Genomic DNA, 70840 nt, shown 5'->3' on the forward strand with positions numbered 1-70840 from the left:
GCTGCAACCACTGTCCACACGGCCAATTCAACACAGAATTTCACTTTATGCCGATGATGTGGCCATTTTCTTCCGTCCAGTGGCATCAGATATCAATCTAACCTTGCAGCTACTTAACCTCTTTGGGGATGCATCTGGGCTAAAGACTAATGTGCAAAAAAGCAATGTGTTGCCAATTCAGTGCTCTAATGATGACCTGGCTACCTTACAGGATCTGCTTCCTTGTGAAGTGCTGAATTTTCCGTGCAAGTACCTTGGTCTGCCACTGTCCATCAAAAAGTTGACCAAGGAGCAGTTTCAACCTATTATTGATGAAATAGCAGATCAATTACCGGGTTGGAAGGCTGACTTGATGACCCGGGCAGGAAGAGTGGTGCATGTTCAATTTGTCCTGACCGTATGCTGGTTTATGTGGCTATGGCGACGTACCTGCCACCTTGGGCAATAAAAGCCATTGATAAAATTAGAAGAGCATTTCTTTGGAGAGGACGGAAGGATGCAAAGGGTGGTCATTGCCTCATTGCTTGGCCTAAGGTTTGTAGGCACCGTGAGCTAGGAGGACTGGGTATCTCTGATCTGAAGAGACTGAGATGTGCACTTAGAGCAAGATGGCCTTGGCTTAGGAAATCCGAGCCAAACAAGCCTTGGGCAAACCTGCCTCTTTAGGTCAGCAAGGAAGTTGATTGTCTTATTTCCATGGCTGTCATTACTAAAGTTAGAGATGGGTCTAGCACTTTATTTTGGAGGGACAAGTGGCTGGATGGCCAAAGCATTCGAAACCTTCAACCTCAGGTATATGCCTTAGTCTCTAAAAGAAAATCAAGTAGGTGAACAGTGAGTGAGGCTCTTACCAATGCAAGCTGGGTGGATGATATCCAAGGGGCAATCTCAGTTGAAGCTCTTGTGGAATTCTTTGAGATTTGGGACCTCCTTATCCCGGTGCAACTGCACGAAGGAACTCTTGATAAACATATTTGGAGACTATCTAATACATGAGAATACTCCGCAAAATCAGCGTATGATGCTCTCTTCCAAGGTGCTACTTCTTTCGGTCCTGCCCATAGGATCTGGAAATCTTGGGCTCCTCCCAAGTGTCGTTTCTTCATGTGGTTGGCAGCCCACAACCAATGATGGACGGCGGATAGACTTGCTCGGCGAGGTCTGCCCCATCCGGCCAGATGTCCCCTCTGTTATCAAGAGGAGGAGAACATCCATCACCTACTTGTTGGATGCGTCTTCACTAGACAATTCTGGTTCTCTCTTCTTCGACGGTTCGGTCTCTCCCCACTCGCCCCACAGCCTCAGGATGTTTCATTTGACAGCTTGTGGGAGAAGGTGGAAGCTTCAGTTGCGGGTGACATGTGGAAGCAGGGGCGGAGCCAGGAAGTTGATTTTTTTCATTGTTAGGGGAGCCAACCATACAAATTTATATAAAAATTTAATCAAAATTTAAATTTCTAATGTAAATTTGGGGACCGGGGGGGGGCCAGCCCCCTGTCTCCGCCCCTGTGCGGAAGGGGTTAAACTCCCTGGTTATCCTCGGCGCCTGGAGTGTTTGGAAGCACTGGAATGATTGCTTTTTCAATGGGGTGGTCCCAAATGTAATTACTGTTCTATCTTTGGCTATGGATGAAGCACGGCTGTGGTGCTTAGCAGGTCCTAGGGGCCTCACCCTGCTCTCTTTGCAGGGGTAGGTTAGCTAGCTGACACCTAGGAGTGGTCACTCTTTATTGTGCAACGGGTGATTAGTCTCTCTTTTTCAGTATGTGTGTGTGGAGTGTGTCGGGTCTATGTAAGACTCTTTTTTTTTCTATCAATACAATGATACACAGCTCTCCGGCGTATTCGAGAAAAAAAAATATTTTTTGCATATGGGTGATGCCATCAATTTTATTTCTTTTTTTTGAAAGGAATCAATATTATTTCTGTGAGGTGAGGGAGGACTAGTTTGTAATATTAATTAATCTATTTATATATAATCACAACCACGCTCTAGCCTGCTGGAGCCGGTCGATCGCAGCGCAATGGCGCGTACGTCGTAGTGGCACCCGAAGCTGCTTCGTCGGAGTGTCCGTGGGCTGCGCGCCGGCCCCCCTGGTGTGGAGTTGTACTCCTAAGGCTATCTGCACCGGCATACTGGACCGGTTCCTGCAGGAGGCATATAACGTTTTGGGCGCTGCAGCGGCGTCCGCTACGCCTCCTCTAAACCAAGCTGGCAGTCGCGCTCCCTCCAAATTAAGCGCAGTAGTGGGCGGACGCCATCGCCGCGCCGGCCCCACCTTGGATCCACTCGCGCCGCGCGCAACTGCCTAGCCACGCAGCTGCAGCTCCGCCGCTCCTCGCCGCCGCCGCCGGACCTTGCGCAAACTGAGCCTGCCTCGCCGCCGCGACCGGCGCGGCCATGGCGAGGGAGCAGGAGCCGCTGCCGTTCCGCCCTGGGGCTGCGCGTCGAGGAAGTAGCCGTGCCCGCCCGCCGTAGGGGGTGGCCGGAGCTCAAGGTCCCCTCCGCGCCATGGCCGCCGGAGCGCGAGGAAGGGACGCCGGCTAGATCCAAGCCGGAGAGGGAGGGAGGAGGCCGCGGCCGGCGCGCAGGGGCCGGGGCGGGGAGGGAGGAGCTCCCGGCCGGCATGCAGAGGAGGGTGGCCTCGCCGCGCATCCGCCTTCGTCGCGCCTCTGACCCTGCCACACGCCGCCTCCACCGCACGCCATGGTCGCCGCGCGTCGTCGCCATGGTCGCCGCGCCGCCGCCGGGGCCGCCGTTCCGCGCGTGCTCGGCCGCCATCCCGCGCGTGCTCGTGCCGTCCCGTGCGGATCCAGCGGGCGGCTCGGGTGCACCGTGGCGCGGAGCGGCCCGCTCTAGGCCGCCAACGACCCTGGCGGCGAAGGACGCCGCCCCCGCGGCGTCGGCTCGCCGTGGTGCTGGGGGGACGACGCCCGCGCGGGTCCGTGTCGCAGCGCAGGGGCGGGAGCGAGGCGGCGATAGCGAAGGGGGCAGGAGCAGGAGGCGAGCACCGAAGAGGGAGGAGGTGGGGCGTCGCCGGGTCGGAACGGAGGGAGGAGCCGCGCCGGCGAGGGGGTGGGAGGAGCAGCACCGGCGACGGGGGAGGGAGCTCCGCGGGGGGCGCGCCGGGTAGAGCAGGAAGAAAAAGAGAGGAGAGAGAGGGGGGGATGTGGCGGTGGGAGAGAGAAAGAGGTTTGGGTGGATAAAACAATCTGATTTGTGGGTCCGAGAGTGGGTAGTTGGGATAGAATATGAGATGGAGAGGATGGTGGATGCAGCGAAACTGAATACAGAAAAAATAATCTCGATGATCAAGCAAAAATATTTTCTCTAGAGGATAGATATAGGGGCCGTTTAGTTCCCAAAAATTTTCACCTCCCCTTTAAACACATGTATGAAGTACTAAATGTAATTAAATAACAAAACTAATTATACAGTTTGGATGTACACGACGAGACGAATCTTTTGAGCCTAATTAGTGCATGATTAGCCATAAGTGCTACAGTAACCCACATGTGCTAATGATACGGTCAAAGGCCTCAAAAGATTCGTCTCGCGGTTTCCAAGTGAGTTTTGAAATTAGTTTTTTAATTAGTGTCCGAAAATCCCTCCCGACATCTGGTCAAACAGTCGATTTAACATCCAAAAATTTTCGTTTTTAGAACTAAACGGGCTCATAGAGGATACCACTCATCTCATCTGCGGGGCACTCCAGGCCTGCAGGGCAAGATGTTTCACCTCATCCAGGCAAAATGGCATAACAATCGTGCCTTCGCAAGGCCAGCCATGGTCCCTCGACTGGAAACAACTGATAATTGTTAAATGGTGTTATCAGAGAGGACAAGAAAGTAAGCATGGCATGCTTGTAAGTTGTCACACATTACACATTCAGACTGTCACCACAGGGCAAGTCTTCAGCGTGCAAGTTATGTTCATTAGAACTGATGTAAAATACAACAAAGAAAGCAACTAAAAGTACATGATATAAAAAAGGACACCGACACACCAACCACAAAGCCACCATTACATACCAGCTAGACAATGGGATTTCTATTTCTTTTATCATTTACAACACATGTACACCTATCCTACTTACAGCAAACCCCTTTGCTTCTATGCTCACTGGGCAGGGCCTTCTGCCCTTAGCCCCTAGTATACAAGCCCAAAAATGACTAAGAAAAAACAGCAAGAAAACCTGAATACAAATATACAATCAACGAATAAATCAATGAAAACCAGAAGCCTATAAGCTCACCTAGCAGCTAATCTTCAATGCCTTGCTATCTGGTATAAAAAGAATCACACATACTGTACATCCTAGACAGGAATCCTGATTTATCCACAGGTCGGCGAAATCTCAATGGTGAGAAAAATGACTACTCCCCTCTTTGCAATAAAAACGCAAAGCTTGGGTTTTCATGGAGAAAAGGCAGCAAGTCGTCATCAGCCACCTCAATGACTGGCAGTGTCTTTGTAATATCATCAAGTGAAAAAGGTATACTGCATTGAGGAATGAATGGGCAACACCATGAGATATAAGTAGTATTATAAAAATAATATGGCTAACATTTTTCACATATAACAAACCTCGAATCATCATCTAGGAGTATAGAAAAACTTGTGGCCATATTCGATTCCTCACGTACCGCGGATTTCAAGCTTGATGTAAACTACAGATAGATAGGTTGGATTTGTCAACTGATATGTCATTTGGAAAGGAACACAAACCAAATGTCCCAAGACCATAAACTACATTATGGAAGCTGACCAACATACCTCTGCTGAAATAGTGTTTGTACCATTCACATCATCCCAGTACATACTAACTATCCGCTCTAGCTGTTGTATGCTGAGGGCCTAAAGATATCATAAAAAATATTAGTACAACCGTGAGAGGAAAGATAAGCAGCTGAAGAAACTCGGTCAAGCCAAATACTTACAGGGCACACGTCAGTGCGTATCTCTCTTAGTGTCCTCATTGGTTTAAGAGAAATCACCTGATAAAAGAGTAGCAGAGACCAACACATTTATGATTACAAACTTGTTACCCGAAAAAATATCAGAAAATTATCAGGCATTAAAGATAGTGTTGTCGCACCAGGAAATCGACAGCTTGTCTGATATGCCTCAAGGCCTCCCATGCTGAACCTGCAAACTGTGTGAAATATAGAACATATAACCTCTCTAGTAGCATTATCTGATATGCTAAGCCAATGACATTTGGGAAACCCATCTCAAAACAGGAAAGTGACTAACCTCTCTAGTAGCATTATCGGACCAATGTTTTAGTTCAGCTAGTCCAGCTCTGACATATTCCCCGTTACTAAACGAACAGCACTCACGCCGCAAAAGTAATCTAGTTTAAAGCAAAGATCTTAGAGAAACGTCACACAGATCAAGACAAGATAACATCACACATAACAAGGACAAAATCTTTACCGGTTAAATAGTTGAACATCAATCAGTGAGAATATTTGAGTGAAAAGTTTGTGCACCAAAACTGATGGAACCTACAAGTTCAATAGAGTAAGACCTACATTCCAAATATTTTGCTAATGGATGCCACGTGTCAATAGTAGTTTAGCACTCACATGATTTGCCTTCAGTACATCCAAGTAGCTAGTCAGGATTTTCACAATGCCCAACCAGTGTGTGAGTTGGTTCTGCTGACCCATGCCATTAATATGGCCTTTTGCGAGACTTGAGTGAGAAGTTCGTGGATCCTGACAAGTTTTATGTTTAGACATCTTTCAATTGGGGACAAAAATTTCGAATCAATGCTCATTTTTAAGGTAGCAGTACCTGTATACACAATTCAAGCAAAGGATTTAGCTCCTTCTTCACACTGTCACTTATCATACCATAAACCTTTTCAATTAGATCCACGAGCTGCTGTTTGAATAGCAAAGCTGGATATTTTGCTTCAACTTGAGGCAATCCAGCAGATCCAACAACTGTCTGTCCACTGAGATAAGCAAGCCCAGCATTTGAAGTTTGATTTCCATGAAAGATCCTATCTGACGAAAATCTTCTCCTTTGTGGAGTCGAGATCGCCGTCCTTGTAGTTTTGAATGACCGCTGAAGGAGAACTGTTAACGTTGACAAGTTGGACAACCAATATGCCAACGTTCTCATATCATTTTGAGCCTTTTGAGGGGAAGAAAATAATAGGACAATTAGCCAAATTCTAGTACAATAGCATGATGCAGTCTTGTATGAAATATAAAAATAAATGAAAAAAGAATTGCCAAAGTTGTCATGTAACTGCTTTTCCCTTTTCATTTTTATCCAAAATTCTAGGCTTCCAGAGTGTGCATGTAGGCTCTAATATCGCCTATCTTTATTTCATATTAATGTTGAATAGATTACTGAAAGATTTGAATTCTCTAGTTCTCTTTTCACCAAGTAGAAGTAGTGCTTCATCAGCAACAATGGTTCTTAAAAAAGCATCATGATGAAATTTTTAGAACAATCAAGCTAAGTGGCAGGAACCTCTGTGGCCATGTTTATAGCATGCAAAATGCTGTCAAAGACACCCGTCTTCATTGCTTCAAATGATTTCCAGTGGAGAAGACATTGATATATAAGAAGAGCTGCAACAGGTTTGCTCCCAGAAAATCCAAGATATTGTGAAATACAAGTGAGTAACCACTGCTGATCGTCCTGAGGCTGCTGGTGATGGGAAGACTTCCAAAAAATAACAAAACTATCATTACAACAGTAAAATTAAGAGTTCAATTCAACGAACAGCATGTACCATACCTGATATTTCTGTTTTGGTATTCTTTGCAGTTTTTCTACATGTTTGAATTCTTTTTGGTCACCCAAGTCAGGAACAATGCCCTATAAACATATTTTAAAATGCCCAATTTAAAAGCTCAATTTTAGAGATATTCTTCAGATGCATTATGAAGCTGTATACATGGTTAAACTCACTGATGAGGTTATTGCTTCTGATGTGCTAGTCGAGGGCTTCATTTCAGTTTGCCTTATGTCACCATTCAAAATATGTCCATTCTCTGGACTTCTCTGTAAAAACAGCAGCAGTTACAGTTTTGAGTATTGAATGACTGGGTAGGTATATTAAAAGAAGGTTCTTTAAAGAGACATTTACATGGATCCTTGCGATCTTTGAGCGTGAAGCTGGAGATTTAGCAGTAGATGGTGGAGTTGAAGTTGCTTGTTGACGAAGAACTTGGTTCTCAGCCTCTAAGTTGGCTGCTTTTCCTTCAAGTCTGTTTATGTAAGGATAGGTAAGAATTATTTGGTCCGAGTTCGTAATGATATTATAAAGAAGTACCTGATATATCTATTTGAGATTATGGTACATGAAGTATGGAAGAGCACACCTTTGTAGAGCTTCCTGAAGTTGAGTGACAATTTTACTGGACTCTTCAATTTTCTTAATCAAAGCATCATTCCTGTTGAGGAGGTCCTCATTTCTCTTCAGTAAATCTTCATTTCTTTCATGAGCTTCAGTAACAGCTCTCTTTGCAGCATCACTTTCTTGTTTTTCCATTACAAAAGAAGACAATCTTGATATTGCATCTACTTGAAGCCTTGTTTTAGAGAAGAAAATAATTAGATTTCAAAACAATAATATCAGCACATGGCAATTCCAGAAAGATACATAGAGAATGGTGATACTAACTTTTGTACTGTGTCTTGAAGTAAGTGGATCCTGTATTCACTGTCACTTATTTTCTTGAGTAATTCATCATTTCGCTCTTGAGCTTCGGCAAGAGATTTCCTGATTGTGTCATTTTCCTTTGTTGCAGCTTCCAAAGAAACATCTTTTGCAGCTATATTATCTTCAAGCCTGTTTTATTCAGGAACAATATTATAATTTGATATAGAAAATGATGGCCATTTGAACAAGCAATGCATGATGGGAGGTGCAGAATATGGATAAACATTGTAGATAACTAGCCAAGGTACAAGTTCATTTATTGTATTGCTACTGTGTTGCCCATGAACAAGCATGCATCCAATGCACGGATTGGGTACGTGTACAATATGGATAAAGTCATGATAAGCACCAGTGAAGCTACGCACTTATTAATCATAGTTTGAAGGTGTTCAATTTTTTCATTAGCATCTTCAACTTTCATCAGCAACTCTTCATTTTTCTCGTCGGCCTCAGTAAGTGCCTTTTTAATTGCATCCTTTTCATGTCTCTCTGATAGCAACAGAGCATCCTTTGTTGTTGTATTTTCTCCAAACCTGAATTGAAGGAATGATTAAAATCTCATAACAAGACAGTAGTCTATATGCACAGCCAAATCATACAAGCCTCGAGTTAGGCCCAATAAGTAAAGGCAGATGACATACCTTTCGATGGTACCTTGAAGAAGGTCGATTTTCGTGTCAACATCAACAAATTTCTTTAGTAATTCTTCATATTTTTCTTGAATTTCAATGTGCGCTTTTGTTGTTGCATCATTCTGCTCCTTCTCTCTCAACAGCAAATTCTCCTTCGCAACTGTAGTTTCCTCGAGCCTGTGTTTGTAAAAGAAAATAAGAGTTGATATGTCAAAGTAAGTGAGGGATGAAATTTATTCTGCTAATAATTACTACATACAATCTAGCATAAGTCATATGTAGCAAGAAGTAAACCAAGGAACAATAATGGACCTCTGTATAGTAAACTGAAGCTGAAGAATATTTTTATCATTATCATGAATTTTCTTCAGCAATTCTTCATTCCTTTCCTGAGCTTCACTGAGATTCTTCTTTGTTGCCTCATGTGCCTGCTTTTCTGCAAGCAATAAGGCCTCTTTGGCAGTGCTATCTTGTTCAAGTCTGTGAATGGTAAAGGGAAAAAAATCACTACAAAGTCATATCTTGACAAAGATTGACGTTGATGTTTTATCCCTACAAAAGAAACACCGAATCCAAAAAAAAAAAACAATGCATGTTGTAAACACTCCAGACCATTGACATTAGAAAAAGAGAAAATCGATGGGTCCCCCCCCCCCAGTTTTCCACTCTTTTGGAGACCATTTCAGGATTTCCCGCTCCGTTATCTTACTGATGTGTGAACAGTGTGGAAAAATCCTCGAGACAACGCAAGAAAACGGGGAAAGAAAAGAAAGCAATCTGACCTTGTTATTGTATCCTGAAGGCTATCAGATTTTCTATCTGCACCTTCAAGTTTCTTTATTAAATCTTCAATTCTCAATTGTGCTTCTGAAAGTAATTTTAATGTGGAAGCATTCTGTTCCTTTTCAGTTAGCAATAAAGCTTCAGTTACTCCCAAATTGCCTTCAAGTCTATACATATGAATTGGGACACATCATCATGTTATGCAATTGAAGTAAAAATAAGGTTAGTGCACTGAAGTCAGAATAGAAGGATGACACATCCCTATAAGGAGAACATACAGACCTCCTAACGGATTCCTCAAGTTCTGCAATATTTACATGAGCATCTTGCACTTCAGTTAGCAATTCCTCAATCTTTTTCTGAGAACCAGCTAATTCTTTCTTGGTTTCACAGTTTTCGTGTCTTTCAATAGCCAATAAAGAATCTTTATCTGCGGTACTTTCTTCGAGTCTATGTACAAGAAGAGAAGTATTATACTTAGTGGAAAGTTGCTTTGAACCTCGCAATACTTGAAAGAAAAGAGATTAAACCTTTTTACTGAATCTTCAAGCAGAACAACTTTGCTATCTGAGTCCTCTACTTTGTGCATTAACTCTCGATTTTTCTCTTGAGCTTCAAGTAGCAATTTTGCAGTTTCATCATAACTTTGCTTTGTCGTAAGCAGTATAGACTCTCTTGCAGCTGTATCTTTTTCAAGTCTAATATTGATCGAATAAAATTAAGAAAATCAGTGTTAGCTCAGAAGGTGAAAAAGGATCAATAGTGGAACTTTACTATGCAGTGCACGGCAATTCAGTTTTTCTGCTAGTTATTGCAAACTACCAAATAGAGTTGGCAAAACAAAACGGACCTTTCCACATTCTCCAGAAGCTGATGTATATTTTTCTCAGCTTCCTCAATTTTCGTTAGTAATTCCTTGTTTATCCCTTGAGCCTCAGAAAGTGATTTCTTCGTATGATCATGCTCTTGCTTTTCTGCTAAGTAAAGTGCATCTGTTGTTGTTGCGCCCTCTTCTAACCTACGTTCATGATCATATTACAACAGCCATGATCCATGAAATTGATGACCAAATAGACAATCAAACGAGGTGTCATCAAATTGCCAAGTAATTTTCCAAGTATACCCATTCAACAAGCTAGCAATTACTTAGCATCTCCTGCGTGAACACATAACTGTTGGGCTCGACAGAATCTTTATTAGCACAAGTTGAAAGAAATCTCACGATACTAGGTTAATAGGTTCTCTTCGCCCCACTTCATAGTTTCATGAACATGGCTTCCTTAATTTACTACTTCACTTAATGGTCAACCAGCTGGCCAGCCCTGAGTCATGGTACAAAAATCCACTATCCAAAACGATGTCATCATCTTCCTAGTCACATATTTTTCTCCCAATCCAACAACTATTCTATGATTCTATGGAGGAAATGGGCTGATAGCTGCAACAGCATCTACTCCAAATTATGCATGGCCACTGACAACACTAATTATGCAGTTCAAAGTGAGAAAGATTATGAGAGTACATGAGCAATCTTTAGCTGTAAGGAATTCCAGTGCAGCAGGATGTTTGCAGACAGATGCAAACACAGGGCATGTACGTGATTTTCTGGCAACAAAGACAACAAACCTTTCTATAGTATCTTGAAGTTGATCAATTTTTCTATTAGCAGAATTAATTTCCTTCAATAAACCTTCGATCCTTCCTCGTGCCTCTGCTAACTCTTTTGATATTGTATCTTTTTCCTGACGTTCTGTTAGTAAAGTTGTCTCTCTTGCAACTGCATTCTGTTCCAGTCTACGTTCATGGATAAACATGGTAAAAATCAAGACATACAATTAGGTACCATAAACGACTGCTATGATGCAGTACCTCTGTATACTATCTTGAAACTGATGCACACTGTGGTTAGCCCACTGAACTTCTTTGACTAATTCCTCAATTTGATCGAGAGCTTCTGTTAGTGTCTTTTTTGTCACTTCATTTTCTTGCCTTTCAGTAACCATTATAGCCTCTCTTGCAGTAGCATCTTCTTCGAGTCTAAGTTGTATCAAGAAAGAATACAACATGACTACTGAAAGGCCTCACAAAAAAATGACTGCTAAAAGAATGACACTGGGATCTCTAGAAAAAGAAAAGAAGAAAAGAAAAGGGAAACTTGATTCACCTCTATTGGAAGCTAAAATTATTCTAAACAAATGAGTAATGTAAGCGGTAAGCCTGACAAGCTTACAGTTCTTACCCACACTTCTTTGTATTCTATTTCTCTTATCCTGTGATTCTCCCACACAATATTTTTCTTCTGAACCTCAGATGGTTCTTTTATTGCCGCTTCATTTTTATTGCTTTGCCGTTAGCAACAAGGATTGTCAATTTGTCATGATATTGCAGTTCCTCAACCAAAAGAAAAAAAGATGCCACTAGATAGTAGGTCTATTAGCATCAATTAGTGGGAATCCTTTTAGTATAAAAGCCACCTATTCCTCCTAGGTTGGTCTAGGGATTTTCTTTTCCTTTTTTTTCTTTTTTTTTCTCTTTTGCAGTGCCTTCGACTTACATGATCAACTCAAGTTTCTCTTTCAGTGCTGGTAAGTGTTTTTTTTTTCGATTTTGTTATTTTAGTTGCTTTGAAAGAAATTTCACTAATGCTTCAAGCTTTATTCCACAAGAAATCGACAACAAGAAAGGATGGTAAATCCAGAAAGCTGAACTGGTTTGGAGAGAATTTAGGAATAATTTTAGCAGAATGTTGATGCTAGCACATATACAAGATGATGTAAACACAAAACTTCTACTAGAACTTTCAATTAAAAAAGAAAGAACTTTTACTGGAACAGCAATGGAAACGGGAAAGCCTTGAGCGAAATAATGCAAAACCGAACACATGGCAAGCTAGAATAGAACAGAAACAAGCTACAATCAGAACAGGACCTGGTTCCCAGATGGCGACTAGGATCAACTTAGAGGCAATAAAACCGCATGAACACTACCTTTTATACACATGAAAGAAAGCGAAAATTTCACTTATCCATACCATTTGGAAAGCTCTTATATACTTAGGTTTGAACAGAAGTTGGTACCGTAGCCTCGAAAGTATCAAATCTAATTTAATCGCTAATAAATACCTATATACTCCCTCCGTCCCAGTATATAAGGCGTAACCACCTCTGGTTGAAAGGCCAAGGAACACATTTAATTCTATCTATCAACACTAGTATTACTGCATCGATGTGCGTGTATCTAGAGAGAGAGCGCCTTATATTATGGGACTTGAGTAAAAAAGTGGTTACGCCTTATATATTAGGATGGAGGTGGATAACAACAGCTTCACATTTCTTACATATCTACATTCATAGAAAAGCGTTGCTAAGCATGATGATCAATGAGTTCTAACTACTATTTGCCGAGAATCTCCCTGGGACATACTTACTAGTGAGGGTGGTTGTCACCCAGCCAACCAGGGCTTGATTCTAACCTTCTACATGCTAATGTTGGGGCTCCTACTCGAGTTCTTTTTCTTCCTGACAACTAGCTGCTAAGGTTCTCCTGTTCTATGGTTCATGTGAGAATCTGATTGAGCATGCAACATGGACAGTTTAACTGTGTCCGATATCTTCACCCTTTTAGCTATTCTTGTAATTTTTTTAAAGTCTTTACTTATTGCTTGATTTTTTTAAAACTATTCAGCAACATGTTAATCTTGTAAAAGAAATAACCTATATGGTTATAGGACAAGAGTGCTTATCCATGTGAGTTCACTAAAATGATGTGTGCATTTTGACAGATGAATAAATAGGCAACTGAGAGACCACATTGGATCAGTCTAAGGTAAGAATGTAACCTCTGTAAAGAATCTTGAAGAAGCCCATTTCTTCCATCAGCATCTTCTAGCTTCCTTTGCAGCTCTCCTATTTCCCCCCGAGAGTCAGCTAGTTGTTTCATGATCACATCAGTTTGCTGCTTTTCAGATCTTAACGAAGTTTCCATTGCTGCGATATTTTCTTCATGTCTAAAACAATGGGGAACAAATGATAAGCTAAAATAGTAGTGAGATAATAGAATGGTTCACTAACTAATAACAGGCAGCTCTCCTGCCAGTTCGAGAGAAAAAAAAAGATCATGAGATTGCAGGATTAGCAAGTGATATTTGGAAATCAGAAATGAAATGTTCTCAAGCATAAAAATAGGGCAAGCTAAACAGTAACAGACCTTTGGATAGTTTCTTGGAAGTGTGCGATTTCTTTTTCAGCAACTTCAATTTTCATGAGTAAATTCTGGTTTCTATCCTCAGATTCACTAAGGGATTTCTTAGTTGCTTCACTTTCTTGTCTTTCTAATGTCAATAGAGCATCCTTCTCCCTTAATCTTTCTTCAAGGCTTTGTCCATCCATGAAAAAAAAGGAACAACTGTTAGTCTACCAAAAAGTAAGGGGTTAATCTTTTCCCTTTCTCTATGCAAATAGATTCATACATCGTATCTTTTTAGTTTATTGTCTCCTAAACATCTTTTCTATTTACTACATATATTTATTACACCTGGCTCTCTCCTGATGCATCCCCTCAGAGGGTAAAAGGAAATTATGAATTTATGAAATATATAGTTGCAAATAAAACATCAAATAAAAAATGTTGAAAAAACTTGATGCACGAAGGAGGTTAGAATATTAAAAAACACTCGACCTGCGAGGGGCAAGCCGCCCCCCGGGCATTAATGTAAGAAGAAGACCTCTCACGCAGGCCGAGAAAACCTCCGAACCCCTGCCCCACCTGTTAGCTTTCTTGTAGTCCAGTCTTGAACACCGCTGCGCCGGTAGTTCAGACTGCGGGGGGGGGGGGGGGGGTTGGAGTATATTGAGTCCATGTATAGAGGCCCATCTAGAGGCACATGTATAGGATCTATATATCTACGGCCGCTGGCGGGACCAGGTCCTCCTCACCCTCTGCCGCTACGCCCTCGATGACCACGTCCTCGTCGACTCGCAGATCGAGGCGCGGGACGTGGCGTGGCTGCGCCTCGACAGCGTCGCCATGTCCTGGATCTTCGGGACCATCTCCCTAGATCTTCAGGACCACGTCAGGACCCACGGCGGCACCGCGCGGCAGGCCTGGGTGGCGCTCGAGGGGCAGTTCCTCGGCAACGCCGAGTATCGCGCCCTCCAGCTCGATGCCACTTTCCTCACCTTCGTGCAGGGGGACCTCTCCGTCGGGGAGCACTGCCGGCGGATGAAGAACATGGCAGATGCTCTTCACGACCTCGGGGATCCGGTGTCTGATCGGGTCTTGGTGCTCAATGTCCTGCGGGGCCTGAGCAGCAACTACGACCACCTGAAGAGCTGGATCGCCCGCCGGAGGCCCTTCCCCACCTTCCTGCAGGTCCGGGACGACCTCGCCCTCGAGGAGATCACCAGGGGTCTCGCGCCCGGATCGTCATCGCCCACCCCGGCCGCGCTCGTTGCTGCTCCACCGGCCTCCTCCGCTGCTCCTGCCACCTCCCTCCCTGGTGCTGCTCCCGCCGGACAGACCGGAGGAGGGGGGGGGGACGTGGTGGCGCCGGTGGCCCTGCTTCTGGGGGTACCGGTACCGGTGGGGGCCGTCGGGCCGCGCCGACTCCGGCTCCGACTCCCGCTCCTGCCCCTGGAGGTACGCCCTGGCCATCCTTCAGCAACCCATGGTCAGGGCGCATCTCGATGTGGCCGTTCCAGGGTCCGGGAGGGGGGGCCTCGTCCTCAGCTCCAGCCGGCGGCCATGTTCACTGCTTCTCCTGCTCCACTCTTCGCGCCGTCCTGGACCCCGCCCACTCAGCCCAGCTAGCAGCCGACCTGGCCTGGGGGGTGGGACCAGGCCGCTCTGGCGCGGTCCTTCCACACCATGGGACTGACGCCGCCGGCCAGCACCGAGTGGATCGCCGACTCAGGTGCCTTGTTCCACACTACTCCTGATGCTGGTATCCTCTCTTCTGTCCAACCCCACACCCCTCTTGTTCTTCTTCAATCATGGTTGGTGATGGGTCTTGCCTTCCTGTCACCACCGTGGGTTCTGCTCGTCTTTCCTAATATTCTTGTTGCTCCTCAAATGGTTCACAACCTTCTTTCTATTCGCCAGTTTACTGCTGACAACTCCTATTCTATCGAATTTGACTCCTCTGGTCTTACTGTGAAGGATTCGGCTTCCCGGCGTCCGCTCCTCCGATGTGACAGCCCGGGGCCCCTTTACACTCTTCGGCTTCCTGCTTCCAGTGCCTCGCCTTCGGCTTCTTCGTCTACTGCTTTTGCCGTGACGTCTTCTTCCACCACCTGGCACCGCCGGCTTGGTCACCCCGGCCGCGACGTTTTGGCTCAGCTCATCCGTAGTACCGATGTTCCATGTACTAGGGCTCCTGCTGAGCACCTCTGTCATGCGTGCCAGTTAGGTCGTCATGTTAGACTTCCGTTTTCTTCTTCTTCTTCGCATGCTGCGCATGCTTTTGATCTGATTCACTGTGACCTGTGGACATCTCCTGTACTCAGCATGTCTGGCTATAAATATTATCTGGTCATTGTTGATGATTTTTCTCAATACTCTTGGACTTTCCTTTTGCGCGCCAAGTCTGAGACCTTCCCCACTCTCCTCCACTTCTTTGCCTGGGTGTCCACTCAGTTCGGCCTCACCGTTAAGGCCGTCCAGTGTGACAACGGGCGGGAGTTCGATAACTCCACCTCCCGGTCCTTCCTGTCTCGGGGTGTTAAGCTGCGTATGTCTTGTCCGTATACCTCTCCTCAAAACGGCAAGGCCGAGCGGATGATTCGCACGACGAACGACGTCGTGCGCACCCTTCTGATTCAGGCTTCTCTGCCCCCGCGCTTCTGGGCGGAGAGCCTCCACACCGCCACCTACCTGCTCAACTGTCTTCTATCCACTGCTTCTCCTGCTCCCACTCCACACCACGCTCTCTTCGGTACCCCACCTCGCTACGACCACCTTCGGGTCTTCGGGTGTGCGTGTTACCCTAACACCTCCGTCACCGCTTCTCACAAGTTGGCGTCCCGCTCGACTCGTTGTGTGTTCCTCGGGTACTCCCCTGACCACAAGGGGTACCGATCCTTTGACCTCACCTCTCGCCGCATTCTGATCTCCCGACACGTCGTCTTTGACGAGTCGGATTTCCCCTACTCCACCTCCTCCTCACCTTCTCCTGACCCCGAGCTGGAGTCTCTGTTTCCGACTGACCCGGTGGTTCAGCCACCGTTACCCGCCTGTCCTTTTCCTGCAGGTTTTCCATGCACACCAGCACCGCTTCCGGTGATCCCTGCTGTGTCGAGCGCGGCCCCGGTGCCCATAGTCGCGCCACGCACGGCCGCCGGACCTCCGGTCGTGGAGCGCGCGGACCCGGTCTCCCGCTGCGCCACGCGCGGGCCCGGTGCCTTCCCCTGCACCTGTGCGGTACGCCCAGCCGATGCATGTGTACCGGCGTCGACTCCGGCGCCGCCTCCTGCTCCGGAGGCTCCTGCGACGCCGACACCGGAGCCGTCGCCGCCACCTCCTCCTCCGGCTCCCTCTCGAGCCGAACCGGAGGTGTACCACCCGCCAGTCATCCATCGGGATCCTCGGCATATCCATCCCATCGTGACTCGGCGGATGGCGTCTCAGGCCGCGACTCTCTCCGCCACCGAGGGAGAGCCGTGGGTCTCTCCGGTACCCTCCTCTGTCCGCGACGCCTTGGCGGATCCTCACTGGCGTCGCGCGATGGAAGAGGAGTACGCGGCTGTTCTTGCCAACCAGACGTGGGACCTCGTGCCGCGTCCGTCTGGTTGCAATGTGGTGACTGGCAAGTGGATCTGGACGCATAAGCGTCGGGCTGATGGCACACTGGAGCGCTACAAGGCTCGCTGGGTTCTCCGAGGGTTCACACAGCGACCTGGTGTGGACTATGATGAGACCTTTAGCCCAGCCGTGAAGCCCGCTATGGTGCGCACGGTCCTCTCGCTTGCGCTCTCGCGCTTCTGGCCTGTGCACCAACTGGACGTGAAGAATGCGTTTCTTCACGGCACTCTCTCAGAGACTGTCTACTGCTCTCAGCCAGCGGTATTTGTGGACTCGAGTCGTCCGGATATGGTCTGCCGGCTCATCAAGTCTCTCTATGGACTGAAGCAGGCTCCTCGGGCTTGGTACTCTCGGTTCGCCACGTTCTCGCTGACATTGGGGTTTACCGAGGCCAAGTCCGACACGTCTCTCTTCGTCTATACCGCCGTGGGGATGAGGCTGCATATCTGCTGCTCTATGTCGATGACATTGTGCTCACAGCCTCCAGTCAGCAGTTGCTTCAGAGAGTCATCTCCTCTCTGCAGTAGGAGTTCGCTATGAAGGATCTCGGTCAGCTCCAACACTTCTTGAGCATCACTGTTGAGCCTCGCCCGTCTGGTCTTCTCCTTCACCAGCGGCAGTACGCACTTGATATTCTGGAGTGGGCTGGGATGACTGATTGCAAACCCTGCTCCACTCCTGTCGACACTCAGGCGAAGCTGTCTGCTGATCTGGGTGATCCGGTGGCTGATCCTACTGCCTACCGGAGTCTGGCCAGCGCTTTGCAGTACCTCACCTTCACCAGGCCGGACCTCACCTACGCTGTTTAGCAGGTCTGTCTCCATATGCATGATCCCCGTGAGTCACACCTTGCTGCGCTGAAGCGTCTCCTCTAGTACGTCCGTGACACTGTGGACCTCGGCCTGGTACTTCACCGCTCGTCCTCTGCTGAGCTGGTGGTCTACACCGACGCTAACTGGGCTGGCTGCCCGGACACTCGTCGCTCCACTTCCGGCTACGCCGTCTACCTGGGCGGCAACCTGGTCTCCTGGTCGTCCAAACGGCAGCCGGTTGTCTCCCGCTGCAGTGCCGAGGCGGAGTACTGAATTGTCGCTAACGGCGTGACGGAGGCATCCTGGCTACGACAGCTCTTGGCGGAGCTCCACAGCCCGCTCGCCAAGAGCACTCTCGTCTACTGCGACAACGTCAGCGCCGTGTATCTCTCCACCAACCCCGTCCAGCATCAGCGGACGAAGCACGTGGAGATCGACCTACACTTCGTGCGCGACAAAGTCACAATCGACGATGTTCGGGTACTCCATGTCCCGACTACCTCCCAGTTTGCTGACATCTTCACCAAGGGACTGCCCTCCTCGACCTTCTCGGAGTTTCGATCCAGCCTCAACGTAGCCGGTGCCTAGTTGTGGCTGCGCGGGAGGGGGGCTATTTGCCCTTTGTACTCTATTTGTACTCTCTTCTTGTCCAGTCTTGAACACCACTGCGTCGGTAGTTCAGACTGCTGGGGGGTGTTAGCTTTCTTGTTGTCCAGTCTTGAACACCGCTGCGCCGGTAGTTCAGACTGCGGGGCGGTGTTGAAGTATATTGAGCTCATGTATATGATCTATATATCCCACCCTTCTAGGGTTTTGAGGTATACATCTATTATTCTCTGTCACACCACCCTTACATAGGGGCGCCGTAACCCATACCGTAACACGTGTGAGAGCGGACCGGGGTGAGCCGGGACCTATTTCCATGTGCTTTGGCATGTAAGTAGGCGAGGGGATTTTTTTTAACCTCAGCCTGAAATTCGCTCCCACCGGGAGTCGAATCCAGGACCTGAGAGTGCTACTGAGGCCACCTAACCAATCCGGCTAGGCACCCTTTCGCCAGGAGGTTAGAATATTGCAAAGGGAAGAAAAGAAAAACCTTTGTACAGTAGTCTGAAGCAGGGTAGAGTTTTCATCAGTGTCCCCAACTTCTCTTTGAAGTTCTTCAATTTTTTCTCGTGCTTCAGCTAGTTCTACCAAACTTGCCTCGTGTTGTTGCTTCTCAAAAGTTAGTGAAGATTCCAGAGTTTTCATGGCTTCTTCAAATCTGCATTCCACAATGAGGAGCAAGCTATTGGAAATGGAACACATATGGAAGGATGAAAAGAAGATTAAATCTGTACAACTAACAATCTCTATCAATGTGCTTTCGGACTAATATTTATTTCTAAAAAAAATCTACGACCTTATAAAATATGCAAATTAGGGATTATCGATGATTCTACAATTCACAGAGTTGACCATGTTATTTTCTGGAAAACACACAAACCTTTGAGTAGTTTCACGGAGGAGATCATTTTGTTTCACAGCATCTTCAAGCTTGCTTACCAGTGCTTCGTTTCTTGCTTGAGATTCAGCAAGTGCAGCACTAGCTGCTTCATTTTGTTCTCTTTCGGTTATCAAAAGGGCCTCTCCTTCTCTTATAGTCCCTTCTAGTCTGCGCAGATAAAGAAAAATTTGCACTATCAGAGTAATGTGATGCCTAGAAAATGCATAACTATTACCACCTATCAAAATAAGAAACTGCAGCAGTTTCCAGAGCAATTGGAACCTACAGGAGTGAATCTAGGAATGACAACAAAGCCTCCCCAGTTATTTAAATTAATTATCAAGACACCCATGGTTTCAAAATCACAACATATATTACGAACTACCCCTGCAAAGAAAATTCTAGATCTGCAACAATCAGATTGGTTCAGTTTTTGGTCCCAAATTAATAAATTGTGCATCATGCAAATAAAATTTGACTATAGTTGTCACATGAAATTGGTCTCAATGGATGTCTAGGTGTAGATGCTGTGTTGGTTGGGTTGTTATTCTTTGGCATGCATGTTCTAATTTGTTGTGAGGTGGATTGGGTGTGTACTTATTTCATTTGATACACAGATCTCATGCGCATTTGAGAAAAAAAATATTGCCACGTCAAATAATATGCAAATGGGAAAATTTATGCGCTTCTACCACTGTATGCATGAGCATGCATGTCTTCAAGTGCTGCATTCAAGCTTTGACCACAGAAATATTTATGAAACTCTAGTCACCTGTTTTTCTGGAAAAAGTTCCCTTAGACAAAATGGCAAGGGACCATCCCTTCAAGATAGGTAAGAAGATATATTTTCCAATAAATGACATTTTTAAGTTCAGATCACGGCAGTTACTAATATTGGAGTCCACTAGAATTGTGGATATGTTTGGCTGCTGCCACTGCTATTAGTGCTATAATAGTTCCATTCCAACACTGAGAGAATGTGATTACTTAATGCATTTGGACCAGCTCTGTAAAAGAGTCAAGAACCAATGTCATGAAGTTAAGAAAATTGAGCAACAAACCTCTGTACAGTATCACTAAATTGCTTGATCTTTTCATCTGCATCACTGACTTTCTTATTCAACTCTTCATTCATCTCCAGAGCATTAGCATGTGCTTTCTTTCTTATATCATTCTCCTCTCGTTCAGCTACTAGCATCTCCTGTAACAATAGAATGCACAACATTCTGAACAGTGCCTAATGTGCTAAGTTCATGCTACAACTTAATTAAATTCTAAAGTAAATCTATGATAACATACTATTGAGTATGATAATATAATACTGAGTATATTAAACTAAGAATATCCATTTGATAAAACAGAACAAGACTAGTCCTGGTTTAACTCCTGCTTGTAGAAAAACAGTAATATCATGGGTGAAGACCATACCTTGAGGCCCTCAATTTCAGTAGTCAACAAACTGATCTTTTCTCTTTCTTGAGCTAGAGCTTCTTCAACAGCCTTTTTAGCTGATTCTTGTTCCTGCATCGCTTTGACTTCTTCTACTCGCTGCTCCATCTCACGAAGAGCAGTCTTCAGTTTGGAAACTTCTTCTGCTTTGGACTTCGCCAGATCATCCTGTAAATTGAATATACATGAGTATGATCCATAGGTGCTATGTCTATAAGCATAAAAAGTGCAGTTGCACAATGTGTCAGCATAGGATGCTTGGTGTACTTCTAGGTTTAAAAGAATAGGCTTGTGTAGCCCAAGTATTTAAATATTTTTCAACAATTCCAATGGGATATTCAAAACAATTCCAATGGGATCAAGACCAAGTATTGACCCTCAGTTTCTTCTCCAGTCCTAGGCGGTTTGTTAGTTCTTCCACACGTTCCTCAAGTTTCTCTTTTGCCACCTTTAGAGCTTGTGTATCTCTTGCTGCCTAGAAAACATGCAAACCAGAACAAGCTTAGAATAAGTCTTACAGAAATACCATAACAAGTGCTCAAGTACCATTCTCAGCTTCCTCAGCTCCTTCTTGGCAACCCTTCTTCGCCAAGCACACTGATACGTTAGTGCCGCTCTCTTCAACTTCATATAATTTGAGTAATCTCTGTGGCAACGCCATTGGGACTGCAGCAGGAAATGGCATAGTGATGGTCCAAATAGATGGAAAAAAAGAGTACAAGAACATATAATAATGACAGGAGATAAATTCTCATCTGCAGTATAAGTAAAACAGTAGTAAATTGCTATAAGAAATGCTAAACTACCTGGATACGGACTGAAGCTTTATTTCTCTTTCTGAAGTTGAACTCATTGCGAGCTGCCATGGCCCTTACCCCTGCCTGCAATGTAACAGCTGACAAGCGCAGTTGGCAGTAAGTTTTCCAGGCAAAATACCATCGGGTGGTTTTCTGAATTCTCAATGCTGCTGCTTGCTGCCTCAGGAATTCATGTTGCTTACAAGCCAATCTTGCTGTAATCGAAAAAAAAATGATCTTAGTATATATTCAAGGCTCCACTGTGCCTCTATGAGCATGCATTTTATTTCAAAGGCCATACTGAGAGGTTTTACCTCTAACAAAAGACTGCAAACAAACAGATGTGTCTCGTAGTACTAGGAACTGCTCACGAGCAACGTGAGTCCGGTATTGACTCTGAACACCTCTTGCTGCATTATTTCGCATCTCTGTTCTTCTAGCATCCAGTTCAGCCATTTGACCAGCCCTCAGGAATACCTTAGTTCTTCCTATCTGTTGCTCAGAATGTATTTTACAGTATGAGAGCAATGAGTATATAAACTTCTAAAGCATACAATTTTATATGATACTTTATAGAATAGCAACACGACATAAAACTTTTTGGGACTCAAATGTATACAGAAATTAGCTAAACAAAAAGGTGAAACAATGGTCATCAAATGACTGGCAGTGGCCATTATTGAAACCACTCTCACTCCAACCACAGTAAACCTCACCAAGAACCAATTACAAACAACAACAACAACATAGCCTTTTTTCCCAAGCAAGTTGGGGTAGGCTAGAGATGAAACCCGAAAGAATTAAGTTCAAAGTTCAGGCACATTGATAGCTAGTCTCCAAGCGCTCCTATCCAAAGCTATCTCTTTAGATATATTCCAATCCTTAAGATCTCTCACCAAGAACCAATTCTATAATTAAAACCTCATGAGTTATTTGTGGTGAATCGGTAACCATTCAAGTGAGCTCTGTTACAGCCCATATATCATCTAGGCCCATACACTGGCAATATATATGTGTGTGTGTGTGTGTGTGTGTGTGTGTGTGTGTGTGTGTGTGTGTGTGTGTGTGTGTCGGGACTAATGGAGATTCTCTCTTGACAACAATCATCAAAGGTAACATGGAATCAGAGCATGGTTTAGGGTTGGGATTAGCCTAATCTAATTCCCACCTAAAGATCTGGGTTTTTTTTTTCCGCTGTCGCGACCCCGTTACGACCGCCGCACGTGCGGCACCGTCGTCCCCACCCCTAGCTCTGGCCGCCGCCAGTCGCTGCGCCCATTACGGCCCGTTCCGGGCTGCCCGTCGCTACGCCCCTCCGCTGCCATCGCGGCTCTTTTTTCCGCCGGCCGCCGTCCATCCTCACGCTCCCATCCACGCCGTTGCGCTGTCGCCCACGCGTCCATCCGCCCGTCGCGGATCCGGCTGCTGGAGTCGAGAGGGGAGCTGCCCGTCGCAACTCGTCTTTCCTCTCCGTTCGCCGCCCGCCGTCGTCCTCCATGGCCGCCCGTCGCGGCCTCCCCCTGTTGCCATCCGCTCGGGTCGTCGCACGCCAAGGGGTCTCCTCTACTCGCCCATCCCCTGTTGCGCCTCGCGGATTTGATTTGGGCCTCACTGTCTGCTTCGATCTGAGCCTCACCGTCTGCTGCTGTGGTGATTTTGCCTGCACTGGGGTCCTCTGTTGCCTCCTCACGGTGACATCTGCTCTCTGTCTCAGTTTTTCTTCAACATGTCGCATCCTAGTGCCATTCAAATTCCACTGCAGTTTGATGGTCACAACTACAGAGAATGGGATTTTTGCACTCAGACAGTGCTAGGTGGTTATGGTCTGGCTTCACATCTTACTGGCACTGCACCTGTTGCTATGGCAGATAATTCTAATGCTAGTACAGTCACTACTTGGATTAATGATGATGGCAGGGTTAAGACTGCCATAGTCACTAGTGTTAAGCCATCTTTCATGATGAGTCTTGCGCCTTGGCAGACTGCCAAGGAGATGTGGGATTATTTAAAGAAAAGATTTGTTCATGTCAGTGGTGCTCATCTGCACACTTTGATGCAAGGTCTTCGTGGACTTCAGCAAGATGACATGACCATTGATGACTATTATAATGCCTTTGATCGATCCATGGGACTAGTTCTGTCCATGGTTCCTCCATCTACCACAGCATGTGATGGGTGTTCTAAGAAGACCAAGTTCATTGAGCAGTTCCTGATGTATCAATTTGTTATGGGATTAAGGTCTGAATTTGAGCCTGTTCGTGCGCAGCTTCTTAATACATCTCCCACTCCATCTATTTCAGATGTGTTGGCCTCATTGATTGCTAAAGAGACTCGACGTCGTTCCTTGTCACCTGCTCCTCCGGTGATAGCACCTTACAGTGTTCTTGCAGCTGCTCAGAAGGCTAGTACATCCGCTAGTGGTTCGTCTACACCCTGTGAGCATTGTTCAGAGAATTGTTTCAGCAAGTATCCGGAGAAGCTACCTAATTATCGTGCTCGTCGTGCTGCTCGTGGTCGTGGTACGATTGCCACTCCTAGGGGCTCTGTGTCTATTGCTGCTGCCTCACCTGTTGGTGCTTCTCAGTCTTCTTGGGTCCTTGATTCTGGTGCTTCTTTTCACGTGACTTCTGATTCATCTCAGTTGGTTGATTGCAAAACTATCCATGATGGCGCTTCTGTTCAGACAGCTGATGTTACTTGTTCTATCACTCATCAGGATTCACTTTCTACTGCACACTTTATTGTACCTAATGTTTCTCTTGTACCTCAGTTGTCCATGAATCTCCTTTCAGTAGGCCAAATTACAGATCAGAACTGTTTCATTGGATTTGATGATTCATCTTGTTTTGTTTAGGATCGTCGAAGCGGGACTGTCATTGGGACTAGCCATCGCCGTAGATGTTCCTCTAACCTCTACATTTTGGACACCTTGAGTCTTCCCTCTACCGCTGGCTCTACCGCTCATGTGTCGTCCGTTGCATCATCTACCTCATCCTTCACCAAGTGGCATCATCGTCTGGGTCATCTATGTGGGTCTCGCTTGTCAACCTTAATAACTAGTGGTTGTCTAGGTCAAACATCTATTGATTCTAGCTTTCAGTGTAAGGGGTGTAAACTTTGCAAATAGATACAACTTCCATATTCCTCTAGTACATCTCATTCAGCTAGACCTTTTGATCTTATTCATTCAGATGTATGGGGTCCTACACCTTTTGCCACCAAGGTTGGTCATAAATATTACATTATTTTATTGATGATCACTCTCGGTATACTCGGATTTATTTTATGGAACATCGTTCCGAGTTGTGTGCCATTTACACCTCTTTTGTTCGTATGCCCTTTCTTTTTTGTGTGTATGAAAGTTGTGAAGAGGAGAAACATGTCAATATTTGGTACATGCTGAGGAGTTTGGTCAGTAAAGTGTGCTTCACCTGATAACCTTGTAGTCCTATTTTGTCCAAAATCTTTTGACAGGCGACTTTTTCATCATTTCTATCAGAAAAGAACATGGTCATAATTACACGATAAAATTGGAAAAGGGGGGCATTTCATTGTAGAACAATCATACTCACTTCTCTTTCAGAATTTCAGGAGCAAGAACACGAAAGCGATGTAGAAAATCATGGAATAGTTTCCTTGTGGGATAACCAGCACAGCTGATTCTAATGGCTTCAAGAACACCCTATTAGGATGGAAAATCATCAGCGAACCGCACCATAAAATAAGCATCTAGAAATTTGGCAAAATGTATGCGACAGTTTCCTTACCGAGCATCGAAGCTGCTGCAAAACATTAGTGTTCTCAAAAATAGCAGGCTTAAGAACACTATTTGGCTTTATACATCTGATGTAATGTGGCTCCGTTGAGCTCAAAGTCTCCATAAGCTCGTGAAGTTGCATCTGTAAATTGCATTCAGAAATCAAATACAGCAACAATGACATGTACACCAAAGCTTTCATAAGAATACAGCAAAGTAAATGTCATCAGATCTCCATTCTTTTTTTTTCCTCGAACGTGCAGGAGAGCTGTGCATCAATATATTAAGAAGAAAAGGAGGGGTAGAAACCCCAGGTGATACAATTAGGGGCTTGTATCACGCCCTTACATAGAACACCTAATAAACTGTTACCAACAGATTAGAAAAGGGGTGAGACCTGACCAGCTATACCCATAGGACCTAAATCACATGAGCACCCAAGGCGAGGAGGTATGACACTCCTCGAGCCCCGGCAATAGACCACTGGTGTAACTCCTCATTGATGGCAGAAAATATTGGGAAAATAAATGTTACCTTAAAGCGAGTTGCGATTGAGGATTTTGATGATTTTGTGTTCTCTTCTGTTGCTGGTGGAAATAACCCTGATACAAAAGGGCACTTAGAAGCATTAAGTAATTCTTGATGCTCTGCTACCACGTAGTCTTTGTTCTTGTCCAGGAATTGATCAGATTGGTATGTTACCTGGGGAAACAAAAAAGGAAAGTAATCTTACTCTGGCAAAAACATGAAAACTGAACGACAGGACGGGTGTTATAGTGCGAAATACTTACATCTCCAGCATAATGTTGAATTGTAAAAGCAGTCCGAGAAAGCTTTGGTTTGGTAAACCTTTTGTGGTTCTTGAACTTTTCATACAGCTTTTGAGATAATGTCTCATGTGTGGACTTTGGAAACATGCTGGTGAATACATATCAGCACAGAAGAGGGTAACTGTTGTTAGATACTATTCATGAAATTAATGCAAGAAACATGCTCGTCAATATATATGAGCACAGAAGAGGGTAACACATGTATTCACAAAATAAGTGCAAGAATGTGCATCCTTGATTAATGTGTGAACAATTAATTTGGAATCGCAAACTGGGTGTTCAATTTAACAAAATATGGAAACTAGGATCTGGAAATGCGCCAAACTCAAAAAAAAAAAATCCTACTTAAAGTATCAAAATAATTTTAGTACTCTCTGTTGGTGTATATTGAGCCCATGTATATAGAGGCCCATCTAGAGGCTCATGTATAGGAATTATATATACCCACCCTTCTAGGATTGGAGGAATACAAGCCACTATTCTCTCCATCAAGATATCATTAGCCTAGGTTAAGCTCCTCTCCTCTCCTCTCCTCCCTCCTCCCAGCCGCCGCCGCCACCATGGCTGGCCGGCAGCCGGCGTCGCCTCCCTTCCCTCCCCTCTCCTCCTTCCCCTACCTCTCCTCCCCTGCCCTGCAGTCGGCGCCGGATCTGAGCTCTCCCGCCGGCGCCTGGGCCGCTCAGCCGCCCTACGCCGCCGTCGCGAGGGCTGCAGGGGCCGCCGCCGCCGCGGGAGCCACCATCCCGGCCGCCGCGGGGTGCGGATCTGCTGCGGCCGCCCTGGTGGCCTCTGTTACCCCGATACGTGCAGGGGACCACGTATCCGTGTCGGATACGTATCCGAGACGGATACGCGGGGGATACGCTCCGGATGCGGATCCGCGGCGTATCGGCGTCTCCCCGAGCGAATCGGCCTGGAAACTGGCTCTCCGGTACGTTTCGGAGGGTGGGATACGGCCCATATCCATCCTACCCCCTGGACTCCCCGATGCCCTACAAAATAGAACGCGCCGCCACTCCGTCTGTCCGCACGCACGAGGGCGACGCAGCAGGGGGAGGTTGGCCGCCCGCCAGCGACGAGCCACCGGCGACGAGACGCAGCCCCTCGAGAAGCTCCTCCCCCCGGCGAGGCGGCGACTAGCAGCAAGACCGGCGGGCGGCGGCCAAGCCCGCAGCGAGAAGGAAGTTGGCGCCCGGCACCGATCTGCAAAGTCCGAACTCCGGTGAGGCCTTTTCTTCTCGATCTACTCTTCTTGTTGCTTGATTCCCATTTCCCCTTTTTGATTAGTCGATTTCATGATTTTATCCAGTAAATGGCATCTCCAAATCTCAATCTACTCTTCTTGTTGCTTGATTCCCATTTCCCCTTTTTGATTAGTCGATTTCTTGATTTGATCCAGTAAATGGCATCTCCAAATCTGAGTAGGGCTAGTGGCAGTACCAGTGCTGCTCCTGGTAGTGGTAGTACACCATCTTTGTCTGAGCATACAAAAACTGAAACAAGACCAACTGATATTAAGGCTCCACTTTGGAATCACGTCACCATTTTGGAGAAGGCTAAACCTGGTGGTGGAAATGTTCTATGGAAATGCAACTATTGTCCTTTCCAGAAAAGCAGTAGCTGCACTAGGGTGGAATTACATTTGCTGCAAAAGAAAGGGAAGGGGATTGCTACATGTCCAAATGTTACATTTGAAATGTTTAGTCAGATGAGAAATGAAGTTGCAAGGTGTAAAGAGCTAGTTGAAAGGCAAAAGGCACGAACTGTTTCATTGCCAACAGCTCCTGCACCTTCTTCAAGCAATTTAAACAAGAAGAACAAGAGGGGACCTCTTTCAGCTTTGGAGAAATCTTGGGCACTAGCAGATCGCAAACACTTGGATGCTTTAATTGTTAGAGCAATTTATTCTGGAGGGGTATCTTTTAATTTTCTAAGAAATCCCTATCTTAGAGAAGCTTTTGCATTTGCATGCAGCCACAACTTGCAAAATTACATGATTTCTGGGTTTAATAGAGCCAGAGAGTCACTGCTCAAGCAGGAAAGAAGACACATAGAGTCTCTGTTGGATAGTACAAAGAGCACATGGCCAGAGAAAGGTGTTACAATCTGTTCTGATGGTTGATCAGATCCTAGGAGAAGGCCAATCATCAACTTCATTGTTGTTTCTGAGAAAGCACCTATTTTCTTGAGGGCTGACAACTGTGAAGGACAAGTCAAGACAAAAGAATATATTGCTGAGAAGTTGAGGGGTGTTATTGATGAAGTTGGCCGCCAAAATGTGGTGCAAATCATCACGGATAATGCCGCCAATTGCAAAGGTGCGGGTCTTTTAATAGAAGCTGAATATGATAACATATTTTGGACACCTTGTGTTGTGCATACTCTCAATCTTGCTATGAAAAGTATATGTGAGCCTAAAGTTCCAAGGGAACCTTCTGATGAGGACCTATTTGTTTAGAATCAACTTGAATTTATACACAATGTTAAATCTGATGCTACCATGATCAAGAATTTCATAATGAATCATGGCATGCGTCTTTCAATGTTCAATGAATTCAGCCATTTAAAGCTACTTTCTATTGCTGAAACAAGATTTGCATCAGTTGTTTGTATGTTAAAACGGTTTGTTGAGATAAAGACAGCTCTCCAACACATGGTGATTAGTGACAAATGGAACATTTACAAAGATGATGCTCCAACTGCCCAAGTTGTAAAGGAAAAAATCCTTAGTGATGTGTGGTGGGGCAATGTGGAATACATTCTTAGGATCAGAAATCCTATATATAAAATGATACGTTTGGCGGACACCGACACACCATGTCTTCACTTAATCTATGAGATGTGGGATTCAATGATTGAAAGAGTGAAGAAGGCGATATATCAATATGAGGGCCTTGAATTAGATGAGGTGTCAGACCTTTACATGGTTATTCATGACATATTGATTGCAAGGTGGACAAAAGGCAATAATCCACTTCATTGTTTGGCTCATTCACTCAATCCAAGGTAACAAACTAACAATCTAAATAACTACATTTGTAAAGTACAACCCAGATTGATTATTTGTCTAAATTTAATGTCAAATTGTCAATTGTAGATATTACTGCAAGAAGTGGCTTGAAGAAGGTATTGGCCGAGTCCCACCCCACAAGGATACTGAAGTATCTCAAATGAGGATGACTTGCTTCAAGAAGTTCTTTCGCATACCACAAGAATTGGCTAAAGTGAAAGAAGAATACTCAAGGTTCTCAACTTGTTCAGAACAATTCAATGACCCAGATTCAATACATGATAGATGGGCTGTTTCACCCATGACTTGGTGGACAAATTGCTGGCCCAGCTCGATCCGGCCGCCGCCGCCGCCGCTGCAGGCGGGGCCGCTGCCCGGCGCGGATCCGCCCGTGCAGGCCAGCCGCCGGTGCAGGGCCCCCTGGCCGCCGCCGCCACCGATCTGGCTGCCCTGCAGGCCGTGCTGCAGGCCGCGGGCGTCGATCCGACTGCCCTGCAGGCCGCGATGCAGGCTGCGGGCGCCGATCCGGCTGCCGCCGCCGCTGCCGTCACTCTGGCCCACCGCGCTGCTGTCGCAGCGGGCAAGCAGCCCGCCGCCGCCGCCGCCGCCAATCTCGCATGGCCTGGCCGTGGGATGTCGCCCGCGGATGCGCCGCTCTCCGCCGCCGCCCTCCGCGGGCAGCAGGTCGACGCCACTCTCGCCGCGGCCCTCCTCGCCGCCAAGTCGGAGGCTTCGGCGGCCCAGGAGCGGGTCCGTGTGGCTGCCCTCGCCTGGGAGCGCAAGCGCGCCGCGACCGACGCCTCCGCTCTACGGGTCGCCGAGGCGGAGCGCTTCCTCCGCATCTCCTCCGGCCAGCTGCTCGTCGACCCCGAGCCCGGTGCCTCTTCCTCCCGCCAGGCCGCGCCCGCTGGATCTGGAGCCCGATACGACCCAACCGACCCCATGGTCGCCCAGCTCCACCTCCAGGCCGCCGGCGTCCCGAACATCAGGGCCCTGGTCTCCATCCTCCTCGACCCCGCGTCCTCCTCCTACGGCCGCTGGCGGGACCAGGTCCTCCTCACCCTCCGTCGCTACGCCCTCGACGACCACGTCCTCGTCGACTCGCCGATCGAGGCGCGGGACGTGGCGTGGCTGCACCTCGACAGCGTCGCCATGTCCTGGATCTTCGGGACCATCTCCCTAGATCTTCAGGACCTCGTCAGGACCCACGACGGCACCGCGCGACAGGCCTGGGTGGCGCTCGAGGGGCAGTTCCTCGGCAACGCCGAGTACCGCGCCCTCCAGCTCGACGCCACTTTCCGCACCTTCGTGCAGGGGGACCTCTCCGTCGGTGAGTACTGCCGGCGGATGAAGAGCATGGCAGATGCTCTTCACGACCTCGGGGATCCGGTGTCCGATCGGGTCTTGGTGCTCAATGTCCTGCGAGGCCTGAGCAGCACCTACGACCACCTGAAGAGCTGGATCGCTTGCCAGAGGCCCTTCCCCACCTTCCTGCAGGTCCGGGACGACCTCGCCCTCGAGGAGAACACCAGGGGTCTCGCGCCCGGATCGTCTTCGCCCACACCCGCCGCGCTCGTTGCTGCTCCACCGGCCTCCTCCGCTGCTCCTGCCACCTCCCTCCTTGGTGCTGCTCCCGCCGGGCAGACCGGAGGAGTGGGGGCCGTGGACATCGCCGGTGGGGGAGGGGGGACGTGGTGGTGGTGGTGGCATCGGTGGCCCTGCTTCTGGAGGTACCGGTACCGGAGGGGGCCGTCGGGGCGAGCCGACTCCGGCTCCGGCTCCCGCTCCCGCCCCTGCCCCTGGAAGTACGCACTGGCCATCCTTCAGCAACCCATGGTCAGGGCGCATCTCGATGTGGCCGTTCCAGGGTCCGGGAGGGCGGCCTCGTCCTCAGCTCCAGCCGGCGGCCATGTTCACTGGCGCTGCTCCACTCTTCGCGCCGTCCTGGACCCCGCCCGCTCAGCCCACCAGCTGACCTGGCCTGGGGGTGAGACCAGGCCGCTCTGGCGCAGTCCTTTAGCACCATGGGATTGACACCGCCGGCCAGCACCGAGTGGATCGCCGACTCGGGTGCCTCGTTCCACACCACTCCTGATGCCGGTATCCTCTCTTCTGTCCGACCCCCACACCCCTCTTGTCCTTTTTCTATCATGGTTGGTGATGGGTCTTGCCTTCCAGTCACCGCCGTGGGTTCTGCTCCTCGTCTTCCTAATGTTCTAGTTGCTCCTCAAATGGTTCACAACCTTCTTTCTATTCGCCAGTTTACTGCTGACAACTCATGTTCTATCGAATTTGACTCCTCTGGTCTTACTGTGAAGGATTCGGCTTCCCAGCGTCCGCTCCTCCGATGTGACAGCCCGGGGCCCCTTTACACTCTTCGGCTTCCTGCTTCCGCTGCCTCGCCTACGGCTTCTTCGTCTACTGCTTTTGCCGTGACGCCTTCTTCCACCACCTGGCACCGCCGGCTTGGTCACCCCGGCCGCGACGATTTGGCTCAACTCAGCCGTAGTACCGAGGTTCCATGTACTAGGGCTCCTGCTGAGCACCTCTGTCATGCGTGCCAGTTAGGTCGTCATGTTAGATTTCCGTTTTCTTCTTCTTCTTCGCATGCTGTGCATGCTTTTGATCTGATTCACTATGACCTGTGGACATCTCCTATACTCAGCATGTCTGGCTATAAATATTATCTGGTCATTGTTGATGATTTTTCTCATTACTCTTGGACTTTCCCTTTACGCGCCAAGTCTGAGACCTTCCCCACCCTCCTCTTCTTTGTCTGGGTGTCCACTCAGTTCGGCCTCACCGTTAAGGCCGTCCAGTGTGACAACGGGTGGGAGTTCGTTAACTCAACCTCCCTGTCCTTCTTCCTGTCTCGGGGTGTTCAGTTGCATATGTCTTGTCGGTATACCACTCCTCAGAACGGCAAGGCTGAGCGGATGATTCGCACGACGAATGACGTCGTGCACACCCTTCTGATCCAGGCTTCTCTGCCGCCGCGCTTCTGGGCTGAGAGCCTCCATACCGCCACCTACCTGCTCAACCGCCTTCCGTCCACTGCTTCTCCTGCTCCCACTCCACACCACGCTCTCTTCGGTACCACTCCTCGCTACGACCACCTTCGGGTCTTCGGGTGTGCATGTTACCCTAACACCTCCGCCACCGCTTCTCCCAAGCTGGCGCCCCGCTCAACTCGTTGTGTTTTCCTCGGGTACTCCACTGACCACAAGGGCTACCGATGCTTTGACCTCACCGCTCGCCGCGTTCTGATCTCCCGACACGTCGTTTTTGACGAGTCGAATTTCTCCTACTCCATCTCCACACCTTCTCCTGACCCCGAGCTGGGGTCTTTGTTTCCGACTGACCCGGTGGTTCAGTCACCGTTACCTGTATGTCCTTTTCCTGCAGGTTTTCCCGGCACACCGACACCGCTTCCGGTGATCCCTCCTGCGCCGAGCGCAGCCCCGGTGCCCGCGGTCGCGCCAGGCGCGGCCCCCGGACCTCCGGTCGTGCCGCGCGCGGACCCGGTGTCTCCCGCTGCGCCACGCGCGGCCCCGGTGCCTTTCTATGCACCTGTGCGGTACGCTCAGCCGGTGCAGGTGTACCGGCGTCGCTCGGCGCCGACCCCGGCGCCGCAGCGGTACGCTGAGCCGGTGCAGGTGTACCAGCGTCGTTCGTCGTCGACACCAGCGCCGCCTCCTGCTCCGGAGTCTCCTGCGACGCCTCCTCCGGCTCCCTTTCGAGCCGAGCCGGAGGTGTACCACCCGCCAGTCATCCATCGGGATCCTCGGCATATCCATCCCATGGTGACTCGACGGATGGCGTCTCAGACCGCGACTCTCTCCACCACCTAGGGAGAGCCGCGGGTCTCTCCGTTACCCTCCAATGTCCGCGACGCCATGGCGGATCCTCACTGGCGTCGCGCGATGGAAGAGGAGTACGCGGCTCTCCTCGCCAACCAGACGTGGGACCTCGTGCCGCGTCCGTCTGGTTGCAATGTGGTGACTGACAAGTGGATCTGGACGCATAAGCGTCGGGCTGACGGCACACTGGAGCGCTACAAGGCTCGCTGGGTTCTCCGGGGGTTCACCCAGCGGCCTGGTGTGGACTATGATGAGACCTTCAGTCCAGTGGTGAAGCCCGCTACGGTGCGCACAGTCCTCTCGCTTGCGCTCTCACGCTCTTGGCCTGTGCACCAGCTAGACGTGAAGAATGTGTTTCTTCACGGCACTCTGTCAGAGACTGTCTACTACTCTCGGCCAGCAGGATTTGTGGACTCGAGTCGTCCGGATATGGTCTGCCGGCTCAACAAGTCTCTCTATGGTCTGAAACAGGCTCCTCGGGCTTGGTACTCTCGGTTCGCCACGTTCTTGCTGACATTGGGGTTCACCGAGGCCAAGTCGGACACGTCTCTCTTCGTCTACCGCCGTGGGGATGATGAGGTGGCATATCTGCTGCTCTATGTCGATGACATTGTGCTCACAGCCTCCAGTCAGCAGTTACTTCAGAGTGTCATCTCCTCTCTGCAGCAGGAGTTCGCTATGAAGGATCTTGGTCAGCTCCACCACTTCTTGGGCATCACTGTTGAGCCTCGCCCGTCTAGTCTTCTTCTTCACCAGCGGCAGTACGCACTTGATATCCTGGAGCGGGCTGGGATGACTGATTGCAAGCCCTGCTCCACTCCTGTCGACACTCAGGCGAAGCTGTCTGCTGGTCTGGGTGATCCGGTGGCTGATCCTACTGCCTACCGGAGTCTTGCTGGAGCCTTGTAGTCCCTCACTTTCACCAGGCCGGACCTCACCTACGCTGTCCAGTAGGTCTGTCTCCATATGCATGATCCCCGGGAGTCACACCTTGCTGCGCTGAAGCGTCTCCTCCGCTACGTCCGTGGCACAGTGGACCTCGGCCTGGAGCTTCACCGCTCGTCCTCTGCTGAGCTGGTGGTCTACACCGACGCTGACTGGGCTGGCTGCCCGGACACTCGTCGCTCCTCTTCCGACAACGCTGTCTTCTTGGGCGGCAACCTGTTCTCCTGGTCGTCCAAGCGGCAGCCAGTTGTCTCCCGCTCTAGTGCTGAGGCGGAGTACCGGACTGTTGCTAACGGCGTGGCGGAGGCGTCCTGGCTACGACAGCTCTTGGCGGAGCTCCACAGCCCGCTCGCCAAGAGCACGCTCGTCTACTGCGACAACGTCAGCGCCGTGTCTCTCTCCACCAACCCCGTCCAGCATCAGCAGACGAAACATGTGGAGATTGACCTGTACTTCGTGCGCGACAGAGTCACCGTCGGCGATGTTCGGGTACTCCATGTCCCGACTACCTCCCAGTTTGCTGACATCTTCACCAAGGGGTTGCCCTCCTCGACCTTCTCGGAGTTTCGCTCCAACCTCAACGTAGCCGGTGACTAGTTGTGGCTGCGGGGGGTATTAGCCCTTTGTACTCTCTTCTTGTCCAGTTTTGAACACCGCTGCGCCGGTTGTTCAGACTGCGGGGGGGTGTTGGCTTTCTTATTGTCCAGTCTTGAACACCGCTATGCCGGTAGTTCAGACTGCGGGGGGTGTTGGTGTATATTGAGCTCATGTGTCTAGAGGCCCATGTATAAGAATTATATATACCCACCCTTCTAGGGTTGGAGGAATACAAGCCACTATTCTCTCCATCACTCTCCATCATGCATAGATAAGCACAGCAATAGGCTGGTCAGAGGAAAATATGAAACAATTAAACTCACCAGGCTTCATCAAGAAGTGCAATAATGCCACCTGGTTTCTGGACATAGATAAAATGATAGCTGAACATGAGAATATAAAAGGATAATAGGTGGAGATAGATAATAATGAACAAGAAGTCAAGAACACAAGTTTGTTGATTACTGTCATCATGTGTGTAGGCCATTGTAGCTAAACTATGCAATATAGCTAGGGTGGGATAGACAAAGCTTAATAGACCAATACCTTAGTAACCACAAGGCACTGCATCTTATATAGTAACCAACTCATACCTTTTCAATCAAGTCAAGTACATCTTGATTGTCCACAAACTCTATGTAACTCCAATTAATCTGCTCCCTTGTGTATTCCTCTTGTTCCATTTTGAAGACATTCTACCGAAACAAGCATCGGGCATTAATTGACTCATGCAAGCAAGAAAAAGAAAAGTTCTACTGAAAATATGAGTTCCACAATACCTGATTAAAATGTTGCTGGAGTTTTTCATTGGTAAAATTGATGCATAGTTGTTCGAAACTGTTATAGCAGTCACATACAAGGAGGGTAAGCACCCCTCAGAAAGGTCTTTCACAGCAACAAATTTAATGTTCCTTCTCGAACTAATTGCTTACCTGTTAGTTTTAAAACTTTCAAAGCCATATATATCAAGTACCCCAATCAGTTTGTTCGAGTCTGGGTCTTGCCCTATTGATGCATTTATTCTGTTTACAAGCCTGCAATAATATAAGTCTATGTAATTAGAAAACAACTACATAATTAGTAAGGAATAAATTGCCAAGTCCATTACCAGTCAAATAATCGAGAGTATATCTGCTTTGCTAAACCATCCCGGCTAATAGTAGCAGAACTCGGACCAACTGTAGTCGTAATTACTCCTTCTGGTGTATTAATTTCCCTATTTATCAAGGCATTCTCCAACTTCCCGCAATCACACCTGTAATGACCATTCCAAGTATAACGTGGATTATGGACATGTAATATATAACATTAAAGTTACGAAGAGAAGCGAAGAATGGAAAAACATCAGTCGTACATTAAGAGCTCTCCTGCTGTATTAAGATGGAATCTAGATTTTTCATCCTTTATTACAGATGAATCGACCTCTCTCCCTTTTGCAAAATTTATGTTTCCAAGATGAAGCACCGCAGCAACAACGCGGAATATAGCTTCCTGTAGATAGTCATGCCATTTGAGAAAAAGAAATTACTTAATGTATAGCTCCTTTATCAACATTGAACAAACAATTTGTTACTGAACTTAAAGAGGAGGAATTTCAAACCTGTTCTTGCTCAGTGATGCCAACAGTATCCATTGCATTTCTTGTTGATAGATATTCCTCAGCATCATTGATCCCATCAACTTTAATGCAAGTTGATTGGTTGAGATAGTGAAATGAAGATGGGTCCCCAAGCTTATACTTCTTAAGATCCTGCAACCATAAATTTTGCATAGAGAATGGCACAAGTAACAGCTTGGTTAGAAGATCTGAAATAAATAGTTACATCAAGATTGGGAAAAAAAATACCTCAGATGGTGCTGCACACAGGAAGTAAAAGCAATGGTAGTTTCTTTCGGGGCTATTAATTTGGCAGACTCGAGATCTCTCGAGCAAGTAAGTCCTAATGGCAGCACCAGATATCTTTCCGCTCTTGTCAAACTGGATTTCAACAAATTTACCAAATCGACTTCACCACATGGACAGAAAAGGTTAACAAGTGAGTTAGTACCATAGTATGAGCAAGTACGAGAAGATAAATGATATAGTTTATATAATTATCCTTCTATATTATAGTGACCTACAAAAAATCCTACAAATATTTTGACCTCACACAGAGTTTGTAATGGCTATAGTTTTTTCTCAAAATTACTATTATTATTACTTCTATCAACAGGCTTGTTTGGCTAGTAACTTCAGTGACCAGAAAAAGGTTTCATATGCCACATAAATTTAAAGTTTGGTTTTCACTAGAGCTGCTACAAGATTTCCTAAGGTTCTACCAGCAGGCTTTTTCTTTTGTTTAATCTGCCAAAACCAGATGAGCTCAGCCTTTTCTGTCAATTGCCGACTTGCTGTAACTGTTCTGAGTTAGATATTATGTACCTCCAAACTAAACAGTTGCTACAAAGCTTTCAAATTGAGGTCTAATATTGAAATATTGCCCCCCTTGTCATAATTTTCGTTTATGGTGTTCCATGCCTTAACAAAAGGTGGGTCATACCATTGGTTAATTTGATACTTATTAAATAAATGAATTAGCTGCTGAGAAAAGGTAGGTAGTATACTTTAACCCTCCCTCGCATGCCTAGATCACAAAGCCAGGCTGACAGCAAGGACTCACATGTCTCAAGGAGGCAGCAAATTGATTTCCTTCAAATTGTCTCCAACATAAGATATTTGACTCTGATATAGTTCATGATAATAAGATATTTGGCCTAGATCACAAAGCCAGGCTGACATCTAGTTCATACACTAACCAACTCACCCACAAGATGAAGCTGCTACAAATATTGCAATTTGGCCATACCCTCAGTTATGCAAGACAGTAGGTACTATCATGAAGGTTTTGTATTTTCAGATTATTGGTGTTATACCATCAATATTTTGTACTTTAGGTGTACAACAAGATATGTTGAACATCTTCTAAGTTCCATATATATTATGATGTCAATGAGGAATCACCTTGAGTTGTTGTTCCGAACGGTTTTCGCATTCCCAAAAGCTTCAAGGACTGGATTAGACTGGATCCGAAACATAAGCAATGGAAACAATAGCTAGGAATGATTAGTTTGACAAGACTATCATATAACGTTTGCTTTCATCACCAAGAAATGTTGACTCACAAAATTTTCAAACTTACTTCTAAAACCTGCTGTTCAACTGTCCTTTCTCCTGTTCCAGATCGCCCTCCCAGGAATGCAAGATATCTCATCAACAATTTTGTAGTTTCAGTCTTACCAGCACCACTTTCACCGCTGACCAAAATGGAGTTACTCTTTCCTTCATTTATCATTTGCCTGTTTCCTTATTCAAATGAACGCAAAATGGTACCATCAATATAGGGCTACCTCCACTAGGCAGTTGATGAATAACATTTGATGGTAGTAGTATAAACATTCACCTGTAAGAGACGTCAGCTATTGCAAATACGTGAGGATCTAGGTCACCTAGATTTGCACCTTTGTATTTTTCCATAGTACGGGCATCAACTAGATTAGGCAGCCTTTGGAATGGATTTATTGCAATCAGAATGCTGCCAGTGTAGGTCTGGGAACTCAAGAGAAGAGAATTAGAGAAAGTTGACTCGTGTAATAATTGTGCTTCCACAATTTAACGAATAATCACTCACATAAATGATATTTTTTGCATATCTGACAGCTAGGTTATCCAGAACTCCAGGCTCATGCAAGTATGACAACCTTGTCATGTCATCCACTCCATCAGGTGGTGCTTCTGTGTCTTTAGGGTGAATATCTGATATCTTTGCAACCTGGTTACACAAGCAAAACCATAACCAATTTCATGAGACAAAAAGAAAACTTCGAGTAAAGCAGTAACAGTATAGGGAAATCATGGCACATCATTGGCATCAATGTTGTGTTATAAATTGAATGCTACTCCATCCGTTCCACAATGTTTGCCCACTGAGAATACCAATGGTGCACTTATTGCAGTATTGCCACTCACTACCCCTAATAAATGCTTCAATAGAAGAGCAGCTGTTGTGTTATGACATCTAATAGGGGCACGGATGGTCATTTCACATTGTGTTTTTCTTGATCTGTGCACATGGTGTGCTATGGAAAAATATAGCAGAACAAAGGGAGTAGCACATTTACATTCCTCAGTGTACACATGGCAGTGTTCTGAATCACATGTGTATATTTTCTTAGTGCTGAACTGAAGTTGCCAGATCTTTGCACATGTCTTGCCCAGAAAAAGATGGTCTATACAATAATACAGGTTAGTGTCTAACTGCTCCGGGAAAGAAGCCAAGGTATGCGGTGGGGTAGAGACCGACCACTTTCAAGAATTTTGTTTACTCCTAAGGATAGATTGCATAGAGGTCTGACCACCTGGAGTTTCATTCTAAGGAAGAAAGAGAAGGGTTCAACAATCACACAAAAAAAATAAAGTAGTTGGTGGTGGGCAGGGATATTCACCAAACAGATGATTAGCTACTCCATTTGTGCAAATTTGTTATGGTAGCTAATTCGGTAAACATTCATTGGAGGGAAGCCGAAGGTGAGAACTTGTGGTAGAGTGTCACTGAAGAAGGAGAGCAATTAATGGACAGACTACAGAGGAGTTCAGGGGGACAGGGAGAAACATGAGGGGGAGGTATGTGTCGTAGTGTGTTTCTTGGTCTATTTTCATTTAATCTCAAAAATGTGATCAGCAGATTGCAAACAGCTGCCCTCTAACAAACTAGTATAATCAGTTCGTTCCTAATCTATTAGCTAACAAACCTGGAAACAAATTAACTCGAAGGTAAGGAAGCCAATCAAATCTATAAATTACAGGCTTATTTTTAAAGCTACGCTAAAGGTCTATCGTTTATCCACTGCTGCAGCCATAACAAACCATAATTTTCAGAAATCATGCAAGAAAAAACAGGACAGAAGAGATTCAAATAATCCTGCACCTTTTATATTTATAAACAGCACAAGCATAGAGATGAAGTTTGCTTTTCATTACCAAGAAAATTCCTTGTCTATGATAATTGAAAAACGAAAAACAGATTAAAAAGGGTTGATGCAAGACATATTCTAGTAAGACGCCGTTAGGTGTTGACAATTGTCAAACGTTCAATACTTCGCAAGCAGTCTACCGACAATATGCCCAATGCTCGAGAACCACCTCTTGGTCTGATGGTGGAGGCGCAAGGGTATGACTCCCTGTGCTCGTGATTTACATGCACGTGAGATTGCACATACTGCAGATTTTAAATCTTGGTTTCTCATCCATCTAATCCAGATAGGTTATAAACTGCAGACCTAACATATATGGTTGGAAGCAAGAATCACAAGATAGAAGGTACACTTAAGGGAGAAGAAAACTCATAAACTCAAGTGTTAGTGAGTGGTATATCATCACAATATGCAACGGTCAGATTATTCATCGATGTTTTAAAAGTTTTCCTGGCTATGCATAAGGCACTAGTTTTTTTCCAACATAGGGCACACTATGTATTAGAGCAGTCTTGCAATATAATCTGTGGTTAGATGCCAGCATCGGTCTATATTTGAATGAACACTATAAAAATGACAAGCGATGGCACACATAGTAAAGGAAGTTGTAAATGCACTCTGAACAAGAAACTGAACTCTGAAATCATGAAGAACCCAGAAACAAGCAGAACAGGAACATGGCAGACTTCATCAGCATGACAACACATACCATCTCCCCCTTGGTTGTGCGAACATGGGCATTTTGACCATCGATTCTGGATACCTCACCATCAACCCAGGCTAAATCTTTATCTTCCACCCATACATGAGAGCCTATAACAATGTTTAACATTGAAGCCTGCAAAATGTGACAAGCGACAAATTCAACATGTGAAGTTGCATTCCAGGCAGATCATCAGACTAGCATACATGTATATATAAATGTTGCAACATGCACTGCAGAAAATTGCAAAAGGTTCAGCGGATTTCACAGAGGACGACATGTATACTAACTATCCATCAGTTTTTTTTTAACTTAGAATAGTCCAGGTCTGAACACATGTAACATATAGCCATTCCAGCAATGTGCATTCTGCCCTGAAACTATCATAGCAAAACAGGGCCTTATACAGTTCAGCTGGTTCCCCGGAGTGAACAGACTTCACTTCATTCAACTCCTATACCAAGAGTACTGAATTAAAGATAATTAGTTTTTTCTAAACCAGAGTCTTATCATAGCAAGCTACTCTGACATGATCCGAACAGCCTGCAAAAATAAAATACTTGTGGCTACACTTCGGCCCCGCACGAGGAAGCTAGAATTCAGTTCATCCAACAAATGTACCAGAGAAATTCAATCAATTCATCGCTTCAATAAATCGAACCCTCCAAAATTGTGCAAAAGGCCAAGTCCAATCTCACTTCACTTTCCCCCAAACTCGAGTTGCAAAAGCACACGATAGTCACCCCCAAGCCCAGCCAAAAACAGACGCCAACGGAAGCAGACGAGCTCGCGCTCGGACACATCAGCATCCCAGCAAAAAGACAAACAAACAGGGACAGGCACGCACCATGTCTCATCTGCGGCGATCGAGCCGACCCGCCCTGCCTCGAGGGACGGACCCGGTTTAAGGCGCTGCGACGGGACCGGACGGGAGGAGTCGCGGCACGGTCGGCGGCGGCAGCGGCGGCGCCGACGGGCGATCTCCTCCCCTCGGGCGCTCGCCGATCGCCGATCGCCCCTGCGGCGGCGCGATCCGCCCCGGGAAGGGAACGCGCGCGCGCGCGCTCGCGGGCGGGGGCGTGGAGGCGCGCGACGGTGGCAGCAGCAGCAGCGACGCGGAGGCGGGTGGGCTGGTGGTGGTGGAGGGCGACGCGACCGCGGCACGACAGGAGAAGAGAGAGAGGAGGGAGGAGGAGGGGGTGAGGGAGCCACAGCCAGGCAGAGCCAACCGGGCGCCACTGTCATGTAACACGCACGCGATTAAAAAAAATGGGGGAATAATCTCGGTGCGCGAGGCAGAACGGAACTGTGCCGCCCGCTCGCGCCAACGTGCGATCGGGGTCGTCACCACGAGCGCACCAGCGCGGCTGCGCGAGACATTTCCAAAAGCCGGAGAAAGCTTGGGGAAGGTGGCGGTGCGCGTAGGAACGGGAGAGGGGGGTCAAAGGCGAGCGCGACGGCGACGGGGAAGAAGGAAAGGCGGTGGTGGTGGAACCGGAAGGGATTAGACGAATCGGGGACCCGACGCGAGTTTAGAATCGGGTCACGGCCGGCGATCCGTCGCTTAATTCTGAACGTGCTTCCGGTGTGGTTAGCGTGGGGAAAGTGCTCTGACGGGGCGGGGTTGGCAGGTGGTTAGGGATGGCCCGGATGGGTGTTGACATGTGCGCGGGGGGCAGAGTGGAGCGGACAGCCGGGCAGAGACGGGGTGGGTGAACTGCCTTGCGGGAGGGCGCGGGGGCCACCTGGCCGAAAGTTAGGCTGCGAGTCGTCATTTTGGGTGAATTTCTTGATGGGAGGAAAAAAAAAGCAAACTCGATGGCTTTCGGCGAGGGTGGCAGAGACTGGGGGCTGTTTGGTTAGGAGGGGAAAAAATTCATGAAAACTTTCCCTCATGTTTGGTAAAAATAATGAAAACTTTCACTCATGTTTGGTAAAAACAATTGCATGAAAACTGAGCAATTGCTACATACACACACCTATGTACGCCCGTGGGTTCCGCCAGAGGGCCTTCCCGTCAGCCCAAACACAATCAAACATATGAAAAGAATTTCATTCAATTTTTCCCCTCCTCACAACCAAAAAGGCTGGAAAGTCGGTGCCGAGCTGCCGTACTAGTACTATGAATCGTGCCGTTGGAGCATTTGCGTAGAGTCGCCCTGAAAATGGATGCAAACCTTAGTTGCGAGCTGCCGATCGCCAGGCTCGGTTCATTAACTCGTTTAACTTTGTGCTGTTGTGCAGAGGACCGTACCTACCGACTAGCATCATACAGTACGTTGGTAGCAGCTGTGCAGCGCTACAACTGTTTTTAATCATATGATTCATGAATCCCGTGCGCGATGGCAACGGCGCTCGGTCGTGATGTTGCTGATCCATGTGCGAATAATGCAGCTTGCTTACCATCCTTCGAGAAAGAAAAATAATAGTGTATCTCGTCAAGCATGACGGCTCAACGCTACGCGAGCATGGTACACGCCACGGATATACTCCGTTTTGAATTTGTAGACGTATAGAAAAAAAGTAAACTATTTTATTCAACGGATTAACTCGCAAAAAGAAAATCTATTCAACAGATTAAGTTAAGCTTGGTGGTGGTCAAATGGCGCAAGAAAATCCCTCTCATGAATTCAAGATCACGAGACATTAAATTATCTTTGATAGGAAAGCGCTTGATTTTTTTTAACCGAAAACAGCGAGGGAAACCCCACTGTTAAAAATTTATTAAAAGAAAAGGTATTTACAAAGTAAGGGGGAAACAGGGCTATACAAATCCAACTAAAGAGAGTGCATGATTGTGACGTGTTGCTTTCTCCCGATGGAAGAACTAAGGGCACCATTATTACTAATGCATGAAAATACTAAACTTTAGTATTAGCACCTCCAAACAAAAGTGTTGAAGTTTAGCAAACTTTAGAAATATGAGCAAAACATTAGATGGGGAGAAGGGGCTAATAGTAATTGATAGGTTTCTGTTAGTATGTGATTAGCACCACTGGCGGACCCAAAGGGTGGACAGGGTATGCCACGGCATACCCTAAGCCAGCCGTCTTTTACCCTAATAACTTCTTTAACTTAGATTTGATCAAATTCAAATTGCAACTTAACAATTATATTGGTGATAGCAGACATGGGAACAACTTCAAATGTCTGACCAATCATGGTTATCTCTCAGTTAAGCTAGTTCAAACTGAGAGAAATAAGATTTATGATATGGTTTATAATCTTTTAAAATTGGTCATTGATTTTAGCAAAAATTAAGCTAAAAAATAATATGGGAGATAGTCTTTTGGATGATTGTCTACACACATTCATCAAGCGAGATATCTTCTTCGAGTGGATGAAGATGATATAATTAATACTTCATGAACTTTAATGTTGAAGCATAAATGAATTGTCCACCTCTTCCCATCAACATAAGGTTTTGGGTTGAATTGGTTGGTACATACAACTCAATATGGTATCAGGGCCAGAGGTCTCTGTCGGTGTTTTACTGCCAAGCTCTCCGAGGTATATTTCGAGAAGATTGTTTGTAGGCACGGACTCGTCGAGATCAGAACGGTATGGTGCAAGGAACACAAAGATTTAGACAGGTTCAGACCGTCATACCATACGTTCTGTGTGGTCGTTTGTATTGCCTTAGGTGTTGAGATGTTTTGGAAGGATCCATGCCTGCTCTTATATAGTCTGGGAGGACAGGGTTATATGGAAAGTACTAGCCGAGTACTACTAGAGTCCTACTACAACAAGGTCGAGTAGTTTCCATGTACATCAACTAGTCCTACTGCCGTACGAGTAGTTACAAGAGAGGTAAGGTGTATCCATGTGATATTCCTTACTCTAGAATATTCCACATCTGTGAGCAGTCCCGCTGCCCTGGGTCTGACAGCCTCGAGTTCGAACATCAACAGGTGCGATTAAATAAAATAATTGCAACCGACTCTTATTTTCACGTTTGAGGCATAGCAGAGCCTACACGTGAGGGAGAGTGTTAAAGTATAAGTGAATTGCCCACCTCTTCCCATCAATTTAAGCTTTTGGGTTGAATTGATTGATGCATACAACTTAATAGTTAAGAAGCGTAAGCCTGATAAGAAGAAATTAGATAATCTCTTTGAACTATTTTTGTAAGCTTATTTTATATTTTTCTAGGACTTAGTGTGCTTCTACTACTTATATTGTAATATATGTAAGTATTGAATCTAAATGTTTATATATCGAATTGCTCGTGGAATTTTTTATTGTGTATCGATTTTTTTAGATTATACCGAATTATATGTTGAAGTTTTGACATGGCATACCCTAAGTTCTAATCCTAGGTCCACCACTGATTAGCACTAGCTCCAAACAGGATAGTGCTAATAAAGTTTAGCTACCTAAACTTTAGCCAGCCTGTTGTTTGGTTTTGGATCTGTTTCGATCCAAATGCTAATAGGTAAAAGTGCTAAACCTTAGCACTATCTAATAGAGTGAGCTAAAATTTAATCAAGATTCAAAAAAATTAAAATATGTGTGCGCGTTAATATATGCTAAAGTTTATCGCTCAATTTTTAGCTCCTTGATATAGACCACTCATCCCCACGGACCCATCAGCTCAGCTGTGCGGGTACAGGGTACGCGCCTATCATGGACCCCAACGCGGATCAAAATATTGGCTGCATCCTCATCCTTCCAGGAACGCGGTACCAAACCCGGTGCTGTCGTCACCACTTGTTAGTTGCCAAGGTCGTGCAGGTACGTACGTTCTCGCCAGTGCTAACGGGAGCCGGAAAACGGCGGCAACTTCGGCAACTGCAGCGGCGAGTCGCACAGGCGCGCCCGTCGTCGCCACAAGCCCACAACGTGCGCACGCGAAGGAGCGCACGACCCAGACTTTGGAGCATATAGCAAGCTCTCATACAGGGATGCGTACGTACTGGCCCAATGATGGATGGTCCGTCTCGCGGCCGTCCGTCCAACTGTCCAAGCCTGACCGCTAGCTCGTGGCTTCGTAGTTCGTACTGGCTGCGGTGTACATCTCGCTAGCTCTTTGACAAGTGCACTGGGGAAAAAGTGGCCGGAGGAGAAGGTACGAAACCAGCGGCCACCGCGATGATGGCGACGCTGCGCAAGTGCAACCACAGCCTAGTCGTGGTGGCGTGCCGTCCATTTCAATCAAATTTGATTTGATTCTTGAAAGATGGGGTCTGAATGAAACTGTAAGAGCAGAAAACAGATCGGAATTCTCCCGTCTCCAGGCTGCAGAACTATTCGTTTCTTTCTTTTATCCTCGCATTTTCAGATCCAGAAAAAGTCGGCTTCGGTCATCTCAGCCTTTGAAACAAATTTAATACTACTGCGCTCCATGGTTTTTGATAACTGGAACATGTAGAATATCATGCTGGCGGATGGCTGCCATTGCTTGTAGGGGTATCTCTGTGGGCAGAAGAAGCTGTCTTGCATTGCATCGCTGTAGCCTGTCATCCACTCATCTTCCAATCAGATGGCGGCAATTAAGCATAAGATGACCATGGGTGCCAGTCAGTAAGCGGGTAATGGTTTTGGAACTTTGGAAAGGACGAGCTGCCCTGTTAGCATTGCATCATCATCACACGTGCGGGCACGGGCGCTGGCGCGGTGGCTAGGCTACCAGCGCGCCGCTGCGACCCGCGGCGTCCTTGCGTACCTGATCACCTAATGCAACTAATACCACCAGCATCTGACCATCTGCTTCGCTGCTCAAGTCGAGCACGCATAAACCAAACAAGGAATCAGGTCGAAAAGAGACCGAAGACTCCCGGGTCGTGTCAAAAACAAGGGTTCCAGCATCTGCCCCTTGGGTTTGGATGACCAGTAGTCAACTCAAGCGTCCCTTGGATGAGATCACTTGAATAGATTCCGTGGATTTCCTTTTTGCCCTGTGCTGAGTGATGATACTACTTGGACGATGAGCTGTCGACCGCGGCAGGACCCGCAGAGTTCCTCGAACAAAAGTTTGCGTCCAGCCAACCAAGCTTTTCATGGGATCGTGGGGACCCTGGTAGATGGAATCATTGCGTCCACGGCGAGCACGGGATGCCATGAACGATACGCTAATCTGCACCGGGGTGCACTGACCTGTCGAGAAAGCCACATGCTGCAACGCTGCCCATCTGTGGAAGTCTACAACACAATAACTCGTGTTTTCATCTCCACAGTTTCTTGAGCAGAAAAATAACTCGTGTTTTCTTTCGTGCTGAGACGTGAAGTATAGAAATGCCAAGGACCCAAGACAGAGAGCGGTGTGAGAGTGAAAAGAGCATTCCGTATATTGGAAACTGTACTGCACCTTCACAGGTAGAAGCCGCTCTTTTCATTGTGAAGAGAGAAACACCAGTTTCTCTGTACAGTTGAGCCCAATGTAATTCAGAAGGAACATAACACAACCTATAGCGAAGCATTAACAAAAAAAACTGATCCAAGATGATTCAGTATGCAAGAGAACTCAATGTACATGATTTTACAATCAACTAGGAACATTTCCAGAAAATAAGTTACCCCAATCAAACCAGGTAGACATGCTTACAAGCTAACTACCCACCAAGATATTACCGAAATCTCTTGTCCTTCTTAAGGAGGATATTTGGGTTTCGCGAATGGTTTTTAGCTCCTGCTAGCTCGTCCCATCTGGTCCCTGCGCCATGGACACGCGATGAGATGCTCCAGAGGGTATCTCCTGGCCGACCAGCTGCCTCTTGGCTCGGCTTTGTGATCGCTTTGGATTTCATCAGGGGGTGCTTGTTGCCCTTGCCCATGCCAGCTGCAAGCAGCCATCTTGAGCCAGACTGCTGCTGCGTTTGATTGCCCCATGGTTCCTTCTTTTCAGGCTCACTCTTGAAACCAGCAACATGCACTTCTGTAACCTTGAACTGAGGAATGGGATCCTCTAATTCCTCAACTTTCTGTTCTGTGACCAATGCCTTATCTGGAACCTCTTCAGTCTTAGGCTCCTCATCATCTTGCTCGCTATTACCTTTGTCTGAAACAGTACTGTAGATCTTGGGCTTTGGGGGGACAAAAACTCTTTCCACTTGAATTAAAGCTAGCATAGGTGTGCCAACTGGCTCATAGTTACGTAGTGGGTCACGTAGTTGAACCATGAGAGCAACAGTGAAGTTATTACCTAGCAAGCCCCATCTTCTACCAGATTTCTTGCTCTTTTTGTCTCCATTCCGTTTTTCAGCAACTAACTCCATCGATTTAGCATGATGGGCAGCAAGTATCTTCGATGCCCTGTCACTGTGCTGTTCTTCTTCATCCACTACCCCAGAGTCAAGCCTCATCCACTCATCTAGAGTGATAGACAAGCCCATTAATCCATCAACTTCTTCTCCACTTTGCTTAACATCCAGAAGCTGCAAGCCTGCAGTTCCCTCTAAACCAAGGGACCAAGTATTCTCTGCAGACTTTCCTTGCAGAGATGAAAATTCCCCAATAGGCTTGGCACTGATATTGGAGGGTGCCTCCTCTTCTGACATGCCAGATTGTATCCTCAAACCCTCAATGGATAGAGCTTCAATCTTTTCCATTGCTAAAGGCGCAAGGTCCTCAAGTGAAACATATTCTGAAGCACTGTCCCCACCCAAGGATGATGACAGATCAGCACCCCTCCCTTTCTTCTTCTTGCCAGAAGCAGCATTTCCTACCCCTCCTACTAACGCATCGATGCAATGATTCTCCAATAGATCATATCTGCATTGGTAAACGAAAAATGCTTCAAACAAGGCACAAATGGGAAAAAGCACAAACAAGCATGAAAAGGGAGATTACAAACCTTTCACCAGATTCTAGAGATGGAGCAGACTCCCAGGCAATCTGCTGTATCATTTTGCCATTAACATCTTCTAAGGGCATAAGTTTATTTGCTTGCATTGATAATTTTTCAATTCCAACTGATGCCAGACCATGCAATATATCCATAATCCCAGATCCCATCTCTGCTGGCAGCACAATCGGTGAAGAAGCCTGCATGACCAAGCTGCAGTTGTTCTTAGCATTTTTGAACAGGGTTGGATCCATTGATCGCAGAAATCCACCATCTTTTGTCTGAATAAATGAACCTAAACCTTCGGCCAATGGTGGTAGCTCAGAGGGCTGCTCAGGTGGGAGGTCAATAGGGCTACCAAACCCATTTCTACTTTCAGGTGGAGAAGATTGGAAGGACTTTTCATTTAGCCCAAACTGACGCATTAAAGCTTCAGTTTCTTCATCTTCCGACGACTTAGCTCGAAGTCTTCCACTCTGAAGCTCAAGCTCAGCCTCATGTATCATTGCGGAGAGATCGAAATTCTCCACAACATCTTCACAGATAGGTTCTTCCATTCCATCGTCAAAGTCCAAACCAAGAATAGCATTCCCAGAAGCTAGAGCTTCCTTTTCAAACTGCTTCCAAAGCCGCTCTCTTGGTGACTCGGAATCACTATCCGAGGGTTGCCCAAATGGGCTATGCTCTATTCCAAGCATATCCAAGAACTCATTAGCAACAGAATCTGATGAAGCATCCATGCTGTGCGATCTGCCCTTCCTACTGGTGGACCTGTAACTACCAGTCACGCCCGTGCAGCTTAATCGCCTAGAACGCTTATCTTCTACAATTGGCGATTCAAATTCCTCTGGTTCAGCAATTGAGAGATCATTGAATATACACTCCAGATCCTTCAGCTCTGTATCTCTTACAAACTGATTCTCTGCTTCAAGAGCGGCATTAGGCAGTGAATCCGCTTTGACTATTCCAGCCTGTTTGTTTTCCACGTTCTCTGTTTGAACAGCAACATCACTGACTGTCTCCTCCAGCATCACTCCAACAGCCTGATCTCCAGTGGCATTATCACTTATTAGAACAGGCTTAAATGATCCCTCATCGTCGATTTTGAACCCCAAATCCTCCTCCTGATCAGCCACATTGCTTGTTTCTGCATGTTCAGGCCTTTGTGTATCATCTGAGGCAACCTCAACTCCATGCTCAACAACATTGAAGTCCGTAGCACCCCAATGGCCCTCTGGACGCATCAAGTCCTCCTTCTTAACCTCTACCGATGTGCAGTGTTTTGCCTCCGGAGAGCTCTCCTCAGAGTCCAATTCTGCCACCTCCTCCTTCCTCGCATCAAGACCACCGGCAGCAGCAAATGGCAGTGCCCTCGCACTCGCAGACCTCAAGCTCGGCAACACCTCGTGCAGTACCCTCACATCCCTGGTCCGCGCTGGCACCGGCATCGGCGCCTGCACTGACACCGGCCGCGCCATCAACCCGCGCCGCAGCCCAGCAACCTCCCCAGCCTTATGCTGCTCGCCGCCGCCTCCCCCGACGAGCGAGCACGAAAAGGTGGCGTTGAGCCGCGCGCCGCGGGCGGGGCCGGACAGCCGGAAGCTGGTGCTCCACTTCCCAAACCCGGAGTCGCCGCCGTCCTCGAGATCGTCGAAAGAGACCGGTAGCAGGCGCGTGAGGTCGACCTCGTGCTTGCCGAGCTCGAGCGTGGAGGCGGAGACGGCGACGGAGAAGGCCCGAGGCTCGTACTTGACCGCGGACTTGGCGCCGCGGGAGAGGTAGACCGGGGAGCGCAGCGTGAGGGCCTCCTCGAACGCGGCGGCGCCAAGCGCCGCCGCAACGGGGCGGGTGTAGGCGGACACGGACATCCGGCGGAACTGGACAGTGACCGCGGACCCGTCGAGCGCCGCGGGGAGGCCGTCGACGGAGTGCACGTGCAGGGCGAACGCGCAGTCGAAGCGGCGCCGGCCCAGGTGCGAGATGGCGGTCAGAGACTTCTTCCAGAAGGAGGACGACGAGGACGAGGACGAGGTGGAAGCGGCGGAGGAGCTGGCGGCGGACGGCAGGAGCCTGCGCGATGAGGAGGAGAAGGAGGGCTTGAGGCGGGGCTTTTGGCGAGGCTGCTCGGCGGCGGCGGGGGACGGGGAGGGGAGCGGGAGGGAGCGGCGGCGGCGGCTGGTGGAGGGGTCGAGGGAGAGCGCCTTGTGGAGCGTGACGATGTCGCGGGCGAGGGCGGCGTCGCCTGCGTCGCCCCCGCGGTGGTCGCCGCCGCCGAAGCCAACCCCGCGGGGGATGCGGGACGACATGGCTGGCGGTGGCGGCGCTTGGGTTTGGGATGGGTCGGGTTTGGGGATTTTTCGGGAGGCGATTTTGAAGGGGCGGCGCGGCCGGCGACGGGGAGAGGCAGACAAGGGGGGAGCGGGGCGGGGATGCGTTGCTTTGGTGTTGCGTTTTCTTTTGTTGCTCCGGTGCTCGGCGGCGTTTTCTTAACTTTTAGTGAGCTGTGGCCTGTGGGAATTGGGATCTGGAAGCAAAGGCTGGACTTGACTACTCGAAGGGAAATTCCTGTCACGTGAATTGTGAAACAGAACAGAAATGTCATCGTGGAGCTCGGGTCGTGGTGAAACGGAAGGATCAAGGATGGGCTGTGCGCCTGTGCCGCTGTGGGGCGTGTTTTCTGTTGGGTTGGCTGTTATATTGTGATCTAAATTCTGATGGGAGAGTGTTGGAATTTGGGCTTGGCCCATTAAGACCCATGTGGTGCAAACTTTTAATCCCACATTGCTAGTAGAAGTTGAGGAGACCACGTGACTCTCCTATATATCTAACCCATAGGCTTCACCGGAGAATATCAATCCTATTATTCCTCTTGTAAGCCGCCGCTAGGCGTTGTACACACACCCGATATAGTGAAGTTCTTGCTGGCTGGCGCCCGTGGTTTTTTACCCTTCGCATTGTAGGAGTTTTCCACGTTAAATCTTCGTGTCTTTCTGCAGTTTGATCTTTCTATTTTTCATCGTTTTGTTCGCCGTCGCTTCTAACAAGTGGTACCAGAGCCGTGGTTTCAAGTTTGGGTTTCGTGATGGCGTCGATGAAGTATGATCTACCGATGTTGGACTACAAGACAAGGTTCTCGCTGTGGCAAGTCAAGATGAGAGCTATTCTGGCGCAAACCAATGATCTTGATGAGGCGCTGGAAAAATTCGGAAAGAAAAAGAAGGATGAGTGGACCGATGAGGAGAAGCGCAAGGACCGTAAGGCTCTTTCTCTTATTCAGCTTCATCTATCTAACGATATTCTACAAGAAGTGCTGCAGGAAAAGACTGCTGCAGAATTGTGGCTAAAACTGGAATCGATCTGCATGTCGAAGGATCTTACCAGTAAATTGCATATGAAGTTGAAGCTGTACACGCTTAAGATGCAGGAGGGTGATTCGGTGATGGGTCACCTATCTGTCTTCAAGGAGATCGTTGCTGACCTAGGGTCGATGGAGGTTAAGTATGAAGATGAGGACTTAGGTCTTCTTTTATTATGCTCTTTGCCAAGTTCTTATGCAAGTTTCCGTGACACCATACTATTAAGCCGTGATGAACTAACCCTTGCGGAAGTTTGTGAGGCACTCCAGTCTAAGGAGAAGATGAAAGACATGGTGCAGACAGATGGCTCGTCCTCTAGGGGCGACGCTTTGCATGTCAGAGGCAGATCAGAGCAAAGATCCTCAAGTGATAACAACGATCGTGGCAAGAGCAATGACGGTAGAGGCCGCTCCCAGTCCAAAGGTCCCAAGAAGAAATTCTGTAAGTATTGCAAGAAGAAATCTCATATGATTGAGGATTGCTGGAAATTGCAGAATAAAGAGAAGAAGAAAAATAAATCTGATGGTAAGGCTAGTGTTGCTTCTGCTGGTGAAAACTCTGAGTCAGATTGTTTGGTTGTCTTTGCTGGTTGTGTTGCTGGTCATGATGAGTGGATTCTTGATTCTGCATGTTCTTTTCATATCTGCACTAATAGAGATTGGTTCAGTTCCTATGAGTCTTTGCAGAACGGTGATTTTGTGCGCATGAGAGATGATAACCCGTGTGAGATTATTGGCATTGGCTCTGTTCAGATCAAGACCCATGATGGCATGATTCGCATACTGAAGAATGTAAGGCACATACCAGGGATGAAAAGAAATCTGATCTCGTTGAGCACACTTGATAAAGAAGGACTCAAATACACCGGTTCAGGTGGAGTTGTGAAGGTATCTAAAGGTTCTCTTGTATGTTTGCTGGGTGATCTCAATCCTTCAAATTTATATGTTCTCAGAGGTTGTACTTTGCATGGTTCTGTTTCTGCTGCTAATGTTGCTAATGCTGAACCTAGTAAGACTGACCTTTGGCATATGCGTCTTGGACACATGAGTGAACTCGGTATGGCAGAATTGATGAAGAGAAAACTGCTGGATGGCTGCATTCTGAGTGGCAAGAAGTTCTGTGAGCATTGTGTATTTGGTAAGCATAAGAGGGTCAAATTCAATACCTCTGTTCATACCACAAAAGGTACACTTGATTATGTTCATGCTGATTTGTGGGGTCCTTCACGTAAGTCTTCATATGGTGGTGCTGGTTATATGCTTACCATTATTGATGATTACTCTAGAAGAGTCTGGCCTTATTTTCTGAAAAGCAAAGATGATACTTTTGTTGCTTTTATAGAATGGAAAGTTATGATAGAAAGGCAAACTGAGAAGAAGGTCAAGGTGCTTCGAACTGATAATGGTGGAGAGTTCTGTTCGGATGCTTTTGATGATTATTGCAGAAAAGAAGGCATTGTTAGGCATCACACCATACCATACACTCCTCAGCAGAATGGTGTGGCCGAGCGTATGAACAGGACTATCATCTCGAAGGCTCGTTGCATGCTGTCCAATGCCCATATGAACAAGCGTTTTTGGGCTGAGGCTGCTAATACAGCATGTTATTTGATCAACAGATCGCCTTCTATTCCACTCAACAAGAAGACTCCTATTGAGGTATGGTCTGGTACACCTGCAGATTATTCACACTTGAGAGTTTTTGGCTGCACTGCTTATGCTCATGTTGATAATGGAAAATTAGAGCCTAGAGCTATTAAATGTCTGTTTCTTGGTTATGGTTCGGGAGTCAAAGGATATAAATTGTGGAATCCTGAAACTAGAAAGACTTTTATGAGCAGAAGTGTTGTTTTCAATGAATCTGTGATGTTTACTGACAGTTTGTCCACAGATGATGCTTTAGTTGAGAAATTGCAGTCACAAGTTAGTGTGCAGGTGGAGCTTATGGATGATCAGGAAAATGAAGTTGTTGGTAATGATGTTTCAGATAGTGTTCCTGATACTGTTCAGCACTCACCTCCAGTTTCACAGTCTGATTTGCAGCATGAGGAGGATGTAGATTTACCTATTGCTCTTCGCAGATCAAAGAGGAGTTGTGAACCTCCAAACCGTTTAATTGAGGAGTGTAATCTGACTTATTATGCTTTGAGTTGTGCTGAACAGGTGGAGGATGCTAGTGAGCCAGCAACATATTCTGAAGCCATTGATTCAGTTGATAAGGAGAAGTGGATCTCAGCTATGCATGAGGAGATGCAGTCTCTTGAGAAGAATGGCACATGGGAGATTGTAAGCTTGCCTGAGAAAAAGAAGACTGTTCGTTGCAAATGGGTCTTCAAGAGAAAGGAGGGTTTGTCTTCTAGTGAGCCTCCAAGATTTAAGGCAAGGTTAGTTGCAAAAGGTTTCAGTCAGATTCCTGGTGTTGACTATAATGATGTGTTCTCTCCAGTTGTGAAGCATAGCTCAATTCGGACTTTCTTTAGTATTATTGCTATGCATGATCTTGAGCTTGAGCAGTTAGATGTGAAGACTGCATTTTTACATGGAGAGCTTGAGGAGGAAATTTATATGGATCAGCCAGAAGGATTCATAGTGCCAAGCAAAGAGAATTATGTTTGCAAATTAAAGAAATCCTTGTATGGTTTGAAACAGTCTCCTCGTCAGTGGTATAAGAGGTTTGATTCATTTATGTTGTTACATGGTTTTAAAAGATCTGAATATGATAGCTGTGTTTACATTAAGATTGTTGAGGAATCACATATATACTTGCTGTTATATGTTGATGACATGCTTATTGCTGCCAAGAGCAGAAAAGAAATCACTACAGTAAAGAAATTGTTGAGTAGTGAATTTGATATGAAGGATCTTGGTGTTGCTAAGAAAATTCTAGGTATGGAGATTACTAGAGACAGAAAATCTGGTTTATTATTTCTTAGTCAGCATAATTACATTAACAAGGTTCTTCAGCGTTTCAATATGCATGATTCAAAGCCAGTTAGTACTCCTATTGCACCTCACTTTAAATTGTCAGCTGCTCAGTGCCCTAGTTCTGAGGAGAATGTTGAATACATGTCAAAAGTCCCATATTCTAGTGCTGTTGGTTCTTTGATGTATGCCATGGTTTGCTCTCGCCCAGATTTATCATATTCTATGAGTTTGGTTAGCAGATACATGTCTAATCCTGGTAAAGAACACTGGAAGGCAGTTCAGTGGATTTTCAGGTACCTCAGAGGAACAGCAGATTCTTGTTTGAAGTTTGGGAGAACTGATCAGGGACTCATTGGTTATGTGGATTCAGATTATGCTGCTAATTTGGATAGGCGCAGGTCACTCACAGGTTATGTGTTCACTGTTAGCAGTTGTGCTGTGAGTTGGAAGGCTACTTTGCAGCCTGTTGTTGCTATGTCTACCACAGAAGCAGAATATATGGCTATTGCTGAAGCGTGCAAGGAGGCAGTTTGGCTGAAAGGTTTGTTTACTGAGCTGTGTGGAGTTGGTTCTTGCATTGATCTATTCTGTGACAGTCAAAGTGCTATTTGCCTCACTAAAGATTAGATGTTTCATGAAAGGACAAAGCATATTGATGTCAAGTACCATTATGTTCGTGATGTTATTTCACAAGGTAAATTGAAGGTATGCAAGATCAGTACTCATGATAATCCAGCTGATATGATGACTAAACCAGTTCCTGTAGCTAAGTTTGAGCTTTGCTCAAGCTTAGTTGGTTTGACAGTTTAGCCCAAGAGGCTATTTGGCGCCAGAAGTTCTGTTCTTTGTTGTGTTCAGGTGATGATTTTGATATGCTACAAGAAGGAATTTGTCTCAAGGTGGAGTATGTTATATTGTGATCCAAATTCTGATGGGAGAGTGTTGGAATTTGGGCTTGGCCCATTAAGGCCCATGTGGTGCAAACTTTTAATCCCACATTGCTAGTAGAAGTTGAGGAGACCACGTGACTCTCCTATATATCTAACCCATAGGCTTCACCGGAGAATATCAATCCTATTATTTCTCTTGTAAGCCGCCGCTAGGCGTTGTACACAAACACCCGATATAGTGAAGTTCTTGCTGGCTGGCGCCCGTGGTTTTTTACCCTTCGCATTGGAGGGGTTTTCCACGTTAAATCTTCGTGTCTTTCTGCGATTTGATCTTTTTATTTTTCATCGTTTTGTTCGCCGTCGCTTCTAACATTGGCTGGTGGGTGGTGGTTGTTCCTGGGTTGCGTTGATGATTTGAAGTTGGAAACTGGGTCTGGGAGAATCAATTCGAGCCCGAGCTGTTCTTGCGGCCGATGCCTTCGGCGTTTGATTTCTATTAAATCGTGTTTGATTTCTTGGGAGTGCCTGGCGAGTTTTTGAATGGAAAAGAAAAGGATAACGCATGCATGATGATTGCTTGATAGAGGGATTTGAATTTGAGCCATTATTGCTCCTGCTTGTTTGGATGTACTGCATGTACTAGGAGGCACTGATGGCAAACTTGTGGCCTAGGATACGGCAACCAAAGAGCGTTGCTGGAAATGAATCAAATAGTATCCTCCCGAAATGCCGGTTTGCCGGAACAGGCCAATTGTGCCTGCCTGAGTCCTGACATGCATTATCCGCATGTTTTTGCGACAGATATTGACCCATTGACACTATCATGAAACACATAATTCATCAAGTCAAATGCAAACTCTCTCTCGCCTCGCACAGTGGTTGTCACTGACATTTTCGACGGATGCTGCACCATTTTCGACGGATGCTGCTAGGTGCAGGTCACCATCGGAGAGTAGGTGTCCCCCCCGCTAAACTGCGACCGAGGGCCACCTCAATAATCTTGTTTCTGTCAAGGCATATGCTCGGATAGAGCTGCGGATAGAGCTGGGACTTGCGCCTTGCCGTGCCGGCCCGGACTGGTCCTCTCGTGCCTCATGCCGTGTCGGGTTTAGATTTTTAGATATGATCGTGTCATGCCGTACTGGCACGACAAGTCTATTATCAAGTCCAAGCACGGCCCATGGCACGCCGGCATGCCTTCGTGTCGTGCCGGCCCAAGCACGGCCCTCCAGATACTTGCAATTGGATTTATATGCATCGATATAGAAATATTAGTATTGCAATTAGAAAACACATAAACTATCCATGGTATGAAAATTACATGATTTTCTTGAATGAATAATATTTTCTTTCATGATTATTGTTAATTAGAAAGGAAGATTAACTGGCATAATAGAACAAGGGGCTACATAATGGCCGATGGGCTGTTTTTGTGCCATGCCGGCCCAAGCACAGCTCAAAATGCGGGTCGTGCCATATACCTTGTCGTGCTGAAATTCTAGGCACGGCACGGCCCTTGTGTTCGTGTCGTGCCAGCACGGCCCAAAATATTTCGTGTCGTGCCGTGTTTTGGGTCGTGTCAAATGATCGTACCGCGGCCCGCCCAAAACACTACTACACAAATGACTTGTTGTCCCGGTTGCCAACCCCCTTTTTGTCCCGGTTTTAGAACCGGGACAAGGCTTCCGAGACAAAAGCCTCGAGATTTTTGTCCTGGGTGGCAGAACCGGGACAAAAGGTGCTTGACGTTAAAAATTTTTTTGCACACCACGGGATTCGATCCCAAGACCTTTTGTCCTAGCGCATGGTTTCCTTACCAACTTATCTAAGTAGTACACGTGACTCTGTATAGAATAACTTCCTTTTGAACTATCACGTGGAGGGGATTTTTATCCGGGTTGGTAACACCAACCGGGATAAAAAGGGCCTTTTATCCGGGTTGATAACACCAACCGGGACAAAAGGGTTACCACCCGGGATAAAAGGATTGGGCCTTTTTATCCCGGGTGGAGCCACCAACCGGGACAAATGGGGGGCCTTTTGTTCGGGTTGGTGGCTCCACCCGGGACAAAAAAAACATGTCCCCCACGTTGGCCCGGCTAGCCGTTGGACCCGGGACAAAAGCCACCTTTTATCCCGGGTCCAAAAGTAACCGGAACAAATGGTCTGGAATAAAAACATATTCTGCAGTAGTGAAAATGACATGCCCCAATTCCAGCTCTATGCTCGGAGGTCGCCCGATAGTCACATCGTCCCTGGCTCGGTGCAACCCGCCCGGGCCGGCGTGCCGCCGTGCGCACACGGGCACGGTTCCTCAAATCTGAATCTCTGACGGTTCGTGGCTTCGTGATGGCAGGTTTAGCAGGGAGCGTATGTTTGGTTCGCGTACCAGTAGAGCCTAGCTCACGTGGGGCGCATGCTACGCTACCGTATTTGGTTGACTCTATTTACATAGCCTGGCTGAGAAAAGATATTGTTTAGTTGTTTGTATAAAAAATATGTTGTGTAGGATAAAAAAATTATAAAATTATACTTAGAATTCTTATTTTGTACAAATACATTCGAAAGTTCTTATTTTATCTAATTATATTTTAAACATCTTTAAAACACATTAATATCACTTAATATTTACTAATCATACTAATACATCATTATTCAAATAAATCGCTGCACCCAGTGAGCATATCCCAGTAGAAACGGCCGATTCAAACATTTCCCCGGAGCATGGCTAATGGAAACAAATAATGTACGAACAAAAAGATTAAACATAACAAACAAATAACAATGTATAAAGAATAAAATATTAAACATTACGAATATTTGATTGTATAGGCCAAATAATAGAAATGAAAATCGCGAACAAATGAGTCAACATGTCTGAACAATTTGATCTATGGATAAACAAATTATACACCTCTAACAATTATATTATGCACAGAACAAAATATTATTATCTATAAAAATAAATGGATAAAATGAACAATAATGAGTAAGAGAATAATATAGAAAAAATATAAAAAGAGGTTACATACAGAAAGAATAGATAAAAAGAGTGGAATAAGAAATTAAAGAATAAAATGAAACCATTGAATAAGGAATAGAAGGAAAATAAGATTATAAAAATATATCAATTATTAATACCTTTAAAACACTCACACACTTAGTCTATAGAAGAAAAAATTGCTAAGTGGAAAGAGAATTAAGGTCTGCACGTAGCATGAAATGAGATTAAAAGCTCCATCTAGACTTATAAGGTCAGTCTCAGTGAGGAGTGTCATCACACAGTTACCTAGACTGTAAACTAGATAAATGAGCCAGAGGACACTCCATCCTCTCTCTTTTCTACCACATCAGTAAATTTAATGCTTATGACCCTCACTCGCATGATCCTCCCACTGATATTGGCCTAATATATAAAATAGTGCACCAGTCCAATACAAGACAGGTCAAAGATGCGGTTAAATATTTATTGGACTGATTTGATATTGGGTCACGTGCATGTTCTTTAGGCGATTGTCTGCAAATTGTACCACGAGTGATATATAGAGTAGTCATCCTGGAGTTAGCAAGATTAGACTGGATGCACTGGGTACGGGATAGCATTCGCTATCCCGCCCTGCAGTACCGCTTTCCCGTTTTTACACCTGCAGCAGCGAACGCTATCAGGCACTATGGCCTGATTGGTTGGTTGTATCACCCCCCATCCAGGCTCCTGTGGTGCGACCTAGATCCGTTTGGTTGCCTGTTGTGGATAGCTAGCCTGGCCCGTCGCGTGCAAAAGGGGTCCTCGAGGCGAGATGTGGTAAAAATGGGCGTTTCCCAGAGCCTGGCTCTGGTGGTGCAAGTGCATGTCCATAGTGCCCCAAAGTAAGCTTTAGCGTGTGTACAAACTGCAATATGCAGTGACCAAACAAGATCGCTGAGCATCCAGGCTAGACAAAAGCAGTCAACCAATCAATTGAGTGTTGCATGCATTCGGCCTGGCCGCTGGGAGCCTGGCTCTCTGGTACGAGCCTGGCCGGAGTCAGCAGCAAACCAATCACGCCCTTTATCGTTCCGTATCGCCCGCCGAACGCCAAATAGAGCGGGGTAGAGGAGGAGCGGTATCCCGACAGGGCGCGTGGCCCGCTCTACCGCGTGCCACCCCCAACCAACCGCGCTAGCCGGAGATGGAGACCGAGCTCGACGCGCTGGCCGACCCCGTCGCCGCCGGGACTCTGAGGCCCGCCGCCCGCTAGGCTCCACCGCGCCGAAAACCGCCGCGCCGCGACGACGCTCGCCGTCCGCCCGCCGCGACCCACCCGCGCGTGTTGTGCCCCGCGCGAATCCGACAGCTCGACGCGCCAGCCGACCCTGCCGCCCCCAACCCCGGGCGCCCTGCGCTTCTACTGGGTGCTGGCTCAGCCGCCGCGGCGAGGCCCCGCGCCTCCGCTGGCACGGCCACCGCGAGGCCCGCCGGAGATGGAGGTGCCGGGGTCGGGGGAGCCGAGGAGGACGCCGCCGCGCGCATCCGCCTTCGCATCCGCGCAGGCCGAGCCGCCGCCCCACCGTTCCGGCCGTGTGCCGCCATGGGTGGGTGGCCGCCGCAGCCCCGCACGCCTCTGCCGTGGCCGCGGTGCCCTCCGCGCCGCCTTCCCCTGCTCGCCATGCCGCGCCCGGCCGGCCCGGCTCGCCACGCTGCGCACGGCCGTCGGCTTGACATGCCGCTGCGGCCCGCCCGCGCGCGCTCGCATGGGCCGGGACGGGTGGCCGGCTGGACGCCCGCGCACGGAGCGCCGCCTTGCTGTTGTGGCCACCCCGCCGCGGCCCGCGCGCCATGGCCGCCATCGACGAGAGGGCTGTGGCCGAGCTCGAGGGGTGCAGTGGCCTCCACTGCCATGGCCCCGTTGAAGGAGCCGGCGGAGAGGGGCCGCGGCGGCCGCGCGCGCAGGTGAAGGCTGGCGCTGCTTGTCCCGCGCGGCATGGCTCGGCGGCGGGGATGGCCGGGGGAGGGAGAGGTGAGCAGGGGAGGAGAAGAATATGAGGGAGGGGTGGAGGCCGCGTGGACCGTCGAGCCGCCGGCGGCGGAGGGAGGAGGGGGCGGAGGCGGAGGAGGAAGGCTAGTGCGGGATGCAGGGGCGGCGAGGAATGCAGGAGAGAGGCGAACGGCGGAGGGAAGGAGGCCAGCAGAGAGAGAGAGAGAATGGGGAAGGGAGGGGGTGCGGGGGTGTTTTAATGTGAATTTAGAGTACGACGAGTGCAGACAGTTTTATCGTTGTTTCAAAAATTGTTGGACCCTTTTTTCACCCTACATTGTAATGTACTCCATCGTTCCAAATTGTAAGTCATTTTAATTTTTTTTGGAAAGTCAAAGTATTTCAATTTTGATCAAATTTATACAAATAAATTACTAAAATTTATAATACCAAATAAGTATCATTAGATTCTTCATTAAATTTACTTTCATCCTATATCTATTAGATGTTATAATTTTTTTAATATTTTCTATAATTTTGGTCAAATAGAAAAATAGTTTGACTCTTCAAGAATCTGGAATGACTTATAATTTGAAATGGAGGCAGTATCTTGCACGAGTAAAGCTGTAGGAAGGCAGTCTATATATGATCTGGCTATGATCTAGGACTAATTTATTTCAGCCTATATATTGTAAGTTTATAAGTTGGATTATATATTCTAGGACTATTTTTCGCATTGTTAACTCTTAACTGGGTGTAGTAATAACTCGTAACTCTTATAAGAACACTTCTTGAATTTAGACAACCGGCCTTTGAACAGTGCACATCAAGTCCCGGGTTGGAAAAACAGTGCACATCAAGTGGCTCGGGAGCGGCCACTCCTTGAATTTGAATGCTGCTATGAGTGCTACATTGTGGGCCAAACAATACGGTCCATGTCTTTTTCGTAGTGATTGTGTGGCCCTTTGATTGCCATTTTTTTCAGATATATGTTCGGCCCACAAACTCTGCCAGTTTGCTGTCCCTGCCGTGTGTTAGTTTTTTTTTGAGCCAACTCAGCTCTGCTCGTTAACAAAAAACGAGCAATATTTCTTGCTCGACTCGACTCGTTAATAGCTCGAGCCAGCTCATTAGGCTCGCGAGCCTAATGAATTTTCCACACTTAATAAATTTCCAATCACCTTTTGCACAAACTTTTCCACATTTTCTCATCTAGTTCCATGAGATCTACATCTGTGTTTAAAGACTTGCTAATTGCATGTACCACTCAAAATCTAAGTCGCCCAAGTCATGCTAATAACTCCCCTAAATGACTGTATGTGATATTTCTTTATTGCGAGCGGCTCTCATGCATAGTCATCGTGCCATGTTAGTAGGGGATGCATGCAAGTTCTATTTACTTTTAGGTCGTGCCAATCCAAAATTTGATTAACTGAATTATAGTAGGATAGCACATAATTAATTTAGGGAGGCGAAATGAACTAAAATATCGTTACCATGTAATGTAGTTAACTAGCTAATCTGAAAGGGCAACGACTTGCATCCATACAACCTATTGAAACCATAACAAGCTCAGACATCCCACCAGGCATTTTGCCATATATAAGCTTAGAGGCGAGCTTGGCCACACTGTGTCAGGCTGATGGGCCTAATTCATTTTGCGTCGTTCTTCTATTGGGGCCAGGATTAGGTGTGGTTCCCTACTTTTTTCTAAGCTTCTCTCTCCTCCACATTTAGACGTGAGCGGGTGACAACCCCCTTGTTGGGGATGCTGTATATAATGGGTGTGGACCATTTCCTCGGGTCATTAGGTCCTGGATGAAATGTCTCCTCCTAAAATCGTAGAAAGAACAGTTTTGATTGGATACGCTATTTTTTCTATCACAATAAAAGTATTGCTAATATATAGTGAAGAATGTTTAAAAGATTACAAAGGAACTTTTCAAGATAAGTCTAGGCATATAACTTCTTGCGTTTTAGAACTAAATATTTTAAAAAGATCGAATTTTTAAAATTCTGATCAAAGCATCGAATGGCTTGACGGGAGGAAACATCGGTCTTGCACTCAACGCGTTTAGTATCAAGGAGCATCACGGGACCGCAAGTGCGCGTAGCTAGCGCACAAAAACAAACCGCGGCTTCGAGCCTTCGACCTTTCCCGTCGTGCTAATGACGTGAAAGTACCGGCAACTTCATCATTCATTGAAGTTGGGCTATTTGTAATTGTACCTCATCGGTTGTTATCGTTTCCGCGTTTTTCATGTCTGATTGCGACCACGGGCGACGACTTCGGCCATTTTTCATGTCAGAGCAAAGGGATAAAAGATCTGGTATACGCTATGGCAGGCTTCATGAATGACGGCTTGACAAATCATTTACATGGGAGAACGGAGAACCCTCAAGCCGAGTTCAGGGAAATTTCGTGGTTCGACGGTTTCTCTGTTCGTCACGACGACTAGATATCGTGAAAAACACGGAGGTACTCTCCCGAGTCTATATATGCGTCCTTCCGGCTGGCAATGAACTCGCGCGAACTGAATTCCTACTCCCTTGCTTCTTTGTATCGAACCTTATGGCTTTCAATTAAAGCAGAGTGATCTTGGAGGATTCGCCGGCAAAAGGTAGGCTGAGCGCCTGAGCCCGCGGGCACAGTCCATGGACTGTGGTAAACCACTCACACACAGCGGAGGAGACCTCGAAGTGCCCCTAAATCCTCCATCCCTTTGCACCGAGGACAACCTTGCTCCCACTGGAGCCTCCGATGGCTCGTCGGCATGGGCCTCGGGCGTCGCCCTGTGCTTCCTCGCGATCAACTGCGGGGTAGCCATCTACCACTCGAGGCGCGACCCCAGCTCCGTCCTATTCGTGGTCGTGTCCTTCGTCGACCTCGTCCTCCTCTTCCACCTCCTGCGCGTCTTCGAGAGATTGCCCCCGGGCTCGCCAAAGCGCCTGCAGGTCAAGGCGGCTGTATGGGCCCTCACCACCACCCTGACGGTCATGTTCTCGCAGCGGGTGGCCGCGTTAATGCCGGTCCCCGTAGCCGCTGTCGTCTGGGCGATGGCTGCGGCGACCATCCTCGCCGGCTTCTGCATGTTCTTCGTCTGCCGGGACGACGCCTCCGCCGCCGCCGACGAGAAGCTCGCCGAAGGCCCGTAGGCCATGGTACTAGAAGTAGAACCCGTCTTGGGTCTTACGAACCCGTGTGCAGTTTGTATTGTCGCCTTGTCGGACACACCGCCTTACCAGTTGTAGGAGTGGAAGTTGTGTGAATGAAATAGTAAAGGATAATCTAAAGGTTTGGTCTATCAATTTCTCATCGGTTACAAGAATATACCCGCGCAAGCTGAAGATTTGGACGGGATGAAAACGGTCGGAAACGGTAATTATTCGGTAATCAGTTTTTTTGTCATTTTTCTTTGATTGCGAATAAATAGGATATAGAATCTTGTATACAAATTTGTATTCTTGTTTTGAGCATTGAGCTTGTAAAGATTCATAAAAGGTAAACCTTAAATTCATCCTATATTTTCTCAAATGATAAATATAAAATTCGGTATGGATTCGGAAACAAATTCGGTATTTTTTTTCACTTTTTTTGTTGTAGGGAGCAAATAATGCATAAAATAATTTATGCAAAATTTTATTCTTATTTGTAATAATATGCTTGATAATATAAGAAATGATCACCATCAAATTTTATACATATCTATTTTAAAATATTAAATTTATTCTAACAGTTCAGATTACCACTTTCATCCCTTACCAACGCAAGCGGACCAGGCTTCGCTGTTGGCTTGTACATCTGGCTACGGTCCTGGTTGGCCTCTGATACAGCTACTGGGCCCGAGGCTAGGCTGTAGACATACCTGCGGCCTCTTTCTTGCTTCCCCATCTCCTTCTGCTCACGGCCTCTGCCATCTTGCCACGGAATCCCCTTGCCAAAAATTCAAATGACCGTAGGTCTGCTAATGGGTCGGATAATATTTGGAGTTTTGGGGTTGAGTTGTTATATGGAATTATTTGGATGGGAGTTAATGGATTTATAGGACAAATGGGTTGTGATGAAATGAGTTTGCTAGCAAATCGGGTTGAATTAGATTGGAACGGGTTCATTTTTTCCGGATTCTCACCCACTCTCTCAGTCTCAACCAACCCGTCTGCTGATTCGGCCCAGCAGTCCACCACACCACTACCAGAATCCACCAGAGTGGAGAACTCAGATCGAGAGGCCTCCGTCCGGCCATCTCAAAGAAAGCATCGCGTCCTCCTCGGCTCCTCTAGAATGTTCCCCTCCACCTGCGCCACCGCGCCCCGCTTCCTCCGCCCCTTCACGGCCACCGCGCCCCGCCGCGGCATGGCGGCTTCCGCAGCCGCCCCGTCCGACCCTCCCCCTCCCCCGCCGCCGTCCCCGACCCCTGTTGCACAACCCAGGCTCGTTCTTGCCTAGTTTCAGCATGCATTGTACAGCTAGAGTAGCTTGCATTCCGTTTAGGGGCCGTTTAGTTGCAAAGACCCCTGTTGCACAACCCAGGCTCGTTCTTGCCTAGTTTCAGCATGCATTGTACAGCTAGAGTAGCTTGCATTCCGTTTAGGGGCCGTTTAGTTGCAAAAACGAAAAATTTTGGATGTCACGTCAATAGTTTGACCAGATGTCGGGAGAGTTTTTCGGACACTAATTAAAAAACTAATTTCAGAACTCACTTGAAAACCACGAGACGAATCTTTTGAGGCCTTTAACCGCATCATTAGCACAAGTGGGTTACTGTAGCACTTATGGCTAATCATGCACTAATTAGACTTAAAAGATTCGTCTCGTCGTGTACATCCAAACTATGTAATTAGTTTTATTATTTAATTACATTTAGTGCTTCATACATGTGTTTAAAGAGGAGGTGAAAAATTTTGGGTGAAAATTTTTGGTAACTAAACGGCCCCTTATTTCGTGCATGAGCCCATGAACTGATGTCTGGGCGCGTTCCAGTTCGCACGACGCGGATTGTGCGTTCGGCGCATGGAGTTCGTTGTGGAACGAGTCGCGTGGCATGCTCTGAGCTGTGGGATGGCGCAGTTCGCGACGGAGCGTGGCGCGCGGCGCGCGCGTCGTGGCCAAACGGCCTGCATGTTCTTCCTTCCAATAAATAGAAGCAAACCAGAAAACGCAGTGGCTAAGCCGCACCAAATCGTGTTCCTCGGTTTCGCGTATGTGTGTGTTCCACGTTCGCGGGGTTGTCGTTCTCGACTCCGGCGATCAGCCCAACCCCGGCGCGGGTTGGAACAATTGGCATCAGAGCCGGGGAGCAGGGACAGCTGCTGCGCCATGGCTTCGCTGCCTCGCGGGCGTTCGCCAGCATCCTCGGGCAATATCGGGACGTCGGGCGGAGATAAGGGGAAATGACGCCGTCCCCTTCCCCAAGCCGTTCGCCGCCACGCCGGTCACGCACTCGGGACGCACGCCGAACCCGGGAGATCGTAGTCGAGAGCGTGATCCGGGAGTCCGGCGGCTCTGGGAACTGGCCACAACTCACGAAGACCAACTACGACTCCTGGTCGTTGTTGATGAAGCTCAAGCTCCAAGCTCGCCATCTCTGGGGCGCCATCGAGCACGGGGACGTCGACTTCCACGACGATCGGACCGCCCTAGAGGCGATCTGCAGCGGGGTGCCACCGGAGATGGTGCCCACCTTGGCGACGAAGACATCCGCCAAGGCCGCCTGGGATGCGATCAAGACGATGCGCATCGGCGATGAGAGGGTGCGGAAGTCGACGGCCCAGAATCTGCGGACGGAGTACGAGCAGATCGCGTTCCGCGACGGCGAGTCCGTGGAGGATTTCGCGCTATGTCTGTCGAACATCGTCCAGCGCCTGGCGATCCTCGATCGGTGACCCGGAGCCGGAGGGCAAGGTGGTGGCCAAGTACCTTCGAGTCACGCGACCACAGTACAAGCAGCTCGTCGTGTCCATTGAGATGCTCCTCGACATCAACACACTCTCTGTAGAAGAGGTGACAGGCGTCTCAAGACCGCCACCGGCGACCCCGGCTGCCAACGGCAAGTTGAACCTCTCGAAGGACGACCTTGTGGCATGCGTGGTCTCGCGGCTGCAACTCGGGGACTCCTCTCCTCCGAGCTCGGGCCAGCGCAGAGGACGCGGCTGTGGGCTCGGAAGGGGGCGCGGCGGAGGCCGCCCGCCCAGGAACGATGACGACAACGACGACGCGGGTTCTTCTGGGCCTATCTCTGGCGATCGCTGCAAGTACTGCAAGAAGAAGGGGCACTGGGCCCGCGAGTGTCGCAAGAAGAAACGGGACGAGGCGGCCCATCTTGCCCAGGCCGAAGAGGGGGAGGACTCGATGCTGATGCTCGCCACTACTCAGATCGACTCCGCCACGCCTGCTCCGCTGTCGACGACCATGACTCCATCTGCTCCGGTGAGATCAGCTCCTATCCACCTCGAGGAAAATAGGCTCTTCGTCCAGGTCGGGGACGGGACTCAGGAGGAGTCCGCGAGATGGATCCTCGACACCGGAGTCACCAACCATATGACGGGGACGCGCACTGTCTTCTCCGAGCTCGACACTGGCGTGCATGGCACCGTCAAGTTCGGTGACGGGTCCATCGTCGACATCCAGGGGCGCGGCACCGTTCTCTTCAAGTGCAAGAACGGCGAGCACCAGGCGCTCACCGGGGTGTACCACATCCCTCGTCTCACTGCCAACATCGTCTCCCTGGGGCAGCTCGACGAGGGGGGGTTCAAGTGGTCGTGCGAGGATGGCGTCCTTAGCATATGGGACCAGCGGCGACACCTGCTCGCCAAGGTGACGCGATCCGCCAACCACCTGTACGCCCTCAAGTTCGACGTCGGGAGGCCCGTGTGCCTGGCTGCCCGGACCGGCGACACGGCGTGGCGTTGGCACGCAAGGTACGGGCACCTTAACTTCCGCGCACTCGAGAAGCTGGCTCTGGAGGCCATGGTGTGCGGTCTGCCACGGATCGACCACGTCGACCAAGTCTGCGCCAGCTGCCTCGCCGGGAAGCAACGTCGACACTCGTTCCCGCCCAAGGCCAAGTACCGCGCGCAGGAGAAACTCGAACTCGTGCACGGCGATCTCTGCGGACCGGTGACGCCGCCAACCCCGCGCGGCAACAGGCTGTTCCTACTCCTCGTCGACGACGTGAGTCGGTACATGTGGGTCGTCTTCCTGAGCTCGAAGGACCAAGCGGGAGCAGCCATCATCAGGTTCCAGGTGGGAGCCGAAGCCGAGGCTGGAACGCGGCTGCGCACACTACGCACCGACCGCGGAGGCGAGTTCACGGCACGGACTTTCGCGGACCACTGCGCCGAGCATGGAGTGTAGAGGCATCTCACCGCGCCGTACACGCCTCAGCAAAATGGCGTGGTGAAGAGGCGCAACCAGACCATCATGGGGCAGCTAGGAGCATGATGAAGGCGATGTCACTGCCGGGCTGGTTTTGGGTGGAGGCCATGAACACGGCGGTCTTCATCCAAAACCGAGCACCGACACAAAGCGTCGACGTCAAGACCCCATACGTGGTATGGCACGGCACCAAGCCCCCTGTACACTTCCTTCGCACCTTCGGCTGCGTCGCCCACGTGAAGAACACCGGCAAGCACCTCGCCAAGCTCGATGACCGCAGCACTCCCATGGTGTTCGTTGGGTACGAGCCATTGACGAAGGGGTACCGCTTCTACAACCTGGTGACGAAGCATGTCAGCATCTCTCGGGATGCCATGTTCGAGGAGGATCGCGCCTGAGACTGGGGCGCCGACAAGGGGGCCGGACCGGTTGACGACATCGAGCCGTTCCAGGTGGAGTTCATTCTCAGGGGGACCGAACATGAAGCTCCACCGGCTTCGCCCACGCCCACTGTCCTCCCATCACCGGGAACGCCGTCAACGCCACTCGCGCCCACGACTCCGGCTACCCCAACGAATCCTGCAGGAGGACAGGAACCAGGCACGCCAGTGCCGTCTGCGACGTCCGCTCCAGGGATCGAGTTTGTGTCTCCACCTAGCGGCGAACTCGATCTGGACGACGACCACGACGACGATGCTCCACTTCGCTTGCGCACACTGGACAATGTCCTTGGCGCCTCTTCACCACCCGGGTTTGCTCAGCGGGATCCTGCTGAGGAGCTCATGGTGGCGGTTGGGGAGGAGCCCGTCACAGTCAAGGAGGCAAAGCACAGCGAAGAGTGGCGTGCAGCGATGGTCGAAGAGATGGTTTCCATCGAACACAACAATACATGGTCGCTGGTGGATCTGCCGCCAGGACACCGCGCCATCGGCTTGAAGTGGGTGTTCAAGCTCAAGCATGATGAACACGGGAACGTCACCAAGCACAAAGCCCGGCTCGTCGCGAAGGGGTACGTGCAATGCCAAGGGATCGACTACGAGGAGGTGTTCGCACCGGTCGCCAGGATGGAGTCCGTGCGCGTACTCCTGGCGGTGCCAGCCCATCACTCCTGGGCTGTGCACCATATGGACGTCAAATCGGCATTCCTCAACGGCGACCTGGCGGAAGAGGTGTACGTTCATCAACCTCCGAGATTCATCACTACTGGACACGAGCGCAAGGTGCTGAGGCTGCACAAGGTGTTGTATGGGCTTCGGCAAGCGCCCAGAGCCTGGAACGCGAAGCTCGACGCCAGCCTGCAGGAGCTCGGCTTCACCAGGAGTGAGTGCGAGCATGGACTCTACACAGGGGGGGGGGGGCGAGGACAGGCGACTAGTGGTGGGCATCTATGTTGATGACCTCATCATCACGGGGGAGTCCATGGAGGAAATCACTGTGTTCAAGGGAGAAATGAGAAGCTTGTTTCGCATGAGTGATTTGGGAGCTCTCTCGTTCTACCTCAGGCATCGAAGTCAAGCAAAGGGGGCGCAGGATCGAGCTCTCGCAGTCGGCCTATGGCGAGAAGGTGATTGAGAAGGCAGGCATGGTTAGGTGCAACCCGTGCGCAACGCCAATGGAGACCCGGCTGTTGACACCATTTTTTGACACGTGTCAAAGAAGGTGATTTTTGTGAAGGGAAGATGGCCGATTTGAAAGAAACCAAAAGATACACAGGGTTGGAATCGGCCGATGGAGCCCGTCCGATAGGCCAGAGGAATATTCTGCGAAGATGCTGATCCGCCAGCTCTGGTGCTCGGCCGATGGATAGTTGCCGATGCAATCAAGGAAGGAGAGGAGGATCCGGACTCTACGAAATTTTTGATGATTCGGTTGTAACATTTTAAGTAGTCTATCTTTTATATTGGTCTTTTCTTTAGGGTCAAGTAATGTTTGCCGTAATCGGCTAGGAATTGATAGCGCTAGGTTATATATCAGTTGTAAGGGATCGGAAAAACTTGATACACATCCAATACAACAAACTTTACAATTTCTTTGCATTTTTTCGGCGACTTCGCCTTTTTTTTTCTTTTTTCGACGAGTTCTTTCAAGTTGATCAATGACGCCTCACATTCGAGCGACTTGATTTGCTGGTGAGTTTTCGTTTTACCGAGTATATTTGAGCTTTAGCTACTGGGCGCATCGCTGTGGCTTCGTTCAAATCTATTCAAAAGTTATCAAGTTCATCTAGGCTTTGACTTCCAGGCGTATCGCTGTCAACTCGTCTATATTTATTCACCAATTATTGATATCGGCTAGATTTGTAGATTTTCCTATGCTTTTTGGCCATTATCATATCTAAAAACATATTAGATCAGCTTTAAATTTTGGAGTAACACTTTTGTTATCTCAAAAGCCGGTTTAGATCTGTTTTTAACTTCACATCATCTGAGCTACACATTCGTAGTTTAGATCTTGTCATACATACACGATCGGCTGTTCAAAGCCGGTTTTGTCTTTTAGTGTATCGGCTGATCCTACCGATACGCTTGTTTATTACGTGCTCGCATTTAATATCTTTTTGTCGTCTATTGTATCGGCAAAGCTTGCCGATACGCCATCTGAGAGATATTCAGAATCCCAGCCGATACACTCTCGAATTTGACTTTGTTTTCTCTCTTGTCAATTTCATGTCAAATTGACTAGCACGCTTGGTTGACTTTTCCGTGCTTGGCGAATACTTGCTCTCGGATTCCAGTGTGTTGATTTTTGCGTCAACACCGGCTTAAGCTCTCCAAGCAAAGTGGTCACCGGCCGTCGACGCGACGGAGTATCGAAGCTTGATCGGGAGCCTGAGGTACCTGATGAACACGCGGCCGGACCTTGCGTTCGCCGTGGGGTACCTTAGCCGGTTCATGGAGGACCCGAAGCAGGAGCACATGGCGGCCATGAAGCACCTACTGAGATACGTCACGGGGACGATCGACTACGGTCTGGCATACACACGGAGCGACGTCGGGCTTGTACTCGTGGGCTTCAGCGACAGCGACATGGCGGGTGACATCGACGACAGGAAAAGCATGAGCGGCGTCATCTACTTCCACGACGGCAACCCCGTGACTTGGCAGTCACAGAAGCAGTGCGTGGTGGCGCTCTCGTCGTGCGAGGCGGAGTACATCGCCGGTGCAGCGGCCACTTGCCAGGGGGTGTGGCTCAGGCACCTGCTGGGAGATGTGCTCGGTGTCGAGGTCTCGCCGCCGCAACTCAAGATGGATAACCAGTCTGCAATCGCCTTCAGCAAAAATCCGGTACTTCACGATCATTCTAAGCACATCGATACAAAATTTCACTACATTCGTGAGTGCGTGGATGGTGGGGCGGTGCGCTTGGCGTTCGTGAGCACTCAGGGGCAACTCGCGGAC

The 70840-nt window shown here is 47.9% G+C and overlaps 3 protein-coding genes and 1 pseudogene across 13 annotated transcripts; 2 read left to right on the forward strand and 2 right to left on the reverse strand.

Moving 5' to 3' along the window:
* Nucleotides 1-3914: 3914 nt before the first annotated feature.
* LOC120675290 (myosin-11-like) lies at nucleotides 3915-41823 on the reverse strand. Of its 11 annotated transcripts, XM_039956415.1 has the most exons (53): nucleotides 41007-41823; nucleotides 40166-40294; nucleotides 38115-38255; nucleotides 37887-38032; nucleotides 37626-37782; nucleotides 37448-37506; nucleotides 36293-36452; nucleotides 36047-36196; nucleotides 35801-35937; nucleotides 35555-35701; nucleotides 35379-35480; nucleotides 35226-35283; nucleotides 35040-35141; nucleotides 34770-34807; nucleotides 25996-26122; nucleotides 25739-25906; nucleotides 25215-25346; nucleotides 25020-25129; nucleotides 24879-24939; nucleotides 21762-21939; nucleotides 21457-21662; nucleotides 21197-21316; nucleotides 21027-21125; nucleotides 20630-20818; nucleotides 20263-20402; nucleotides 19202-19369; nucleotides 18812-18979; nucleotides 13313-13480; nucleotides 12945-13112; nucleotides 10976-11143; nucleotides 10733-10900; nucleotides 9957-10124; nucleotides 9637-9804; nucleotides 9389-9556; nucleotides 9106-9273; nucleotides 8636-8803; nucleotides 8333-8500; nucleotides 8057-8224; nucleotides 7653-7820; nucleotides 7351-7560; nucleotides 7116-7236; nucleotides 6938-7030; nucleotides 6764-6844; nucleotides 6494-6688; nucleotides 5804-6148; nucleotides 5593-5724; nucleotides 5441-5511; nucleotides 5258-5357; nucleotides 5100-5156; nucleotides 4942-4998; nucleotides 4778-4858; nucleotides 4589-4671; nucleotides 3915-4501 (listed from the first exon to the last, which is right to left on the reverse strand). In XM_039956415.1, the coding sequence occupies exons 1-53, from the start codon at nucleotides 41007-41009 to the stop codon at nucleotides 4378-4380; spliced, it is 7161 nt and encodes a 2386-aa protein (XP_039812349.1). In that variant the 5' UTR covers nucleotides 41010-41823; the 3' UTR covers nucleotides 3915-4377. The 11 variants fall into 11 exon arrangements, 9 of the variants coding, with proteins under 9 accessions (XP_039812349.1, XP_039812350.1, XP_039812351.1 ...); XM_039956416.1 differs by lacking the exon at nucleotides 10976-11143; XM_039956417.1 differs by lacking the exon at nucleotides 9957-10124.
* Nucleotides 41824-46446: 4623 nt separating this feature from the next.
* LOC120675298 (protein PLASTID MOVEMENT IMPAIRED 1-RELATED 1-like) lies at nucleotides 46447-50326 on the reverse strand. The gene is made up of 2 exons (XM_039956436.1): nucleotides 47952-50326; nucleotides 46447-47869 (listed from the first exon to the last, which is right to left on the reverse strand). Exons 1-2 carry the CDS (start codon nucleotides 50246-50248, stop codon nucleotides 46726-46728), a joined length of 3441 nt encoding a protein of 1146 aa, XP_039812370.1. The 5' UTR covers nucleotides 50249-50326; the 3' UTR covers nucleotides 46447-46725.
* Nucleotides 50327-62569: 12243 nt separating this feature from the next.
* Nucleotides 62570-63383, forward strand: LOC120675416. Its single transcript, XM_039956634.1, has one exon. It carries the CDS (start codon nucleotides 62723-62725, stop codon nucleotides 63221-63223), a length of 501 nt encoding a protein of 166 aa, XP_039812568.1. The 5' UTR covers nucleotides 62570-62722; the 3' UTR covers nucleotides 63224-63383.
* An 899-nt stretch (nucleotides 63384-64282) lies between these two features.
* Nucleotides 64283-70840, forward strand: part of LOC120674939 — an 18836-nt pseudogene continuing 12278 nt past the window's right edge.

Source organism: Panicum virgatum, chromosome 5N (genome assembly GCF_016808335.1).
Source record: "Panicum virgatum strain AP13 chromosome 5N, P.virgatum_v5, whole genome shotgun sequence".
Classification (NCBI taxonomy): domain Eukaryota; kingdom Viridiplantae; phylum Streptophyta; class Magnoliopsida; order Poales; family Poaceae; genus Panicum; species Panicum virgatum.

Coding starts and splice junctions, on each gene's coding strand:
- LOC120675290 (XM_039956415.1), bottom strand. Junction 26,123..34,769: donor GCACTTCTTGATGAAGCCTG/GTGAGTTTAATT, acceptor TGTATTCACCAG/CATGTTTCCAAAGTCCACAC. Junction 8,225..8,332: donor CTTCAAGGTACCATCGAAAG/GTATGTCATCTG, acceptor CCTTCAATTCAG/GTTTGGAGAAAATACAACAA.
- LOC120675298 (XM_039956436.1), bottom strand. CDS start 50,248: ATGTCGTCCCGCATCCCCCGCGGGGTTGGCTTCGGCGGCGGCGACCAC. Junction 47,870..47,951: donor TCTCTAGAATCTGGTGAAAG/GTTTGTAATCTC, acceptor TTACCAATGCAG/ATATGATCTATTGGAGAATC.
- LOC120675416 (XM_039956634.1), top strand. CDS start 62,723: ATGGACTGTGGTAAACCACTCACACACAGCGGAGGAGACCTCGAAGTG.